Source organism: Pseudophryne corroboree, chromosome 1, assembly GCF_028390025.1.
Source record: "Pseudophryne corroboree isolate aPseCor3 chromosome 1, aPseCor3.hap2, whole genome shotgun sequence".
NCBI lineage: Eukaryota > Metazoa > Chordata > Amphibia > Anura > Myobatrachidae > Pseudophryne > Pseudophryne corroboree.
The window spans coordinates 374,597,067-374,669,155 of record NC_086444.1 but is presented as its reverse complement, the minus strand read 5'-3'; the positions used below and the strand labels follow the sequence as shown (position 1 = coordinate 374,669,155).

General features: G+C 46.5%; 2 protein-coding genes across 2 annotated transcripts; both read left to right on the top strand.

Moving 5' to 3' along the window:
- The first annotated feature begins 22,253 nt into the window (after positions 1-22,253).
- Positions 22,254-56,302, top strand: UNC119B (unc-119 lipid binding chaperone B). Its single transcript, XM_063913108.1, has 5 exons — positions 22,254-22,602; positions 22,682-22,792; positions 40,874-40,982; positions 51,142-51,314; positions 53,898-56,302. Exons 1-5 carry the CDS (start codon positions 22,395-22,397, stop codon positions 54,008-54,010), a joined length of 714 nt encoding a protein of 237 aa, XP_063769178.1. The 5' UTR covers positions 22,254-22,394; the 3' UTR covers positions 54,011-56,302.
- A 156-nt stretch (positions 56,303-56,458) lies between these two features.
- On the top strand, positions 56,459-65,330 carry ACADS (acyl-CoA dehydrogenase short chain). The gene is made up of 9 exons (XM_063913107.1): positions 56,459-56,781; positions 57,007-57,156; positions 60,894-61,005; positions 61,513-61,664; positions 63,065-63,235; positions 63,316-63,453; positions 63,531-63,626; positions 63,788-63,844; positions 64,654-65,330. The coding sequence occupies exons 1-9, from the start codon at positions 56,575-56,577 to the stop codon at positions 64,801-64,803; spliced, it is 1,233 nt and encodes a 410-aa protein (XP_063769177.1). The 5' UTR covers positions 56,459-56,574; the 3' UTR covers positions 64,804-65,330.
- Positions 65,331-72,089: the final 6,759 nt, after the last annotated feature.

The following is a 72,089-nucleotide window of genomic DNA, read 5'->3' as shown; positions in this document are numbered from 1 at the left end:
AATCCAATGTCCCTTTGAGCATCCCTCATAAATAAGACTGCGTCTTTTATATGGGCTAGAGTTAGGAATATAGTATCCTTATCCATAGTATCAAATTGATCTGTCAGCTCATCTGTCCAAGCTGCAATTGCGCTACACACCCATGCCGACGCAATCGTCGGTCTTAACACAGCACCCGTATGAGAATAAATACCCTTTAAGGTAGTTTCTTGCCTGCGATCTGCAGGGTCCTTAAGGGCCGCTGTGTCAGGAGACGGTAGCGCCACTTTCTTGGACAAGCGCGTCAGGGCCTTGTCCACAGTGGGGGATGATTCCCAAATCTCCCTGTCCTGCTTAGGGAAGGGGTATGCCATAAAAATTCTTTTGGGTATCTGCGTCTCTTATCCGGAGTCTCCCAAGCTTTTCCAAAGAACTCATTTAATTCATGAGATGTGGGAAAATTAATAACCTGTTTCTTTTCCTTAAACATGTGTACCCTTGTGTCGGGGACCGAGGGTTCATCCACAATATGCAACACATCCCTTATTGCCACAATCATACACTGAATGGTTTTAGTCACCCTAGGGTGCAATTTTACGTTGTCATAGTCGACACTGGAATCAGAATCCGTGTCGGTAGTAGTGTCTTGTGTTAAGGGACGCTTTTGAGACCCCGACGGGCCCTGTGAGTCGGTCCAATCTGAGGATTGACCGCCTGATGTCCCCCCTAAACCAGCCTTATCATGCCTTTTATGTAAAGATGCCACACTTGCATGCAACGTATGCCACATGTCCATCCAATCTGGAGTCGGCACAACCGACGGGGACACACCACTCATTTGCTCCACCTCCTCCTTGGAGAAGCCTTCCGCCTCATACATGTCGACACACACGTACCGACACCCCACACACACACACAGGGATTAACCTATAAGGGGACAAAACCCCAACCAGGTCCTAAGGAGAGACAGAGAAAGAGTATGCCAGCACACACCAGCGCTTAACAACACTGGAAGAAAATATATATATCCAGATGGCGCTTTTTTATATATATTATGTCAATTCCCACTCACTGCGTCGCCAAAGTGCCCCCCTCCTCTTTTTTCCAGCCTGTGTTCAGCAGGGGAGAGACCAGGGAGCCAGCGTTTTCTTTCTCATGCAGCTTCTGTGGAGAAAATGGCGCTGGTTAGTGCTGAGGATCAAGCCCCGCCCACCCGACGGCGGGCTTCGGTCCCAGTTATTTTTCAATAAAATGACGGGGGATCAGCGATTTACTGCCTCAGCAGTCTAATGCCACTGTTTTGTGCCAAAATGTGAGGTTTATTGCTGCCCAGGGCGCCCCCCCCTGCGCCCTGCACCCTTCAGTGCTGCTCTGTGTGTGACTGGGAGCAATGGCGCGCAGCCTTACCTCATGAAGATCTGATGTCTTCTGCCGCCTAAGATGTCTTCTGTCTTCTCTATCCGCTTCTACCTTCGGCATCTGTGAGGAGGACGGCGGCGAGGCTCCGGGACGAACCCCAGGTGAGACCTGTGTTCCGACTCCCTCTGGAGCTAATGGTGTCCAGTAGCCTTAGAAGCAGTGCCCAACTTGACAAGCCAGCTCTGCTTCTCTCTCCTCAGTCCCACGATGCACGGAGCCTGTTGCCAACAGGACTCCCTGAAAATAAAAAACCTAACAAAATTATTTTTCCACAGAAAACTCTGGAGAGCTCTCTGCAGTGCACCCATTCTCCTCTGGGCACAAGATCTAACTGAGGTCTGGAGGAGGGGCATAGAGGGAGGAGCCAGTGCACACCCATAGTCAAAGTTCTTTTTAGGTGCCCTATCTCCTGCGGAGCCCGTCTATACCCCATGGTCCTTACGGAGTCCCCAGCATCCTCTAGGACGTAAGAGAAATACAATTTAAAAACCGCATAAAATTATAAAATTCAATGAATGTAGTACTAGTCTCAATAAATTAGACCTTTTTGTAGTGACCAGTATATGGAGTCCCAGAAATAAGTATATCCACAAGCTGAGTTGGCACCTGGACATTGATAAAGCTGCCAGGAGCAGCGAAACGCGTCAGTTCAGGACCTTGCCAGTGTATGGAGCCGACTTGTGCCGGACTTATCCCACTCTACACCAGAAGGACATTCTCACTTTCTAATCCAGCCTACCATTTGTGAACCAGAATCCTTCCAATATTGGTTGCCATTGCTACACGAACCGTACCCATCTGGATTCCCAACACCGGAACACGGAACTGGTAAAAAAGCTTTCTGCTGGATCATTTTGTATACAAACTTTTTGAACCAAGTTCACATTGAATGTCCAGGTGCCAACTCAGCTTGTGGATATACTTATTTCCGGGACTCCATATACTGGCCACTACAAACATGTCCAATTTATTGAGCCTAGTACTACATTCATTGATGAATTTTATAATTTTATGCAGTTTTTAAATTTTATTCTTGGTACATTAAATTTGTGAATTTACATAACAACGCATTTATGTGTTTAAGCGCTGTCTATACTTTCTTACCCGTTAGTTCATACTATTTTGGGAGGGACTGACTACCCCTCACTTACTACAGCTGCTAGAAGCCACTTACTAACAGCGCTTGACTGTAAAATAAGATTTTACTTACCGATAAATCTATTTCTCGTAGTCCGTAGTGGATGCTGGGACTCCGTCAGGACCATGGGGAATAGCGGCTCCGCAGGAGACAGGGCACAAAATTTAAAAGTTTGACCACTAGGTGGTGTGTACTGGCTCCTCCCCCTATGACCCTCCTCCAAGCCTCAGTTAGGATACTGTGCCCGGACGAGCGTACACAATAAGGAAGGATTTTGAATCCCGGGTAAGACTCATACCAGCCACACCAATCACACCGTACAACTTGTGATCTGAACCCAGTTAACAGTATGACAAACGTAGGAGCCTCTGAACAGACGGCTCACAACAATAACAACCCGATTTTTTTGTAACAATAACTATGTACAAGTATTGCAGACAATCCGCACTTGGGATGGGCGCCCAGCATCCACTACGGACTACGAGAAATAGATTTATCGGTAAGTAAAATCTTATTTTCTCTGACGTCCTAGTGGATGCTGGGACTCCGTCAGGACCATGGGGATTATACCAAAGCTCCCAAACGGGCGGGAGAGTGCGGATGACTCTGCAGCACCGAATGAGAGAACTCCAGGTCCTCCTTAGCCAGGGTATCAAATTTGTAGAATTTTACAAACGTGTTCTCCCCTGACCACGTAGCTGCTCGGCAGAGTTGTAATGCCGAGACCCCTCGGGCAGCCGCCCAAGATGAGCCCACCTTCCTTGTGGAATGGGCCTTGACAGATTTAGGCTGTGGCAGGCCTGCCACAGAATGTGCAAGTTGAATTGTGCTACAAATCCAACGAGCAATCGTCTGCTTAGAAGCAGGAGCACCCAGCTTGTTGGGTGCATACAGTATAAACAGCGAGTCAAATTTTCTGACTCCAGCCGTCCTTGAAATATATATTTTCAATGCTCTGACAACGTCCAGCAACTTGGAATCCTCCAAATCGCTAGTAGCCGCAGGCACCACAATAGGCTGGTTCAGGTGAAACGCTGAAACCACCTTAGGCAGAAAGTGAGGACGCGTCCGCAGTTCTGCCCTGTCCGAATGGAAAATCAGATATGGGCTTTTATACGATAAAGCCGCCAATTCTGACACTCTCCTGGCTGAAGCCAGGGCCAGTAGCATGGTTACTTTCCATGTAAGATATTTCAAATCCACCGATTTGAGTGGCTCAAACCAATGGGATTTGAGAAAATCCAAAACTACATTAAGGTCCCACGGTGCCACTGGGGGCTGTATATGTAGTACTCCTTTTACAAAAGTCTGGACTTCAGGAACTGAAGCCAATTCTTTCTGGAAGAAAATTGACAGGGCCGAAATTTGAACCTTAATGGACCCTAATTTGAGGCCCATAGACAATCCTGTTTGCAGGAAATGTAGGAATCGACCCAGTTGAAATTCCTCCGTCGGGGCCTTCCTGGCCTCACACCACGCAACATATTGTCTCCAAATGCGGTGATAATGTTGTGCAGTCACCTCCTTCCTGGCTTTTACCAGGGTAGGGATGACCTCTTCCGGAATGCCTTTTTCCCTTAGGATTCGGCGTTCAATCGCCATGCCGTCAAACGCAGCCGCGGTAAGTCTTGGAATAGACACGGTCCCTGCTGAAGCAGGTCCCGTCTTAGAGGTAGATGCCACGGATCTTCCGTGAGCATCTCCTGAAGTTCCGGGTACCAAGTTCTTCTTGGCCAATCCGGAGCCACGAGTATCGTTCTTACTCCCCTTTGCCGTATAATTCTCAGTACTTTTGGTATGAGAGGCAGAGGAGGAAACACATACACTGACTGGAACACCCATGGTGTTACCAGAGCGTCTACAGCTATTGCCTGAGGGTCTCTTGACCTGGCGCAATACCTGTCCAGTTTTTTGTTGAGGCGGGACGCCATCATGTCCACCATTGGTCTTTCCCAATGGACCACAATCATGTGGAAGACTTCTGGATGAAGTCCCCACTCTCCCGGGTGTAGATCGTGTCTGCTGAGGAAGTCTGCTTCCCAGTTGTCCACTCCCGGGATGAACACAGCTGACAGTGCTAACACATGATTTTCTGCCCAGCGGAGAATCCTTGCAGCTTCTGCCATTGCCCTCCTGCTTCTTGTGCCGCCCTGTCTGTTTACGTGGGCGACTGCCGTGATGTTGTCCGACTGAATCAACACCGGCTGACCCTGAAGCAGAGGTTTTGCCAGGCTTAGAGCATTGTAGATTGCTCTTAGCTCCAGTATATTTATGTGAAGAGACGTCTCCAGGCTTGACCACACGCCCTGGAAGTTTCTTCCCTGTGTGACCGCTCCCCAGCCTCTCAGGCTGGCATCCGTGGTCACTAGGACCCAGTTCTGTATGCCGAATCTGCGGCCCTCTAACAGATGAGCACTCTGCAACCACCATAGCAGAGACACTCTTGTCCTTGTGGACAATTTTATCCGCTGATGCATCTGCAGATGCGATCCGGACCATTTGTCCAGCAGATCCCACTGAAAAGTTCGTGCATGGAATCTGCCGAATGGAATAGCTTCGTAAGAAGCTACCATTTTTCCCAGGACTCTTGTGCATTGATGCACAGATACTTTTCCTGGTTTTAGGAGGTTCCTGACTAGATCGGATAACTCCCTGGCTTTCTCCTCCGGAAGAAATACCTTTTTCTGAACAGTGTCCAGAATCATCCCTAGGAACAACAGACGTGTCGTCGGGATCAGTTGGGATTTTGGAAAATTCAGAATCCACCCGTGTTGTTGGAGCACTACTTGGGTTAGTGCTACTCCGACCTCCAGCTGTTCTCTGGATCTTGCCCTTATCAGGAGATCGTCCAAGTAAGGGATAATTAAGACGTCTTCTCTTCGAAGAAGGATCATCATTTCGGCCATTACCTTGGTAAAGACCCGGGGTGCCGTGGACAATCCAAACGGCAGCGTCTGAAACTGATAATGACAGTTTTGGACCACGAACCTGAGGTACCCTTGGTGTGAAGGACAAATTGGAACATGAAGGTAAGCATCCTTGATGTCCAAGGACACCATAAAATCCCCTTCTTCCAGATTCGCTATCACTGCTCTGAGTGACTCCATCTTGAACTTGAATTTTTGTATGTACAGGTTCAGAGATTTTAGATTTAGAATCGGTCTTACCGAGCCGTCCGGCTTCGGTACCACAAATAGCGTGGAGTAATACCCCTGTCCCTGTTGTAGGAGGGGTACCTTGACTATCACCTGCTGAGAATACAGCTTGTGAATGGCCTCCAATACCGTCGCCCTGTCGGAGGGAGACGTTGGCAAAGCAGACTTTAGGAAACGGCGAGGAGGGGACTTCTTGAATTCCAACCTGTAACCCTGAGATACTACCTGCAGGATCCAGGGGTCCACCTGCGAGTGAGCCCACTGTGCGCTGAAATGTTTGAGGCGACCCCCCACCGCCCCTGAGTCTGCTTGTAAGGTCCCAGCGTCATGCTGACGCCTTTGTAGAAGCCGGGGAGGGCTTCTGCTCCTGGGAAGGAGCTGCTTGTTGCAGTCTCTTACCCTTTCCTTTGCCTCGGGGCAAATAGGAATGTCCTTTTGCTCGTTTGTTCTTATAGGAACGAAAGGACTGTGGCTGAAAAGCCTGCGGCTTTTTCTGCTGGGAGGTGACCTGGGGTAAAAAGGTGGATTTTCCGGCCGTTGCCGTGGCCACCAGATCCGATAGACCGACCCCAAATAATTCCTCCCCCTTATACGGCAATACTTCCATATGTCGTTTGGAATCCGCATCACCTGACCACTGGCGCGTCCATAAACTTCTTCTGGCAGATATGGACATCGCACTTACTCTTGATGCCAGAGTGCAAATATCTCTCTGTGCATCTCGCATATAAAGAAATGCATCCTTTAACTGCTCTATAGTCAGTAAAATACTGTCCCTATCCAGGGTATCAATATTTTCAGACAGTGACTCCGACCAAGCCACGCCAGCACTGCACATCCAGGCTGAGGCGATTGCTGGTCTCAGTATAACACCCGTATGTGTGTATATACTTTTTAATGTATTCTCCAGCCTCCTATCAGCTGGATCCTTGAGGGCGGCCGTATCAGGAGACGGTAACGCCACTTGCTTTGATAAGCGTGTGAGCGCCTTATCCACCCTAGGAGGTGTTTCCCAGCGCGCCCTAACCTCATTCCTAAAGGACAACTAATGCGCCTTAGACGCAATTGTTCTAATGTAGACATTTTTAAAACACAGGCGAACCAACTTATAAATTCCTTCAGAAGTAGGGAATACCCACAACATATTCTTGATGAGGCTCTCAGGGAGGTCTTAAATATGGATAGGCAAGACCTACTTCTCCCCTCTAAAAATAAAACAGCTAACAAGGACATACAGGAACGAGAATTGGCATTTATCTGTAAATACAACAGATGTGCCAACGAAATCAAAACCATTATCAGCCGGAACTATAGGATACTAAAACAAGATAACGTTCTGGGAGATATACTACCTAACAAACCACAGATTGTATATAAGAAAAATAGAGCTCTTAAAACTATTTTGGCACCCAGTCATTTCAGACCTGCCCCAACGAAGGGACAAGGAGGAGGTTCAGACTGGCTAACCATTAAACCCGTAGGCTTCCACAGATGTGGTAAGAGCAGATGCACTATGTGTCACCACATGGATCGTAAGACCACATCCGTACTCTTACCTGGTTCCACGGAGAAATATAATCTCAAATCTTTTATGAATTGTGATGCAAGATTTGTGATATATGTACTAACATGTGGGTGTGGCCTAAATTATGTAGGCAGGACTACGAGAGCGATACATACACGCTTCATGGAACATCGCCGTAACATAATACGTAAGTTGGGGACACATAGTGTCTCACGACACTATCTAATGAAACACGAAGGCAACCCTGCCTGTCTCTCCATCGTTTGTCTAGAACACATTACACCAACAGACAGAGGGGGGGACAGGTTCAACCAATTATGCCGCAGAGAAGTTTTCTGGATGCTTAAATATAATTCATTACACCCAGAGGGACTTAACGAGACAATAGAACTCAATTCGGTTATTTAGGGTTATGTGGACCTTTCTCTGTCTCCTTCAGAATTTTGTCTTACAAAATATGCCTTTAAAAACACCATCTATAATAACATCATTTATGATATATTCTTTGCAACTGGTAATGGCTGTAAGGTTGGTATTGATGATATCAATGACATCATCAAAATTGGGACCATGATATGATTAATCTCAATATCTGTTTCTGTATACATATTTTTATGGTTATTAGATTGATCAACCTATGAACATGAGCACCTTTATTGGTGTCAGCTGGATTGATACCTTTGTTCGAGGTTAAAACAAAATTTATCAGACATCTGTCAGCAATAATCATTTCTCTAACGTCCTAGTGGATGCTGGGACTCCGTCAGGACCATGGGGATAGCGGGCTCCGCAGGAGACAGGGCACATCTAAAAAAGCTTTTAGGTCACATGGTGCGTACTGGCTCCTCCCCCTATGACCCTCCTCCAAGCCTCAGTTAGGTTTTTGTGCCCGTCCGAGAGGGTGCAATCTAGGTGGCTCTCCTAAAGAGCTGTTTAGAAAAGTTTTTTTTTAGGTTTCAATCTCAGTGATTCCTGCTGGCAACAGGATCACTGCATCGAGGGACTTAGGGGAGAGATTTCCAACTCACCTGCGTGCAGGATGGATTGGAGTCTTAGGCTACTGGACACTTAGCTCCAGAGGGAGTCGGAACACAGGTCAGCCTGGGGTTCGTCCCGGAGCCGCGCCGCCGATCCCCCTTACAGACGCTGAAGAGACGGCAGAACGGAGGTCCGGAAAGCAGGCGGCAGAAGACTCCTCAGTCTTCTTGAAGGTAGCGCACAGCACGGCAGCTGTGCGCCATTGTTGTCACACGGCTCACTGACTCAGTCACGGAGGGTGCAGGGCGCTGCTGGGGGCGCCCTGGGCAGCAATATAATTACCTTTAGTGGCAAAATAAATACATCACATATAGCCATTAAGGCTATATGTATGTATTTTAACCCAGGCCAGTTTCTTAAAAACCGGGGAAAAGCCCGCCGAAAAAGGGGCGGAGCTTATTCTCCTCAGCACTCAGCGCCATTTTCCTGCTCAGCTCCGCTGGTGAGGAAGGCTCCCAGGTCTCTCCCCTGCACTGCACTACAGAAACAGGGTAACAAAGAGAAGGGGGGCATAAATTGGCGATATTTATATATTAAGAGCGCATATATAGTAAACAACACCTTCTAGGGTTGTTTATATACATTTATAGCGCTTTTGGTGTGTGCTGGCAAACTCTCCCTCTGTCTCCCCAAAGGGCTAGGGGGTCCTGTCTTCGATTAGAGCATTCCCTGTGTGGCTGCTGTGTGTCGGTACGTGTGTGTCGACATGTATGAGGACGATGTTGGTGTGGAGGCAGAGCAATTGCCGATGATGGTAATGTCACCCCCTAGGGAGTCGACACCGGAATGGATGGCTTTAGTTATGGAATTACGTGATAATGTCAGCACATTACAAAAGTCAGTTGACGAAATAAGACGCCCGGCAAACCAGTTAGTACCGGTTCAGGCGTCTCAGACACCGTCAGGGGCTGTAAAACGTCCTTTACCTCAGTCAGTCGACACGGGTACCGACACAGATGAATCTAGTGTCGACGGTGAAGAAACAAACGTATTTTCCAATAGGGCCACACGTTATATGATCACGGCAATGAAGGAGGCTTTGCAGATCTCTGATACTGCTGGTACCTCAAAAAGGGGTATTATGTGGGGGGTGAAAAAACTACCTGTATTTTTTCCAGAATCAGAGGAATTGAATGACGTGTGTGATGAAGCGTGGGTTAACCCCGATAGAAAACTGCTAATTTCCAAGAAGTTATTGGCATTATACCCTTTCCCACCAGAGGTTAGGGCGCGCTGGGAAACACCCCCTAGGGTGGATAAGGCGCTCACACGTTTATCAAAGCAAGTGGCGTTGCCGTCTCCTGATACGGCCGCCCTCAAGGATCCAGCAGATAGGAGGCTGGAAACTACACTGAAGAGTATATACACACATACTGGTGTTATACTGCGACCGGCAATAGCCTCAGCCTGGATGTGCAGTGCTGGGGTAGTGTGGTTGGATTCTCTGACTGAAAATATTGATACCCTGGATAGGGACAGTATTTTATTGACTCTAGAGCAATTAAAGGATGCTTTCCTTTATATGCGAGATGCTCAGAGGGATGTTTGTACTCTAGCATCAAGAGTAAGCGCGATGTCCATATCTGCCAGAAGAAGTTTATGGACGCGACAGTGGTCAGGTGATGCGGATTCCAAGAGGCATATGGAAGTATTGCCATATAAAGGAGAGGAATTGTTTGGGGTCGGTCTTTCGGACCTGGTGGCCACGGCAACTGCCGGCAAATCCACTTTTTTACCTCAGACCCCCTCCCAACAGAAAAAGACACCGTCTTTTCAGCCGCAGTCCTTTCGCTCCTATAAAAAGCGACCAAAAGGACAGTCTTATCTGCCGCGAGGCAGAGGAAAGGGTAAGAAAGGGCAGCAAGCAGCCCCTGCCCAGGAACAGAAGCCCGCCCCGGCTTCTACAAAGCCATCAGCATGACGCTGGGGCTTTACAAGCGGACTCAGAAACGGTGGGGGGTCGACTCAAGATTTTCAGCAATCAATGGGTTCACTCACAAGTGGACCCGTGGGTCCTGCAGATAGTATCTCAGGGTTACATGCTGGAGTTCGAAAGGTCTCCCCCTCGCCGGTTCCTAAAGTCTGCTTTACCAACATCTCCCTCAGAAAGGACGTCGGTTTTGGAAGCCATTCACAAGCTGTATTCTCAGCAGGTGATAGTCAAGGTACCCCTCCTACAACAGGGAAAGGGGTATTATTCCACACTATTTGTGGTACCGAAACCGGACGGTTCGGTAAGGCCTATTCTAAATCTGAAATCCTTGAACCTGTACATAAAGAAATTCAAGTTCAAGATGGAGTCACTCAGAGCAGTGATAGCGAATCTGGAAGAAGGAGACTTCATGGTGTCCTTGGACATAAAAGATGCTTATCTACATGTCCCGATTTACCCCTCACACCAAGGGTATCTCAGGTTCGTGATACAAGACTGTCATTATCAGTTTCAAACGCTGCCGTTTGGGTTGTCCACGGCCCCTCGGGTCTTTACCAAGGTAATGACCGAAATGATGGTTCTTCTACGAAGAAAAGGCGTATTAATTATCCCTTACTTGGACGATCTCCTGATAAGGGCAAAGTCCAGAGAACAGCTGGAAGTCGGTGTAGCGCTAACACAAGTAGTGCTTCAGCAACACGGGTGGATTCTAAATCTTCCAAAATCTCAATTGACCCCGACAACACATCTGCTGTTCCTGGGCATGATTCTGGACACGGTTCAGAAAAAGGTATTTCTCCCGGAAGAGAAAGCAAGGGAGTTATCCGAACTTGTCAAGAACCTCCTAAAACCAGGAACTGTGTCAGTACATCAATGCACAAGAGTCCTGGGAAAGATGGTGGCTTCGTACGAAGCGATTCCATTCGGCAGATTCCATGCACGAACATTTCAGTGGGATCTGCTGGACAAATGGTCCGGATCGCATCTGCACATGCATCAGCGGATAACACTGTCACCGAGAACAAGGTTGTCTCTCCTGTGGTGGTTGCAGACTGCCCATCTGTTAGTGGGCCGCAGATTCGGCATACAGGACTGGATCCTGGTGACTACGGATGCCAGCCTACGAGGTTGGGGAGCAGTCACAAAGGGAAGAAACTTCCAGGGCGTGTGGTCAAACCTGGAGACGTCTCTTCACATAAATATACTTGAGCTAAGAGCGATCTACAATGCTCTAAGCCTGGCAAAATCGCTGCTTCAGGGTCAGCCGGTGTTGATCCAGTCCGACAACATCACGGCAGTCGCCCACGTAAACCGACAAGGCGGCACGAGAAGCAGGAGTGCAATGGCAGAAGCTGCAAGGATTCTGCGCTGGGCGGAGAATCATGTCGTAGCACTGTCAGCAGTGTTCATCCCGGGAGTGGACAACTGGGAAGCAGATTTCCTCAGCAGACACGACCTTCACCCGGGAGAGTGGGGACTTCATCCAGAAGTTTTCCACATGATTGTGAACCGTTGGGAAAAACCAAAGGTGGACATGATGGCGTCTCGCCTCAACAAAAAATTGGACAGGTATTGCGCCAGGTCAAGAGACCCTCAGGCAATAGCTGTGGACGCTCTGGTAACACCGTGGGTGTACCAGTCAGTGTATGTGTTCCCTCCTCTGCCTCTCATACCAAAGGTACTGAGAATTATACGGAAAAGAGGAGTAAGAACAATACTGGTAGCTCCGGACTGGCCAAGAAGAACTTGGTATCCGGAACTTCAAGAGATGCTCACGGAGGATCCGTGGCCTCTACCTCTAAGAAGGGATCTGCTTCAGCAGGGACCTTGTATGTTCCAAGACTTACCGCGGCTGCGTTTGACGGCATGGCGGTTGAACGCCGGATTCTAAAAGAGAAGGGCATTCCTGAGGAAGTTATTCCTACTTTAATTAAAGCCAGGAAAGAAGTGACCGCACAACATTATCACCGCATTTGGAGAAAATATGTTGCGTGGTGTGAGGCCAAGAAGGCTCCAACGGAAGAATTTCAATTGGGTCGATTCTTACATTTCCTGCAAGCAGGATTGTCTATGGGCCTCAAATTGGGGTCCATTAAAGTTCAAATTTCGGCCTTATCAATTTTCTTCCAGAAGGAATTGGCGTCAGTGCCTGAAGTACAAACTTTTGTCAAAGGTGTACTACATATACAACCCCCAATAGTGCCTCCAGTGGCACCGTGGGATTTGAACGTGGTTCTAAATTTTCTCAAATCTCATTGGTTTGAGCCTTTAAAATCGGTAGATTTAAAATACCTTACATGGAAGGTAACCATGCTGTTGGCCCTGGCTTCAGCCAGGAGAGTTTCGGAGTTGGCAGCTTTGTCATACAAAAGCCCATATCTGATATTCCATTCGGACAGGGCAGAATTGAGGACACGTCCTCAATTTCTCCCTAAGGTGGTTTCGGCATTTCACTTGAACCAGCCTATTGTGGTGCCTGCGGCTACTAGCGACTTGGAGGACTCCAAGTTACTGGACGTTGTCAGAGCATTAAAAATATATATTTCAAGGACAGCTGGAGTCAGAAAATCTGACTCGTTGTTTACATTGTATGCACCCAACAAGTTGGGTGCTCCTGCGTCTAAACAGACGATTGCACGTTGGATATGTAGTACAATCCAACTTGCACATTCTGTGGCAGGCCTGCCACAGCCTAAATCTGTAAAGGCCCATTCCACAAGGAAAGTGGGCTCATCCTGGGCGGCTGCCCGAGGAGTCTCGGCATTACAACTTTGCCGAGCAGCTACGTGGTCAGGGGAGAACACGTTTGTAAAATTTTACAAATTTGATACTCTGGCTAAAGAGGACCTGGAGTTCTCTCATTCGGTGCTGCAGAGTCATCCGCACTCTCCCGCCCGTTTGGGAGCTTTGGTATAATCCCCATGGTCCTGACGGAGTCCCAGCATCCACTAGGACGTTAGAGAAAATAAGAATTTACTTACCGATAATTCTATTTCTCATAGTCCGTAGTGGATGCTGGGCGCCCATCCCAAGTGCGGATTGTCTGCAATGCTTGTACATAGTTATTGTTACAAAAATCGGGTTATTACTGTTGTTGTGAGCCATCTGTTCAGAGGCTACTTCGTTTGTGTTATCATACTGTTAACTGGGTTCAGATCACAAGTTGTACGGTGTGATTGGTGTGGCTGGTATGAGTCTTACCCGGGATTCAAGATCCTTCCTTATTGTGTACGCTCGTCCGGGCACAGTACCTAACTGAGGCTTGGAGGAGGGTCATAGGGGGAGGAGCCAGTACGCACCATGTGACCTAAAAGCTTTTTTAGATGTGCCCTGTCTCCTGCGGAGCCCGCTATCCCCATGGTCCTGACGGAGTCCCAGCATCCACTACGGACTATGAGAAATAGAATTATCGGTAAGTAAATTCTTATTATTTCAATTATCAGAACTTTGATCATTTATAATGATTTGCAGATCACAAAAGAGATAATGGTCTTTATTCTTATATATAATTTCCTTCTGAGAGAACAACAGTAGTTAAGGATTTGGTTCTATGAGGATATATAATGATAAATATTAGTAAATGACACCTGGGTCTGTCTCCATTGAAAATATATGTATTTTGAATGATGAACATCTAATCTGTATTTAACACCTATATGTTTATATAATTTATGTTCCTGATCGAAAAGTATTTGTATGCATTATATACTGTTTTGGGAGACTCACAATGCAGGGCGGGTCCCCATGGTAACCACACAATACGGAAGCCGAAGAATGAGTTGAGATGACTCTCACACTGGAAGTCCCGATGGATTTCCGGGTCCCTATCATGAAGGGCAAAGCTCTGAGGGCTGCACTCACGTGACGCGATGACGCGCGTCACGTGGACGCATCCACATACTAAATACTCAGACGGAGGGCGGAAGTCTCCTGGGTCTCCCTGAGCGATGGAATATACCTCGAGAGAAGGGACTTTGTTTATATTGTCACATGATTAGTGTAAACGTGACCTTGAATGACCAATGGGACTGCTTTTTTCCCCCGATCACGTGACGAGGTGCGTCACGTGATCGGAACTATCGTACTTTATTTATCTATTTAATGGGTTATACATACTCGTTTTTTAATTTCAACATAATTTATGAATATATATTTAGCATGTATTTCGGACTTATGGTCCTGTGTATAATTTTGGATGGTTTGTTTCTATATACTAGTAATTACCCAAACAGGTGACAACAATTAACTTATCAATAAGGGTATAAATAAAGCACCTTATGCCTATGGACTTTATGCTCCTGAGGAAGCTGGATGTACCAGTGAAACGCGTTGAGCTTTTTCTGACTGACTTGAGCCCACTTGCTCCATCTGGACTCTGCTCTCCACATCGGCCCGCAAAAGCCGTGTCCCCCCAGGCAATATCTGGACTTATCTCCCATCACTGGATCTCTTCATCAAATTGACCCAACCCTACAGCTACATAAAGGACTTGTTCCAAGGCTGATGCTCACCAACAAGGGGATCTGGTAAATATCTACTGAGTTCAGTGACTGCACAAGGGAGGCTGTCCTAACCTATAGGAGTGGACATTGTAAACAGTGGAGAATATGAAATATACCAATTCTATCCAGTTAAGATAAATTCAAGCTTTCACTGCCACCTTGTGGCAAGAGGAATTCCTTTCTTTTTTTAAAATTGTTTTATATGATATGTTATTAAATTGTCACCTTTTTATATAGTACAAACCATCCGTTTTTTATTATTATTAATATTTTGATTATTATTATTATTATTATTATTAAGTTTATTAATGTTATTTTTTAACACTGCTGATACATAATAATTTAAATTCATCCAGCCAGCGCAGGTACACACTCTTTTTTCTACTGTTCAGTTTTGAGGGATTGACCTTCCTCCTACCTGCTGCTGTTGGCCGCGCACCTGCATATTTGCTATTGCGCCCTAACCTCTGGCGGGAAAGGGTATAATGCCAATAACTTCTTTGAAATTAGCAGTTTTCTATCTGGGGTAACCCACGCTTCATCACACACTTCATTCAGTTCCTCTGATTCAGGAAAAACTATCGGTAGTTTTTTCACACCCCACATAATACCCCTTTTTGTGGTACTTGCAGTATCAGAGATATGCAAAGCCTCCTTCATTGCCGTGATCATATAACGTGTGGCCCTACTGGAAAATACGTTTGTTTCTTCACCGTCGACACTGGATTCAGTGTCAGTGTCTGGGTCTGTGTCGACCGACTGAGGTAAAGGGCGTTTTACAGCCCCTGACGGTGTCTGAGACGCCTGGACAGGTACTAACTGGTTTGCCGGCTGTCTCATGTCGTCAACCGACTTTTGTAGCGTGCTGACACTATCCCGTAATTCCATAAACAAAGCCATCCATTCTGGTGTCGACTCCCTAGGGGGTGACATCACCATTACAGGCAATTGCTCCGCCTCCACGCCAACATCGTCCTCATACATGTCGACACACACGTACCGACACACAGCAGACACACAGGGAATGCTCTGATAGAAGACAGGACCCCACTAGCCCTTTGGGGAGACAGAGGGAGAGTTTGCCAGCACACACCCAAGCGCTATAAATATATATAGGGACAACCTTAATAAGTGTGTTCCCTTTATAGCAGCTCAAATATTATAAATATCGCCAATAAGTGCCCCCCCTCTCTGTTTTTACCCTGTTTCTGTAGTGCAGTGCAGGGGAGAGTCCTGGGAGCCTTCCTCGCAGCGGAGCTGGGCAGGAAAATGGCGCTGTGTGCTGAGGAGAATAGGCCCCGCCCCGTTTTCGGCTGGCTTCTTCTCCCGGTTTTTTTGGAACCTGGCAGGGGTTAAATACATCCATATAGCCCCAGGGGCTATATGTGATATATTTTAGCCAGAATAGGTATATTACATTGCTGCCCAGGGCGCCCCCCCCCAGCGCCCTGCACCCTCAGTGACCGCTGGTGTGAAGTGTGCGGAGAGCAATGGCGCACAGCTGCAGTGCTGTGCGCTACCTCATGAAGACTGAGACGTCTTCTGCCGCCGGTTTCTGGACCTCTTCTCTATTCGGCATCTGCAAGGGGGTCGGCGGCGCGGCTCCGGTGACCCATCCAGGCTGTACCTGTGATCGTCCCTCTGGAGCTAGTGTCCAGTAGCCTATGAAGCAAATCCATCCTGCACGCAGGTGAGTTCACTTCTTCTCCCCTAAGTCCCTCGTTGCAGTGAGCCTGTTGCCAGCAGGACTCACTGAAAATAAAAAAAACCTAACAAACTTTTTCTAAGCAGCTCTTTAGGAGAGCCACCTAGATTGCACCCTGCTCGGACGGGCACAAAAACCTAACTGAGGCTTGGAGGAGGGTCATAGGGGGAGGAGCCAGTACACACCACCTAGTGGTCAAACTTTTAAATTTTGTGCCCTGTCTCCTGCGGAGCCGCTATTCCCCATGGTCCTGACGGAGTCCCAGCATCCACTAGGACGTCAGAGAAATCTTGTTTATAATTTTTTTCTGCTGCTATATGTCATCCTCATCTTTCTCCATGTACTGGTCCTGGGCAGAACCCTCCTCTTAAGAGGGGTACACACAGGGAGATGTGTGCTGAGCGATCTATCACAGAACGCTCAGCATACAGCGCGATGGTGTGCTGAGCGAGGGGGGTGCTCACTTCACCCAGCGGTGAAGTGAGCGATGTAACTAGATTGTGCCTGCATGCAGGCCAATCTAGAACAGACGATAGCGATGCGCGGGGCTGCGCATCGGTATCGCTATGAGGCATACACACGGAGAGATCTGCCAGGCTTTCAATTATCTGAAGGAAATGTTTCTGAAGTTAAGCTAAAAAAGGTAAAGTATAAGCATATTTGTCCCCCCCCCCCCCCTTTCCCTCCCCCCAAATAAGTAAACTGCTTACGGATTACATATTAAATTGCCGGCAGTAGAGTCTGCTGCTTGGTCCTCTGATCAAAACAGCTGTGTGCAGATTCTTAGGGAACAGAAAATAGGCCAGCTATGGGGGTAATTCATAGTTGATCGCAGCAATTTGTTAGCAGTTGGGCAAAACCATGTGCACTGCAGGTGTGGCAGATATAACATGTGCAGAGAGATTTAGATTTGGGTGGGTTATTTTGTTTCTGTGCAGGGTAAATACTGGCTGCTTTATTTTTACACTGCAATTTAGGTTTCAGTTTGAACACACCCCACCCAAATTTAACTCTCTCTACACATGTTATATCTGCCCCCCCTGCAGTGCACATGGGGGGTCATTCCGACCTGGTCGCACGCAGGCTATTTTTTGCACTGCTGAGACCAGGTGATCGCCGCCTACAGGGGAGGGGGTTAGAGCTGTGCAGGTGTGCGATCGGCTGTGCAGAGAGCTGCACAAGTAAAAAGTTTGTGCAGTCTCTGCACAGCTCAAGACTTACTCACCCGCTGCGATGATCCTTCCTGGAGCTGACGTCAGGATCCCTCCCTGCAAACGGCCGGGCACGCCTGCGTTTTCTTCGACACTCACAGAAAACGGTAAGTTGACACCACCGGCCGGCCTCTTCCTGACAATCTTCTTGTGTTCACCGCTGCGAACGCTTTCTTCTTTCAATCCGTCGCTGCCTGTGCACTGCAGCCTGCATGCATGTGCTGTTCAGACCTGATCGCACCGCTGCGAAAAACAGCAGTGTGCGATCAGGTCAGAATGACCCCCCGGTTTTGCCCAACTGCTAACAAATTTGCTGCTGCGATGAACTCTGAATTATCTCCAATGTCTCCATCGTGGATGAACTATTGGACAACTACAAGAATGTAGTTTGAGATTTGTTGGCTTCCATATAAGTAAACCTCTTGTGGATTAAATATTTAAACACTAAATTGACAGAAATTGAGTTTGCTGCTTGTTCCTCTGTCAAAGCTGCTGTGTGTGGATTCTTACGTATCCGAAAAGAGGCCAAATACGTGTCCATCGTGAATGAACTATTGGACAACAACACCGGTTGTATAATGTCACTTAAAATTCACTTTTTACAGTCTAATCTAGACTTTTTCCCTGACACCCTGAGTCATGTACTGTAAGGGGCCCTACTCACTGGCCGACCCGCCGCCGAGCTGCCCGACGGCGAATACGGCCGACGAGCGACCCGACGGCGGGGGGGCAGTGACGGGGGGAGTGAAGTTTCTTCACTCCTCCCGTCACGCGGCTGCATTGAAGTGCAGGCAAATATGGACGAGATCGTCCATATTGGCCTGCATGCACAGCCGACGGGAGACCAGCGGTGAACGAGCGCGGGGGCCGCGCATCGTTCATCGCTGGAGTCTCCACACTGAAAGATATGAACGAGTTCTCGTTCATTTATGAACGAGATCGTTCATATCTTTCAAGAAATCGGCCAGTGTGTAGGGCCTATAAGTGATGAACAAGGGAAACATTTTCACCAAGACATTCTGACAAATGTGAGAGGGGAAGCAGAAAGTGGCAGGGAGAGGCCAGAGAGTCGCAGGAGGAGACAGTTGATGACAGAGAAAGGCAGAGGGTGGTTAGGGAAGCAGAGAGTGACTGAGAGAGGCAGTTAATGACAGGGAGAGGCAGGAGGAGGTAGTGGGTGATGGAGAGGAAGAGGGTGGCAAGGAGAGGCAGTGGGTGAGAGCGAGAAGCATAGAAGGACAGCTGGATCTGAACTCCCCCCAAGTCACACACACCACTTGCCCTGCAACAATGAAATCATTGGGACTACAACAAATGCCCGGGGATATAGAGAGAGAGAGAGAGAGAGAGAGAGAGAGAGAGAGAGAGAGAGAGAGAGAGAGAGAGTGTGTGTGTGTAAACACACACATACATATACACGCACACATATATGAAATGGCATAATAAATTTATAACAAATGTTTTCTCTCTTACAACATACCACTCTTAATATTCCCTTCTGTACACCTTTACTGACATAACTTGAATTATTTTTTCTGTCTCCCCTCCCCTGTATATGTATGATCATTTATCTACCTACTTCACTTATACACTGCTCAAAAAAATAAAGGGAACTCTAAAATAACACATCCTAGATCTGAATGAATTAAATATTCTTATTAAATACTTTGTTCTTTACATAGTTGAATGTGCTGACAACAAACTCACACAAAAATGATCAATGGAAATCAAATTTATTAACCCATGGAGGTCTGGATTTGGAGTCACCCTCAAAATTAAAGTGGAAAAACACACTACAGGCTGATCCAACTTTGATGTAATGTCCTTAAAACAAGTCAAAATAAGGCTCAGTAGTGTGTGTGGCTTCCACGTGCCTGTATGACCTTCCTACAATGCCTGGGCATGCTCCTGATGAGGTGGCGGATGGTCTTCTGAGGGATCTCCTCCCAGACCTGGACTAAAGCATCCGCCAACTCCTGGACAGTCTGTGGTGTTGGTGGATTGAGTGAGACATGATGTCCCAGATGTGCTCAATTGGATTCAGGTCTGGGGAACGGGTGGGCCAGTCCATAGCATCAATGCCTTCGTCTTGCAGGAACTGCTGACACACTCCAGCCACATGAGGTCTAGCATTGTTTTGCATTAGGAGGAACCCAGGGCCAACCGCACCAGCATATGGTCTCATAAGGGGTCTGAGGATCTCATCTCGGTACCTAATGGCAGTCAAGCTACCTCTGGCGAGCACATGGAGGGCTGTGCAGCCCCCCAAAGAAATGCCACCCCACACCATTACTGACCCACTGCCAAACTGGTCATGCTGGAGGATGTTGCAGGCAGCAGAACGTTCTCCTTGGCGTCTCCAGACTCTGTCACATCTGTCACATGTGCTCAGTGAGAACCTGCTTTCATCTGTGAAGAGCACAGGGCGCCAGTGGCGAATTTGCCAATCTTGGTGTTCTCTGGCAAATGCCAAACGTCCTGCACGGTGTTGGGCTGTAAACACAACCCCCACCTGTGGACGTCGGGCCCTCAAACCACCCTCATGGAGTCTGTTTCTGATCATTTGAGTAGACATGCACATTTGTGGCTTGCTGGAGGTTATTTTGCAGGGCTCTGGCAGTGCTCCTCCTGTTCCTCCTTGCACAAAGGCGGAGGTAGCGGTCCTGCTGCTGGGTTGTTGCCCTCCTATGGCCTCCTCCACGTCTCCTGATGTACTGGCCTGTCTCCTGGTAGCGCCTCCATGCTCTGGACACTACGCTGACAGACACAGCAAACCTTCTTGCCATAGCTCGCAGTGATGTGCCATCCTGGATGAGCTGCACTACCTGAGCCACTTGTGTGGGTTGTAGGGAGGTCATACAGGCACGTAGAGGCCACACACACTACTGAGCCTCATTTTGACTTGTTTTAAGGACATTACATCAAAGTTGGATCAGCCTGTAGTGTGTTTTTCCACTTTAATTTTGAGGGTGACTCCAAATCCAGACCTCCATGGGTTAATAAATTTGATTTCCATTGATCATTTTTGTGATTTTGTTGTCAGCACATTCAACTATGTAAAGAACAAAGTATTTAATAAGAATATTTCATTCATTCAGATCTAGGATGTGTTGTTTTAGTGTTCCCTTTATTTTTTTGAGCAGTGTATAATGCTAATGATCTTTTGTTGCACACACAATTTCACATGCCCCTCCTCATTTTTTAATTAGAGTACCTGCTCCTCCACTTTTTCTTATCTCCTTTGTGGATGCTGGGGCTGGGCTTTTATTAACAAATGCATTATGGCTAATTTGAATTGAGTTTGGGAAGTTCAGTTTCTGCAGTTTTTAAGCATTTTGGTAGTTTTATTAGTATTGTATAAATGAATGGTGAAAACAAATATTCACATACCAGAAGCATACATTACTTTAACATTTGTTGAGCAGTGTCTAAAATGTGGTAATTGCTAAATCTGCCCCTTATTGTATATATCACCAATCTCAGCTGCCTATTTACACTTGTGCGTACAAAGCAATATGATGACAACAAGCGTCCAAACAAAGGACACGATACAACCTGATCGCTGCTGTGCATTTTTGCAGCAGGCTGTGATCAGATAGCCACCGCCCATACAGAGTGAAAACCCACCCCGTGCAAGTGTAGGGAGTGCGCAAATAACGCCAGACAGCTGCAAATCTGTTCGCAACTCACTCACAATTGAATGATTTTTCCAGTCTGTATGTAGCCCAAGAATTACTCCTACAGTGCGATACAAACAGGCTGTTTGGGCATGAAGCTGATGGGTTCGGTATGAATGGTCGACCATGTGAACGGATACCAAGCTGATGTCACACACCCTCCCTGAAAACACTTGGGAACGCCTGCATTTTTCCTGACGCTCCCAGAAAACGCCCAGTTACCATCCACAAACGTCCGCTTCCTGTCAATCACCTTGCGAATGCCCGTGCAATTTACATTTTCGCACCACCCTGTCTGTTTGGCGACGCGCCTGTGCATTGCGGTGCATACGCAGTCATTCAATAATTAGCCGCTGTTCAATTTCGCACAACAGTGATCAGTTCTGAATCGGGCCCTAAGCTTGGCTGAGAGGAAAACTTAGAAAATTGGCACATGGGTAAATGCAGCCTGGTGTACACGAGACAGACACTAGTGCCCTTGTTGCCGCCTGCCAATAAAACACCATGTGTAGCCTCAATCTGGATCTCCCACATATATACAGCAGGTATGCAGAGAACAAACATTATGTAGTAGTAGAATTAACATTTGCTATTGCGATTTAATACAGCAGCATCATAGTACTCTATACATAAAGAGATAAGGGTGAGACTGCTCCTGTATAGACTAAACAAACTGCTTATAGGAAAACGATCTCTAGCATTAGCAAAGCTATGCTACACACAAGTGACCTCGTTTCACCCATCAATGATTCAGCTCCGAAGATACTGCTAACAAATGAGCTATAACTCTATAAACCCTAGGACCTGAGCCACAGCCTGCAGGCCCCTGCACCAGGCACCTACTGCTGCCCTCACACCTGAGCTCCCTGCATGCAACACCACTCTCCTCTGCTGCTGCTGGTCACTGGGCAGCGGGACTGCCGTATAGGTTACACATGTTATATACAGCCTCGCACTCCCATTGGCTGAGCCCGGCCAGTCTCGGGCATACGCCCAGCAGCCAGTGGTGCTGTGTGTCCTGCGCTACTGCATGTCACCCAGTAACGGCGGGGCCGCCCTCTCTCCATAGCTACGGCAGCAGCAGCGGATGTGGCAGCCGCCATCTTGCAGCCATGAGCGGGTCACACCGGGAGGCAGCAAAGGAAGAGCGCAAGAAAGCAGGGGGCGGGGTGATCAACCGGCTGAAGGCGCGACGGCTCCATGTCAGGGAGGGGGGTGACGCCGAGCCCAGGACCGACATCCTGCTCACAGAGCAGCAGCTGTTGGGGCTAAAGGAGCTGAAACCGGAGCACGTCCTAGGCCTGAGGCGGGTCACGGAGAGTAAGTGGGCTGCTGGTTGGGTCAGAGGGCGGGATCCCGCCGGGTCTGTGCAGTAACTTGTGTTCTCTTTCGCCGCTAGATTACTTGTGTAAACCCGAAGAGAACATCTATGGGATCGACTTCACCCGCTTCAAGATCCGGGACTTAGAGACGGGCACTGTGCTGTTCGAGATCTCCAAGCCCTGCTCAGGTATCTGCTGCGCCCGGAGCCATCAGTAGCATCGGTACACACTACACTTCTATCCTGCCCTGTGCGAGCCCCGGCTGCTGCCTGACATAAACCTCTCTTGTGTACAATCCAAAATCGAGAAAAATAGAGTAAGCAGCGCTAGAGGTACACACTGACAATTCCAAAAAATATATAGGTTCCAATGATAATAAAGGTTATTATGCTAAAATAAGAGAAAAATGAAAAACAGTAACAAAATTAATATTGCTGCAGCATCAGACAAGTGAGATCCATTGAAACCACTCCTGGTGACTGGAATTGGATGGTAGTCGTTAGGTCGACATGAGTTTTTCACATCTTTTGTTATTTTTTTTGACCTTTTTCATACATAACGATCCACGCGGACTACAATTGGGAACGGTAACCTGGTCCGAGCGCAGCGAGGCACCTTGCCCGAAGCATGGCGAGCAAAGCGGTGCACTAATTTGGGGTTCCCCGTCACTTTTCGAAGAAAACTACACCAAAAACAGTCGAACTCATGTCGACCTTTTTCCATGTTGACCTAATGCATATCGACCTTCAGTGGTCGACCCAATGTATGTCAACCTAATGAACCACACCCGACTGGAATACTATGCTGCAACAATGTGTTGTTGATACAATTCTCTAATGCATCTCCAGACTGTGCATCCCAGAAGCTGGATATATTACTTATCAAGGATCCTGAGGTAGCTGAGAGTAGAAAGGCATGACAATAAATATTGATATAAACACAGTAAATTCTGCAGAGTTTTAATTAATTTCCGTTCCGGAAAAATTACTCTCGTGAATGGTGACTGGGCGTTTGCATTATAACCAAGTCGCTGCAGCAACCATGATAATTGTATCTATTAGTTTCAAAGAAGTTCCACACCACCGTTCAATTACGAGTCATATCACTAGCAGAAAACTATTGTGCGATACCTCAGTGAGTAAAATCAGGTGTAGCTAACCCTGGTCCTCGGGAGCTACCAAAAGTACATGTTTTCCAGGCCACCTGTGGAACCGGTAGAATGTGTCGGTTAGGAAAGAATGCACCACATGTTTGAAAATGTAGCAGTTAGTAATGACTACACCTGTGCACCAGCTAGGTGGTCTAAAAAACATGAACTGTTAGTAGCTCTTGAGGAACGGGTTGGCTACCCCTGGACTAAATATTAATCCCGATAGCCAGATGATTCCTAGTGATCTTGCGATATTTCTACACTTTGTGCACTGTCTCCGATGTTTGCAGCTTTAGGTTTAATTAGGATACCAGGAGGAGGTGTCATACTTTTGTAAAGGTCATGGGATCGTTACAAAACTCGTTAGGACCCACCTCCACTCACCTTTCCCAGGACTCAGGCCATGTTATTAGAACACACTTGCAGTGGCTTTGGAAAGCTTGAGCAATAATCACCCGCGGATGCTTTAGCAGCAAGCAGTTATGGAGACTGCACCGAGTGTAGCAAAACAACCAAGATTACCTGGTACCATTCAGCCGTTAAGAATAATTTTTATTTAGTCACAGAGGTATTGCACATTCTGCCGGTGAGGATGGTCCATCAGAAGGGCTTTCAAATTACTTATAATTGAACAGTGACGTGGAACTTCTTTGAATCAGATACAATTCTCATAGTTGACTGCAGTGACTTTATTATAATTCAGACTCCCAGCCACCATTATGAGAGTCATTTTCCTGGAGCAGAGATCAAGTAAATCTCTGCACAATTAAGTATATTTATTGGCAAGCCTTCCGACTGTCTGCTACAGTATCTTGGGAGCCTTGATAATATATCCAGCTACTGAGATTTAAGTTGGTGACGCATTAGTATTCTAGTCACTAGGAGTGGATTTCAATGTGTCATTTGTCTGATGCGGATATTTGTTTTATTACTATGTTTATCTAATTTTTTCCCCCTTATTTTTCTGTCAGCCACGAGGGGACACTGGCATAACTTCAACACCGTGGTGGTGATAATGGTGGCTTACAGGGAGCTGGCACTTTAAATAATCGAAGAAGTGAAACCGGCTCCTCGCCCTCTATTCCCCATCATCCCTCAGCTTTGAATTTGTGCCGTAGGAGTCGGTCACTGCTGACTGAGCTCCAGCTCAGTCTATATCTATTTTCATTTACTTTCTTTTATTTCTCTGACGTCCTAAGTGGATGCTGGGGACTCCGTCGGGACCATGGGGATTAGCGGCTCCGCAGGAGACAGGGCACAAAAGTAAAAGCTTTAGGATCAGGTGGTGTGCACTGGCTCCTCCCCCTATGACCCTCCTCCAAGCCTCAGTTAGATTTTTGTGCCCGGCCGAGAAGGGTGCAATCTAGGTGGCTCTCCTAAAGAGCTGCTTAGAGTAAAAGTTTGTTAGGTTTTTTATTTTCAGTGAGTCCTGCTGGCAACAGGCTCACTGCTACGAGGGACTTAGGGGAGAGAAGTGAACTCACCTGCGTGCAGGATGGATTGGCTTCTTAGGCTACTGGACACCATTAGCTCCAGAGGGAGTCGGAACACAGGTCTCACCCTGGGGTTCGTCCCGGAGCCGCGCCGCCGACCCCCCTTGCAGATGCCGAAAAGTGAAGGTCCAGAAACGGCGGCAGAAGACTCTTCAGTCTTCATAAGGTAGCGCACAGCACTGCAGCTGTGCGCCATTGTTGTCAGCACACTTCATAGCAGCGGTCACTGAGGGTGCAGGGCGCTGGGGGGGGGGCGCCCTGGGCAGCAATGATAGTACCTTATTCTGGCTAAAAATACATCACATATAGCCCCTGGGGGCTATATGGATGTATTTAACCCCTGCCAGGTCTCAGAAAAACGGGAGAAGAAGCCCGCCGAAAAGGGGGCGGGGCCTATTCTCCTCAGCACACAGCGCCATTTTCCCTCACAGAAATGCTGGTGGGAAGGCTCCCAGGCTCTCCCCTGCACTGCACTACAGAAACAGGGTTAAAACAGAGAGGGGGGGCACTTATTTGGCGATATGTATATATATATTAAAATGCTATAAGGGAAAAACACTTATATAAAGGTTGTCCCTGTATAATTATAGCGTTTTTGGTGTGTGCTGGCAAACTCTCCCTCTGTCTCCCCAAAGGGCTAGTGGGGTCCTGTCCTCTATCAGAGCATTCCCTGTGTGTGTGCTGTGTGTCGGTACGTGTGTGTCGACATGTATGAGGACGATGTTGGTGAGGAGGCGGAGCAATTGCCTGAAATGGTGATGTCACTCTCTAGGGAGTCGACACCGGAATGGATGGCTTATTTAAGGAATTACGTGATAATGTCAACACGCTGCAAGGTCGGTTGACGACATGAGACGGCCGGCAAACAAATTAGTACCTGTCCAGGCGTCTCAAACACCGTCAGGGGTTGTAAAACGCTCATTTACCTCAGTCGGTCGACACAGACACGGACACTGACTCCAGTGTCGACGGTGAAGAAACAAACGTATTTTCCTTTAGGGCCACACGTTACATGTTAAGGGCAATGAAGGAGGTGTTACATATTTCTGATACTACAAGTACCACAAGAAGGGTATTATGTGGGGTGTGAAAAAACTACCTGTAGTTTTTCCTGAATCAGATAAATTAAATGAAGTGTGTGATGATGCGTGGGTTTCCCCCGATAGAAAATTATTGGCGGTATACCCTTTCCCGCCAGAAGTTAGGGCGCGTTGGGAAACACCCTTTAGGGTGGATAAGGCGCTCACAAGCTTATCAAAACAAGTGGCGGTACCGTCTCCAGATAGGGCCGCCCTCAAGGAGCCAGCTGAGAGGCTGGAAAATATCCTAAAAAGGTATATACACACATACTGGTGTTATACTGCGACCAGCGATCGCCTCAGCCTGGATGTGCAGCGCTGGGGTGGCTTGGTCGGATTCCCTGACTGAAAATATTGATACCCTTGACAGGGATAGTATTTTATTGACTATAGAGCATTTAAAGGATGCATTTCTATATATGCGAGATGCACAGAGGGATATTTGCACTCTGGCATCAAGAGTAAGTGCGATGTCCATATCTGCCAGAAGATGTTTATGGACACGACAGTGGTCAGGTGATGCAGATTCCAAACGGCACATGGAAGTATTGCCGTATAAAGGGGAGGAGTTATTTGGGGTCGGTCCATCGGACCTGGTGGCCTCGGCAACAGCTGGAAAATCCACCTTTTTTACCCCAAATCACATCTCGGCAGAAAAAGACACCGTCTTTTCAGCCTCAGTCCTTTCGTCCCCATAAGGGCAAGCGGGCAAAAGGCCAGTCATATCTGCCCAGGGATAGAGGAAAGGGAAGAAGACTGCAGCAGGCAGCCCATTCCCAGGAACAGAAGCCCTCCACAGCTTCTGCCAAGTCCTCAGCATGACGCTGGGGCCGTACAAGCGGACTCAAGTGCGGTGGGGGGTCGTCTCAAGAGTTTCAGCGCGTGGTGGGCTCACTCGCAAGTGGACCCCTGGATCCTACAAGTAGTATCCCAGGGGTACAGACTGGAAATTCGAGACGTCTCCCCCTCGCAGGCTCCTGATGTCTGCTTTACCAACGTCTTCCTCCGACAGGGAGGCAGTATTGGAAACAATTCACAAGCTGTATTCCCAGCAGGTGATAATCAAAGTACCCCTCCTACAACAAGGAAAGGGGTATTATTCCACACTATATTGTGGTACTGAAGCCAGATGGCTCGGTGAGACCTATTCTAAATGGGAAATCTTTGAACACTTACATACAAAGGTTCAAATCAAGATGGAGTCACTCAGAGCAGTGATAGCGAACCAGGAAGAAGGGGACTATATGGTGTCCCTGGACATCAAGGATGCTTACCTCCATGTCCCAAATTGCCCTTCTCACCAAGGGTACCTCAGGTTTGTGGTACAGAACTGTCACTATCAGTTTCAGATGCTGCCGTTTGGATTGTCCACGGCACCCCGGGTCTTTACCAAAGTAATGGCCGAAATGATGATTCTTCTTCAAAGAAAAGGCGTCTTAATTATCCCTTACTTGGACGATCTCCTGATAAGGGCAAGGTACAGAGAACAGTTGGAAGTCGGAGTAGCACTATCTCAAGTAGTTCTACGACAGCACGGGTGGATTCTAAATATCCAAAATCGCAGCCGTTTCCGACGACACGTCTGCTGTTCCTAGGGATGGTTCTGGACACAGTCCAGAAAAAGGTGTTTCTCCCGGAGGAGAAAGCCAGGGAGTTATCCGAGCTAGTCAGGAACCTCCTAAAACCAGGAAAAGTGTCAGTGCATCATTGCACAAGAGTCCTGGGAAAAATGGTGGCTTATTACGAAGCGATTCCATTCGGCAGATTCCACGCAAGAACTTTTCAGTGGGATCTGCTGGACAAATGGTCCGGATCGCATTTTCAGATGCATCAGCGGATAACCCTATCTCCAAGGACAAGGGTGTCTCTCCTGTGGTGGTTACAGAGTGCTCATCTTCTAGAGGGCCGCAGATTCGGCATTCAGGATTGGATGCTGGTGACCACGGAGGCCAGCCTGAGAGGCTGGGGAGCAGTCACACAGGGAAAAAATTTCCAGGGAGTGTGATCAAGTCTGGAGATTTTTCTCCACATAAATATACTGGAGCTAAGGGCAATTTACAATGCTCTAAGCTTAGCAAGACCTCTGCTTCAAGGTCAGCCGGTATTGATCCAGTGGGACAACATCACGGCAGTCGCCCACGTAAACAGACAGGGCGGCACAAGAAGCAGGAGGGCAATGGCAGAAACTGCAAGGATTTTTCGCTGGGCGGAAAATCATGTGATAGCACTGTCAGCAGTGTTCATTCCGGGAGTGGACAACTGGGAAGCAGACTTCCTCAGCAGGCACAACCTCCACCCGGGAGAGTGGGGACTTCATCGGGAAGTCTTCCACATGATTGTGAACCGTTGGAAAAGACCAAAGGTGGACATGATGGCGTCCCGCCTGAACAAAAAACTGGACAAGTATTGCGCCAGGTCAAAAGACCCTCAGGCAATAGCTGTGGACGTTCTGGTAACGCCGTGGGTGTACCAGTCGGTGTATGTCTTCCCTCCTCTGCTTCTCATACCCAAGGTATTGAGAATTATAAGACGTAGAGGAGTAAGAACTATACTCGTGACTCCGGATTGGCCAAGAAGGACTTGGTACCCGGAACTTCAAGAGATGCTCACAGAGGACTCATGGCCTCTGCCGCTAAGAAGGGACTTGCTTCAGCAAGTACCATGTCTGTTCCAAGACTTACCGCGGCTGCGTTTGACGGCATGGCGGTTGAACGCCGGATCCTAAGGGAAAAAGGCATTCCGGAAGAGGTCATTCCTACCCTGGTCAAAGCCAGGAAGGAGGTGACCGCACAACATTATCACCACATGTGGCGAAAATATGTTGCGTGGTGTGAGGCCAGGAAGGCCCCATGAAGAAATTTCAACTCGGTCGTTTCCTGCATTTCCTGCAAACAGGAGTGTCTATGGGCCTCAAATTGGGGTCCATTAAGGTTCAAATTTCGGCCCTGTCGATTTTCTTCCAGAAAGAATTGGCTTCAGTTCCTGAAGTCCAGAAGTTTGTCAAGGGAGTACTGCATATACAACCCCCTTTTGTGCCTCCAGTGGCACTGTGGGATCTCAACGTAGTTCTGGGATTCCTAAAATCACATTGGTTTAAACCGCTCAAATCTGTGGATTTGAAATATCTCACAGGGAAAGTGACCATGCTGTTGGCCCTGGCCTCGGCCAGGCGAGTGTCAGAATTGGCGGCGTTTGTCTCAAAAAAGCCCATATCTGATTGTCCATTCGGACAGGGCAGAGCTGCGGACTCATCCCCAGTTTCTCCCTAAGGTGGTGTCAGTGTTTCACCCGAACCAGCTTATTGTGGTACCTGCGGCTACTAGGGACTTGGAGGACTCCAAGTTGCTAGATGTTGTCAGGGCCCTGAAAATCTAGTTTCCAGGACGGCTGGAGTCAGGAAAACTGACTTGCTGTTATCCTGTATGCACCCAACAAACTGGGTGCTCTTGCTTCTAAGCAGACGATTGCTAGTTGGATGTGTAGTACAATTCAGCTTGCACATTCTGTGGCAGGCCTGCCACAGCCAAAATATGTAAATGCCCATTCCACAAGGAAGGTGGGCTCATCTTGGGCGGCTGCCCGAGGGGTCTCGGCTTTACAACTTTGCCGAGCTGATACTTGGTCAGGGGCACACCCTGACTGAGGAGGACCTGGAGTTCTCTCATTCGGTGCTGCAGAGTCATCCGCACTCTCCCGCCCGTTTGGGAGCTTTGGTATAATCCCCATGGTCCTGACGGAGTCCCCAGCATCCACTTAGGACGTCAGAGAAAATAAGAATTTACTTACCGATAATTCTATTTCTCGTAGTCCGTAGTGGATGCTGGGCGCCCATCCCAAGTGCGGATTGTCTGCAATACTTGTACATAGTTATTGTTACAAAAATCGGGTTATTATTGTTGTGAGCCATCTTTTCAGAGGCTCCGCTGTTATCATGCTGTTAACTGGGTTCAGATCACAGGTTGTACAGTGTGATTGGTGTGGCTGGTATGAGTCTTACCCGGGATTCAAAATCCTTCCTTATTGTGTACGCTCGTCCGGGCACAGTATCCTAACTGAGGCTTGGAGGAGGGTCATAGGGGGAGGAGCCAGTGCACACCACCTGATCCTAAAGCTTTTACTTTTGTGCCCTGTCTCCTGCGGAGCCGCTAATCCCCATGGTCCTGACGGAGTCCCCAGCATCCACTACGGACTACGAGAAATAGAATTATCGGTAAGTAAATTCTTATTTTTACACTCTTTATCATGGGACTTAGTTTCCTCAGCCTCAGGAACCCTTTGCCACTTATATGAGAAGTGGGGTCCAGGTTACACACCAGCAGCGTCAAGCTGAACACTCCTCCCAAGACAGCCGCATCCTGAAAGTCCTGAATGGGTGAGTGACGCTACACTGAAGATCAGCGCTTAAGCGAGAAGCACTGTTCTTCAAGAAAAGCAGCTACATCCTCCTGAGGCTCCGAATGGGTGATTGTTGTCACCCATGTAAGGCTCCCGCGATTAGCACGCAGCAAGCCCGCCACCGCCGACACAGGTGCTTTTCCGTAAGCTTCCCATACTATGGACTATCCTCCCGCTTAGCAGGGGAAGGAGGCCTTGGGTCCGCTCTGCTTAAGTTAGCAGCGGCGTGGTCTGGGAGTGCCCCCCGGCCCCCACCATCCCTGTGCTGCTGCTGCATCTCCTCCGCCCTCTGCTTATACTATCTGGGATGCTCATCATAGCCAAACCTCTTACAGCCGCACTGCTGCATGTGGCGGGCGCTCAGGGAGCGCTGTTTCAGTGTCCCGTACATAGTGCAGTGGATGCATGACTAACTGCGCTGCCGCGCTCTTAAGTCTCAGCGGCAGCACGATCATAACACAGCGGCGCCAGTACAGTGGCTAGCCTGGCTGCTTGGCAGTATTCATAGTGTGGAAAAATAATTGCACAAATGCGCTGCCTCTGATGTAAATGCAGCCCACTAATAAACAAAGGAAGCTTCACAAAAAATCCAAAATAGAAATAGCATAGACAGAAAAGTTTAAAGTAGGCGCAAACACCATAAATGAATCCTTACATAAGTGTCCTTATGAAAAGAATAGAGTGAAATCCTGATTTCGTAGATTCAGTGTCCTAAAATCCCTTGTCCCCACAGACTCAATGATGTAAGTTATTTCTTTCTCTCGATAAAGAAGAAGAGGTCAGAGTGCAGATCAATTTTACAGGGACAGAGAATTTATTTAACACAGAATACTCACAATATTCACAAATAAACAAGCATGTAACAACTCAAAGTGAATAGAAAGGGGTGCTGGCAAATACCGTCTTCCAATTACCCTCCCAAGATGGCACAAGGGAAAGCACCGGAGGTCCCGGACACCGCAGCAGTGCAAGGAAATTCGAAGCACCGAGGTCAGTCCACCCACGATCCAGAAAGAGGCTGTCACCACCTGCTTCAGCAGGTACATGCTTGTTTATTTGTGAATATTGCGAGTGTTCTGTGTTTAAATTAATTCTCTGTCCCTGTAAAATTGATCTGCACTATGACCTTTATCGAGAGAAAGAAGTAACTTACATCATTGAGTCTGTGTGGACAAGGGATTTTAGGACACTGAATCTACGAAATCAGGATTTCACTCTATTCTTTTCATAAGGACACTTATGTAAGGATTCGTTTATGGTGTTTGCACCTACTTTAAACTTTTCTGTCTATAGTATTAATAGTGTGCTGCTCCACATCCTATACAGCAGGTCCCGGCACACTGGCGCTATATAGCTCCACCCTGAGATGCTATATACTTCGGAGAAGCGGCTGGAGATATCGGACAAGTTAACTCGAGGATCTCAGCAACAACTATTGCACCCAGAGGAGCCCTTTGGCTGAGGTCATGGCAATTACACAAAAAGAGCGGCGGAGGCACTTCTCTTTACAGGTAACATTCTTTTGGAAAAGAACTAGATGCGTTCATTCTACAAGCTGCAGGTGGTAAATCTACCTTCTTACCGACCCTTCCACTACCGTCTAAACGCTCTTATATTGGAACCTCCTTTCGATCCCTTTGTTCCACTCAACCTTTTAGAGGATGCGGAAGAGCTACACCCTTGCGAGGTACAGGTCGCGGCAAGCAACCAGTCGCTGTTCATCGTCAAGACCAAATGCCTTCAGAAAAGACTGTGGCATGACTGTTTCCCTTCCCACCAGGGTCCATGTGCGGTGGGAGCGCGGCTTCAAAATTTTCAGGATGCCTGGTTTAAACTATCCGAAAATGCGTGGATTCACAACATCATCTCCCAAAGGTATAAGTTACATTTCAAAGTTTTACCGCCAAATAAATATTTTACGACAAGTCTTCCCATCCTTCTGGACAAACGTTTAGCCCTTCAAGGTGCAATCAGCTGTGCTAATGCTGGTACCACTGAGTCAGTGGAAAAGGGGTTACTATTCCAGTCTTTTCATAGTTCCAAAACCGGACGGTACGGTAAGACCAATCCTGAACCTGATTCATTAAATCAGTGTCTGTCTTATTACCGGTTCAAGATGGAGTCCCTCAACTCGGTGATTTCGAACCAGGAACCCAGGGAATTCATGATATCTCTAGATATCAGGGATGCATATCTCCACATTCTGATCTGGGAACCTTTCCAAGCGTTTCTCAGGTTTGTGATTCAACAGGATCATTTTCAGTTCAGAGTTTTACCATTCGGACTGTCCACAGCACCCACAGTGTTTACCAAGGTCATGTCGGTGATTATTGCTCACCTCAGATCATTGGGAATCACAATAATACCATACCTAGATGACCTCCTCCTCCTCGAGGCTCCATCCAATCACATATTCCAGGAGCATGCTTTATTAACTTACAATGTGTTGGTAGAACATGGATCGATAATCATTTTTCGGTAATCCAACCTTCAGCCATCACAGTCTCTCCAGTTTCTCGGTGTGATTCTGGACACCAATGTACAGAGTTTTTTTTTCCACCACAAGATAAAGCTCTGAGTATACAGGTACTGGCCCGGACTGTTCTCAAGCCACGATGTGTACCAGTCCATTTATCCATTGGTCTGCTTGGGAAGATGGTAGCTGCTTTCAAAACTCTGGAATTCATCCGTTTTTATTCACACCCTTTCCAGCTGGACCTGTTACATCAATGGTCGGGGTCGCATCTACATGTTCAACAGTTCGTTTAACTCTGAAGTCACGACTTTCGCTGCTTTGGTGTCTTCAACTGCACAATCTCACTGTGGGCAGGCGGTTCAGTGTGTGGGACTGGGTGCTCCTCACGACAAATGCCTTCCACATAAGTGCACCCCATCCCCATCTTCCTCTGGGGATGGGGTGCACTTATGTTGGACTCCCAGGGCCACTGGTCTCCACAAGAATTGCTGTTGTCAATAAATGTGTTGGAACTGAGAGCGATCTCCAGTGCGCTGGTACAAGCCGCTCACATTCTTCGTTCAATTGGACAACGCGACTGCTGTAGCGTACGTAAACAAACAAGGCGGACCTCGCAGTCGCCAGGCAATGCGAGAGGTGTCACGTATTCTCCAATAGGCAGAACGCAACGCAGTAATTCTCTCGGCGGTGTTCATTCCAGGAGTGGACAATTGGGTAGTCGTCAGGATCTACATCTGGGAGAATGGGGACTTCAGGATGGGGAGGTGTTCAGCGATCTGATACAACGCTGCAGGTGTCTAGACGTGGATCTCATGGCATCACCTCTCAATCTACAACTTCCAAGATACATCGCCAGAACCCGGGATCCTCAAGAGGAAGCTGTGGATGCTCTGTCCATGCCTTAGCCGTATGACTTAGTTTACGCGTTCCTCCCTTACCTCTATTGTCTCGAATTCTCAAGAGAATCAAACGAGAGTCAATCACGGTGATCCTGGTGGCTCGGAACTGGGGAATTCATAACTGCGCTTTCTCCTAGCGGTCGTTCCTTGGCCTCTGCCTCCGGATCTACTCTAACAAGGGCCCTTCGTAGATCCAGATTTACTACAGTAAATCGCCTATCTCCACCAGTCTAGGCGACTGGCAGTATCCATTCCTGCCCATTCTACGCATTCAGTTGGGTTTTCATGGGCCGCCAGTAGGGGGGGCTACCACGTCTCAACTCTGTAGAGCAGCCACTTTATTCAGTAGTCATACATTTGCTAAATTCTATGAGTTTGATACTTTTGTGGCTTCATCTTCACAGTTTGGCCGTCTAGTTTTGCAAGTTCCTCCGCGATCTCCCGCCTAGGGGGAGAAACTTTGGGACGTCCCCACGGTCTTGACGTTGTGCCAGTGTCCCCTAGTGGCTGACAGAAAAAGGAGGATTTTGGTACTTACGATAAATCCCTTTTCTCATACGTCCTAGAGGATGCTGAGGACTCCATAACGACCATGGGGTATAGACGGGATCCGCAGGAGACATGGGCACACTATAAGACTTTGAATGGGTGTGAACTGGCTTCTCCCTCTATGCCCCTCCTCCAGACCTCAGTTAGATTATGTGCCCAGGAGTGACTGGACACACACTAGGGGAGCTCTCCTGAGTTTCTCTAAAAGACTTCATTGTTAGGTTTTTTATTTTCAGAGAAACCTGCTGGCTACAGGCTCCCTGCATCGTGGGACTGAGGGGAGAGAAGTCAGACCTACTTCTGTGAGTTAAAGGCTCTGCTTCTTAGGCTACTGGACACCATTAGCTCCAGAGGGTTCGATCACTTGGCGCGCCTAGCTGCTTGTTCCCGGAGCCGCGCCGTCACCCCCCTCACAGAAGCCAGAAGAAAGAAGCCGGGTGAGTATTAGAAGAACAGAAGACTTCAGTGACTTCAGAAGACTTCAGTAACGCAGCGCTCCATGCTCCCACACACCAACGGCACTCACAGGGTGCAGGGCGCTGGGGGGGGAGCGCCCTGGGCAGCAAGTTACTGAGGGTCAGAACCGCTGGCAAGAGATGCATATTCGGTGCCTGCAATATATACCTCTTTGAGTGTGGCAAAAGCATGTATAAAGTGCGTAGGCACTGTATACGGACCCCCGCCAGCATAAAAAACTATTTTTAATAGCGGGGCTGAAGCGCGCCGAGAAGGGGCGGGGCTTAGCCCTCACAACAGGATTCAGCACCATTCTCTCTATGTCCCCGCCAAAAGCAATGTATACAGTGCAAACGAGGGGGGGGGGGGGGGGGGGGGGGCACAGTGTTTTAGTGTTATATAGAGGGTAATATGGCACTATTTTAGATAATGGGCATGTAATCATTGTTGTGCATATATATCGCTGTGTGTTCCCTGTCGGATATACCCACTATAGCTTTTTTAGTCCACATATGTTGATATGCGTGAGTGCTCTGTCACAAACAGCTGTGGGGATCACTGTCTGCATCGCCGACGCCTGTTGGTACTTGATTCAGTAGATGCAGTATCAGCAGGTCGGTAGTTAATATGCTTGTCAAAAGTAAACACTGTATGGGAGACACAGTAGTATGTGGGTGACCCTGTCTGCACCATCTGTTATTACTGGGTGTAAATTAACATGCTGTAACTGCCTTATACCTGTGTGTGTGTATGTATGTATGTATGTATGTATGTATGTATGTATATATATATATATATATATAGAAAAAGCAAATCAGAGGGGGCACTCACCAGACTTCTTTGTATTTTAACAAATGTTCATTTATTGAAGATAATACTTTACATGATCATCAATTTCTCAATTCCTCAAGCGCTTTCGGCCCGAATCAGGGGCCTTCCTCAGGAGGTACTGTATAAAGATCACCACTTTCACCAATCGTGAACAATGAATCCAGGCATCCAGATTCGGGCCGAAAGCGCTTGAGGAATTGAGAAATTGATGATCATGTAAAGTATTATCTTCAATAAATGAACATTTGTTAAAATACAAAGAAGTCTGGTGAGTGCCCCCTCTGATTTGCTTTTTCTATATTTGGATGCCTCGGTATCCGGGGTGACACCCCAGCGTATGGACAATTGGAAGATGCGAGTGCAATCATATATTGGATATATATATATATATATATATATATATATATATATATATATAATAGGATATGTGTGTAATTGTGTATTGCATTATGCATATTCATATTATGATCTATAATGAATGATGGAGTAAAAGTATTCCTTCTCATGTGCTGGTCGCTCTGTTGATAAAGCTCTAGGTTGGCTCTAGGAGTCCGAATGGTTATTCTTTTCCCGCCGCGGATAGAATACTGTGAAAGTCAACTCCTGGTCGACACGGGGCCCTGTCACAACGGATTGTACACAGGAAGCTAAGTGATATTTTATTTCTATGTTTTGAAGTTAATTGCATTACATGCACATGGGGGAGTGTTTATATTTGGAAAGGCATCCGATAGAATTACTCTAAAAGAGAGAGGGGATGTTTCTTAGATTGTTTCTTTTCTGTAACATTGCGGCAGGCTGCCGTGCGTATACAGGAGGTGTGGCCGGGGGAATGCTGAGGCTGACTCCGAGAGATACTGGAGTTTCTTCCTGGGACGGTGTACCGCTGTTTGGGGATGCCTCAGTTCAGTCAATCACGGCGGATACTACTGGTGTATCTAACTTCGTGAGTTAGACTCCTTCACAACGGTTGGTGACGCATTCTTTTGTGGGATGCAGTCATATTTACTGGTTCGATACCGTTCTTGTTTCATTTTCTGAGCAGATAGTGGAAGGTGAAAAGGTAAGAGTTCTGCAGCCTTGTTAGGTTCGCAGAAGCGGATGTCGTTTTCTGTTTCTACCACATCCACCACATGTTGCTGGGTCTATCTGGCTGGAGCCCACTCCGGTGGTAACTCGTCAGTCAGTCCGAGAATAGACTAGGACCTGTGAGTTAATTATAGAATCCAAAGGGGGACATTCTGGCGTTTACAGATGTTTCCCCTCACTGTTTTTTCAAATAGATCTTGCCGTTGCCCCTCTGGAAGGGGAGGTAGTACGCGACGCCATACCAGAGTTGCGTCAGGTTCAGGGCATTGTCCTGCTGTTCCTGTTTACAAAAAAAAACTAAGGGGTTTAAATGCGTTGTTCTCCGCATTCAGCTTACCTGGGTGGATATCCAGGTTTGTCTTTGCCATTTCACCGGTGTGATGGCAGTAGGACAGTATTCTTTCAATAGTAAGTCATTGTTATTCTGTACTGGGACAATCTCCTGTTTAAGGCGAGGTCAAGACACAAGTGGTGCAAATCGTTGTTTTCTCTCTGACTGTTCTTCAACACAGGCGAAGGCTGTTATTCCCAACGACACAGACGTCGGAGGTGGGTTTCAGAGTAGATACGGAACGGTTTAAGTTCTGTGCGTTCCTGTGGAAAGAGGTCTGAGGATCCGGAGTCGGATCAGGTTTGCAGTGACAATCCATCCATATGTTCTGTTGATGAAGAAGATGGGTGCGGCCTAAGAGGGTTTTTTTTTTTCCGGTGAGCTGGTCAAGTGCCAGAGTGGTTTTCACAGGGCCAGTTGGATATGTAGTCCAGGTCTCACCTGCACATGCACAGGAATATAATCCTAATGGCCAGGATATCGCTCCTGTGGTGTCTGCTCAGTTCTCACCTCCTATAGGGACGAAGGTTCGGAATCCAGGATGAGATCCTGGTGTCCATGCATGCAGATTTCCGAGAATGGGGAGCAGTCCTTGCAAGGGAAGTATTTCCAGAGGAAAAGGTCAAGCTGGGAAACTTGTCTGCAATAAGCTTTCTTGAATTAAGAGCTATTTTCAGTGAACATATGCTTCAAGATCTGCCCGTGTTAATTCTGTCAGACTACTTGACAGCAGTGGTGTAAGTAAGCCGCTAGGGCGGAACAAGGAGCAAAGCGGTAATGGCAGAAGCCGAAAAAGGTTTCCGCTGGGTGAATAGACTGGTAAACGCTATATTAGCAGTTTTCGTTCCGGATGTGAACGACAGAGAAATAGATTCCTCTGCAGACGCGATCTCCATATGGGAGAAATACAGTCGTCGTCGTCGAGAAGCTTTTACTGAAGTGACAAGTCTTTGAGGAGTGCCTCAAGTGGACATGTTGGCGTCTCGCCTCAACGAGAGATCGCAGGGATATTGTTCCGGGTCAGGGGACAATCAAGCTATAGCAGTGGACGTCCTCGGGACACCTTGGGTGTTTTCAGTCGGCCTTTGGGTCCCCTCCGTTTCACTCTTCGGAAGGTGAAACACGTAAGAAGAACGAAGGTTCAGGCGATCCTCACTGTTCCGGTCTGACCAAGGAGGGCTTGGTATCCAGTTCCTCAAGATTTACTCATAGAAGATCCATGGCCTCTTCCGCTACGTGAGGAACTGTTACGTTGAGATCCGGGCGTGTATCAAGACTTACCGCGGCTGTGTTTGACGGCGTGGCGGTTGTACGCCATATCCTAACCAGAAAGGGTATTCCCAGTGAAGTCATTTCCACACTTCTTCAGGCTAGAAAGGAAGTAACGACAAAGCCTTACCACCGTGTTTGGAGACAATGTGTCTTGGGGTGAATCCAAGAAGGCTACTGCGGAAGATTTTCAGCTGGGTCGTTGTTCTCCATTCTTGCAAGCAGGTGTGGGTGCAGGCCTAAAGTTAGGCTCCATTTAAGTGCGGTTTTGGCCTTATGAAGTTTCTTTCAAGAAAGAATTGGCAACCTTTCCGGAAGTTCGGACCTTCGTGGAAGGAGTACTGAACATCCAACCTCCATTTGTGCCCCCATTGGCACCGTGGGACCTTGACATGGTGTTGCGTTTTCTTGTGACACAATGATTGGGACCTTTATCAAAGGTTGTGTTAAAATTTCTCTTTTGGAGAGTGGTCATGGTTTTGGCTTTGGCGTCCGCAAGGCGGATGTCGGAAGTAGCGGTTGGGTCTCCCAAGAGCCCCTGTTTGATCTTCCAGGTGGATAGATCGGAATTGAGAACGCTGATAATAGTTCTGCCAAAAGTGGTCTCGGTGTTTCGCAGAAACCAGCCTATTTGATGTCTGTGGTAACTTAAGCATTGGCTGATTTGAGGCCTCTCGATGTAGTCAGGACTTTGCATATTTATGTCGTCAATTTGGCTCAGATTGGAGAAACAGAGACTCTGTTTGTCCGGTATGCTCCCAGCTTGATTGGGGCGCCTGCGTCTTTGCAGTCTGTTACACGCTAGATCTGTGTTAAGATTCGGCGTGCTCGTTCTACGGCTGGATTGCCGTTACTGAAGTCGGTGGTGACCCATTCTACTAGGAAGATGGGCTCTTCTTGGGCGGATGCCGAGGAGTCTCGGCAGTTCAACTTTGCCGAGCGGATACTTGAACGGGTTCAAACACTTTTGCTAAGCTCTACAAGTTTGATACCCTGGCTGATGGGGACCTCATGTTTGCTCAATCGGTGCTGCAGAGTCGTCCGCACTCTCCCGCCCGGTCTGGAGCCTTGGTATAAACCCCATGGTCCTTATGGAGTCCCCAGCATCCTCTAGGACATAAGCGAAAATAGGATTTTAATACCTACCGGTAAATCCTTTTCTCTTAGTCTGTAGAGGATGCTGGGCGCCCGTCCCAGTGCGTACTGTGTCTGCAGTTATTGGTTATGGTTACACTCTTGTGGTGTTTCTTGTCTGTCAGGCTGTTGCTGACGTTGTGCATGCCATGCGTAGTCTTATTATTGGTTGTGTTGACACACTGGTTGTGTTACATATTCTCTCAGCATGTGGCTGTGTATTGTTCATGCCGTTGGCTGGTATTCTACTGAATGCCACGTTCTGCGGTATGTTCATTGTGTGAGCTGGTATGACACTCACCGTGTTTAAACAATAAATTCTTTCCTCAAAATGTCCGTCTCCCTGGGCACAGTTTTCTAACTGAAGTCTGGAGGAGGGGCATAGAAGGAGGAGCCAGTTCACACCCATTCAAAGTCTTATAGTGTCCTCATGTCTCCTGCGGATCCCGTCTATACCCCATGGTCTTTATGTAGTCCCCAGCATCCTCTACGGACTAAGAGAAAAGGATTTACCGGTAGGTATTAAAATCCTATTTTTTGGAAGCCATAGGTGACACTGGCCGCCCACCCGTCGCTGTTCTCTTGCCTACATTGTTGTTCTGTTGTGTTTAATTGTTATATGCTCTCTTCCCTCTTATAGTTTCTGTTCTCTTGTTCCCGTCTCCTCTCGGCTAATTCATAACTGGGGGATAGAGGGGGAGGAGCCTGTTTCACTTCTTTATTTAAAGTGCCAACTCCCTGTAAACCACCATCATCGCCCCCACGGTCTTGAAGTTGTGCCAGTGTCCCCTATGGCTTCCGAAAAAGGGATTTATCGGTAAGTACCAAAATCCTCCTTTTAGCATAACAAATAACCTTAATCGTTATCGGAACCTATAAAATTCTTTGAATTGTCAGTTTTATATGTTTGTATTGTGTAACTCTAGTGCTGCTTATTTCTTTTTTTCAGGTACTCTGCACACCGGAGACCTGCTGCTCCTGTCCACTCCTTGTTTCCTTGAACCACTATATAAGTTGCTTTTCGTCTAGGCTTCTAGTAAACTGTAATTGACTTAAAGGGTTACCTCTTCATTTATTCCAAGCATGATATTTATGCATCCATGTTATTTTCTTTACAGAGCAAGAGGAGGAAGATGAAGAAACTGGACATCTTGATAGTAGTGCGGGGCGCTTTGTACGATATCAATTCACGCCAGCATTTCTCAGGCTCCGAAAGGTTGGTGCCACGTAAGTATTTGTTTAATGTAGGACATTATGCAATTATCCTGATCCGCTGATAATCTAATCACAAATTATTAGTCTGTTGGACATGACTAATCCCCAGCATGTACAACAGATCCAGTAATTTGTGAACGGCAATTTGTTCACATAGTGTATGCTGTCCCTGCCCAAGCGATCTGCAGTTCCACTGTTCCTTTACAGGGGAGGAACTGAATTATTAATATAGGAGGTATCCTGTTAGTTAATTGTTCATTTTGTATGTCTTATCTCCACATAGTACCTATTCACACATTGGGGTTAATTCCAAGTTGATTGCAGCAGGAATTTTGTTAGCAGTTGGGCAAAACCATGTGCACTGCAGGGGAGGCAGATATAACGTGCAGAGAGAGTTAGATTTGGGTGGGTTATTTTGTTTCTGTGCATGGTAAATACTGGCTGCTTTATTTCTCTAACGTCCTAGTGGATGCTGGGGACTCCGAAAGGACCATGGGGAATAGCGGCTCCGCAGGAGACTGGGCACAAAGTAAAAGCTTTAGGACTAGCTGGTGTGCACTGGCTCCTCCCCCTATGACCCTCCTCCAAGCCTCAGTTAAGATTTTGTGCCCGAACGAGAAGGGTGCAATCTAGGTGGCTCTCCTGAGCTGCTTAGAGTAAAAGTTTAAATAGGTTTTTTATTTTCAGTGAGACCTGCTGGCAACAGGCTCACTGCATCGAGGGACTAAGGGGAGAAGAAGCGAACTCACCTGCGTGCAGAGTGGATTGGGCTTCTTAGGCTACTGGACATTAGCTCCAGAGGGACGATCACAGGCCCAGCCATGGATGGGTCCCGGAGCCGCGCCGCCGGCCCCCTTACAGATGCTGAAGCAAGAAGAGGTCCATAAATCGGCGGCAGAAGACTTTCCTGTCTTCATAAGGTAGCGCACAGCACTGCAGCTGTGCGCCATTGCTCTCAGCACACTTCGGTCACTGAGGGTGCAGGGCGCTGGGGGGGGGCGCCCTGGGAAGCAATGAATTTACCTTATTTGGCAAAAAATACATCACATATAGCTCCTGGACTATATGGATGTATTTAACCCCTGCCAGAAAAAAGCGGGAGAAGAGCCCGCCGTGAAGGGGGCGGGGCCTATCTCCTCAGCACACAGCGCCATTTTTCCCACACAGCTCCGCTGGTAGGAAGGCTCCCAGAATCTCCCCTGCATCCTGCAACTACAGAAACAGGGTAAAAAAGAGAGGGGGGCACTTATTTGGCAAAATAACAGATATAAGCAGCTATAAGGGATAGACACTTATTGTAAGGTTGTCCCTATACATATATAGCGCTCTGGTGTGTGCTGGCAAACTCTCCCTCTGTCTCCCCAAGGGGCTAAGTGGGTCCTGTCCTCTATCAGAGCATTCCCTGTGTGTGTGCTGGGTGTCGGTACGTGTGTGTCGACATGTATGAGGAGGAAAATGATGTGGAGGCGGAGCAATTGCCTATAATGGTGATGTCACCCCCTAGGGAGTCGACACCTGAATGGATGGCCGTAATTAAGGAATTACGTGACAGTGTCGGCACGTTACAGAAAACTGTTGACGACATGAGACAGCCGGCAGCTCAGTTAGTGCCTGTCCAGGCGTCTCAAACACCGTCAGTGGCTATTAAACGCCCGTTACCTCGGTGGGTCGACACGGACACAGACACTGACTCCAGTGTCGACGGTGAAGAAACAAACGTATTTTCCAGTAGGGCCACACGTTACATGATCACGGCAATGAAGGAGGTTTTGCACATCTCTGATACTGCAAGTACCACAAAAAGGGGTATTATGTGGGGTGTGAAAAAACTACCCGTAGTTTTTCCTGAATCAGATGAATTGAATGAAGTGTGTGATGAAGCGTGGGTTACCCCCGACGAAAAACTGCTAATTTCTAAAAAATTATTGGCACTATATCCCTTCCCACCAGAGGTTAGGGCTCGTTGGGAAACACCCCTTAGGGTGGATAAGGCGCTCACACGCTTATCAAAACAAGTGGCGTTACCGTCTCCAGAAACGGCCGCCCTTAAGGAGCCAGCAGATAGGAGGCTGGAAAATATCCTTAAAAGTATATACACTCATACTGGTGTTATACTGCGACCAGCAATCGCCTCAGCCTGGATGTGCAGTGCTGGGGTGGCTTGGTCGGATTCCCTGACTGAAAATATTGATACCCTGGACAGGGACAATATATTATTGACTATAGAGCATTTAAAGGATGCATTCCTATATATGCGAGATGCACAGAGAGACATTTGCACTCTGGCATCAAGAGTAAGTGCGATGTCCATTTCTGCCAGAAGAGGATTATGGACGCGACAGTGGTCAGGGGATGCGGATTCCAAACGGCATATGGAAGTATTGCCGTATAAAGGGGAGGAGTTATTTGGGGGCGGTCTATCGGACCTGGTGGCCACGGCAACGGCTGGGAAATCCACCTTTTTACACCAAGTCACCTCGCAGCAGAAAAAGATACCGTCTTTTCAGGCTCAGTCCTTTCGTCCCCATAAGGGCAAGTGGGCAAAAGGCCACTCATATCTGCCCCGGGGCAGAGGAAGGGGAAAAAGACTGCAACAGACAGCTTCTTCCCACGAACAGAAGCCCTCCCCCGCTTCTGCCAAGTCCTCAGCATGACGCTGGGGCCTTACAAGCGGACTCAGGCACGGTGGGGGCCCGTCTCAAGAATTTCAGCGCGCAGTGGGCTCACTCGCAAGTGGACCCCTGGATCCTGCAGGTAGTATCTCAGGGGTACAAATTGGAATTCGAGACGTCTCCCCCTCGCCGGTTCCTGAAGTCTGCTTTACCAACGTCTACCCCCGACAGGGAGGCGGTATTGGAAGCCATTCACAAGCTGTATTCCCAGCAAGTGATAATCAAGGTACCCCTCCTACAACAGGGAAAGGGGTATTACTCCACGCTGTTTGTGGTACCGAAGCCGGACGGCTCGGTGAGACCCATTTTAAATCTGAAAGCCTTGAACACTTACATAAAAAGGTTCAAGTTCAAGATGGAGTCACTCAGAGCAGTGATAGCGAACCTGGAAGAAGGGGACTACATGGTGTCTCTGGACATCAAGGATGCTTACCTCCATGTCCCAATTTGCCCTTCTCACCAAGGGTACCTCAGGTTTGTGGTACAGAACTGTCACTATCAGTTTCAGACGCTGCCGTTTGGATTGTCCACGGCACCCCGGGTCTTTACCAAGGTAATGGCCGAAATGATGATTCTTCTTCGAAGAAAAGGCGTCTTAATTATCCCTTACTTGGACGATCTCCTGATAAGGGCACGGTCCAGAGAACAGTTAGAGGTCGGAGTAGCACTATCTCAAATAGTACTACGACAGCACGGATGGATTCTAAATATTCCAAAATCGCAGCTGATTCCGACGACACGTCTGCTGTTCCTAGGGATGATTCTGGACACAGTACAGAAAAAGGTGTTTCTCCCGGAAGAGAAAGCCAGGGAGTTATCCGACCTAGTCAGGAAACTCCTAAGACCAGGCCAGGTGTCAGTGCATCAGTGCACAAGGGTCCTGGGAAAGATGGTGGCTTCTTACGAAGCGATTCCATTCGGCAGATTCCACGCAAGAACTTTTCAGTTGGATCTGCTAGACAAATGGTCCGGATCGCATCTTCAAATGCATCAGCGGATAACCCTGTCTCCAAGGACAAGGGTGTCTCTCCTGTGGTGGTTACAGAGTGCTCATCTCCTAGAGGGCCGCAGATTCGGCATTCAGGATTGGGTCCTGGTGACCACGGATGCCAGCCTGAGAGGCTGGGGAGCAGTCACACAGGGAAAAAATTTCCAGGGCTTGTGGTCAAGCATGGAAACGTCACTTCACATAAATATCCTGGAACTAAGGGCCATTTACAATGCCCTAAGTCAGGCAAGGCCTCTGCTTCAGGGTCAGCCAGTATTGATCCAGTCGGACAACATCACGGCAGTCGCCCACGTAAACAGACAGGGCGGCACAAGAAGCAGGAGGGCAATGACGGAAGTGGCAAGGATTCTTCGCTGGGCGGAAAATCATGTGATAGCACGGTCAGCAGTGTTCATTCCGGGAGTGGACAACTGGGAAGCAGACTTCCTCAGCAGACACGATCTTCACCCGGGGGAGTGGGGACTTCACCCAGAAGTCTTCCACATGATTGTAAACCGTTGGGAAAAACCAAAGGTGGACATGATGGCGTCTCGCCTCAACAAAAAACTGGACAGATATTGCTCCAGGTCAAGGGACCCTCAGGCAATAGCTGTGGACGCTCTGGTAACACCGTGGGTGTACCGGTCAGTGTATGTGTTCCCTCCTCTTCCTCTCATACCAAAAGTACTGAGAATCATAAGAAGGAGGAGTAAAGAAATTCAAGAGATGCTCACGGAAGACCCGTGGCCTCTACCTCTAAGACAGCACCTGCTCCAGCAGGGACCATGTCTGTTCCAAGACTTACCGCGGCTGCGTTTGACGGCATGGCGGTTGAACGCCGGATCCTGAAGGAAAAAGGCATTCCGGATGAAGTCATCCCTACCCTGATCAAAGCCAGGAAGGATGTAACCGTACAACATTATCACCGTATTTGGCGTAAATATTTTGCGTGGTGCGAGGCCAGGAAGGCCCCTACGGAGGAATTTCAACTGGGTCGATTCCTGCATTTCCTGCAAACAGGACTGTCTATGGGCCTCAAATTAGGGTCCATTAAGGTTCAAATTTCGGCCCTGTCGATATTCTTCCAAAAAAGAACTAGCTTCTGTTCCTGAAGTTCAGACGTTTGTCAAGGGAGTACTGCATATACAGCCTCCTTTTGTGCCTCCAGTGGCACCTTGGGATCTCAATGTATTGTTGGGATTCCTAAAATCACATTGGTTTGAACCACTCACCACTGTGGACTTGAAATATCTCACATGAAAAGTGGTAATGCTGTTAGCCCTGGCTTCAGCCAGGCGTGTATCAGAATTGGCGGCTTTATCCTATAAAAGCCCTTACCTAATTTTTCATACGGACAGGGCAGAATTGAGGACTCGTCCTCAATTTCTCCCTAAGGTGGTTTCAGCATTTCACTTAAACCAACCTATTGTGGTGCCTGCGGCTACTAGGGACTTGGAGGATTCCAAGTTGCTGGACGTAGTCAGGGCCCTGAAAATATATGTTTCCAGGACGGCTGGAGTCAGAAAATCTGACTCGCTGTTTATCCTGTATGCACCCAACAAGCTGGGTGCTCCTGCTTCTAAGCAGACGGTTGCTCGTTGGATTTGTAGTACAATTCAGCTTGCACATTCTGTGGCAGGCCTGCCACAGCCAAAATCTGTAAAAGCCCATTCCACACGGAAAGTGGGCTCATCTTGGGCGGCTGCCCGAGGGTCTCGGCTTTACAACTTTGCCGAGCAGCTACTTGGTCAGGGGCAAACACGTTTGCTAAATTCTACAAATTTGATACCCTGGCTGAGGAGGACCTGGAGTTCTCTCATTCGGTGCTGCAGAGTCATCCGCACTCTCCCGCCCGTTTGGGAGCTTTGGTATAATCCCCATGGTCCTTTCGGAGTCCCCAGCATCCACTAGGACGTTAGAGAAAATAAGAATTTACTTACCGATAATTCTATTTCTCATAGTCCGTAGTGGATGCTGGGCGCCCATCCCAAGTGCGGATTGTCTGCATTACTTGTACATAGTTATTGTTACAAAAATCGGGTTATTGTTGTTGTGAGCCATCTTTTCAGAGGCTCCTTCTGTTATCATGCTGTTAACTGGGTTCAGATCACAAGTTGTACGGTGTGATTGGTGTGGCTGGTATGAGTCTTACCCGGGATTCAAAATCCTTCCTTATTGTGTACGCTCGTCCGGGCACAGTATCCTAACTGAGGCTTGGAGGAGGGTCATAGGGGGAGGAGCCAGTGCACACCAGCTAGTCCTAAAGCTTTTACTTTGTGCCCAGTCTCCTGCGGAGCCGCTATTCCCCATGGTCCTTTCGGAGTCCCCAGCATCCACTACGGACTATGAGAAATAGAATTATCGGTAAGTAAATTCTTATTTTTTACACTGCAAATTAGATTGCAGATTGAACACACCACACCCAAATCTAACTCTCTCTGCACATGTTAAATCTGCCTCCCCTGCAGTGCACATGGTTTTGCCCAACTGCTAACAAAATTCCTGCTGCGATCAACTTGGAATTACCCCCATTGTAACTAAAGTAGTGTACCCAACGTGGCTGCCTCGCCTGGTGCTCTTTGTAGAATGAAAACGCGTAATTTCTTATTTGAAGCCATTCTTGTAAGGATCTCGCCTAGTTTTGCTATCTTTCCAATAATGTGTTATCAGTTCCAAGCTGTTAAAGGTGGGTTAAGTTCGAGGAGACCCAGATGGGTGGATTCGCAGAAAAGCACTTCAACAAATAACTTTAATATATAAATATGAATTTATTGTATACTTAGCTAAGGTTATTGATCAATTCAGCAGATGTTCAATACAGCAATCACATCAGCATACTCAGGAGCTTCTTCCTCTGCGTCTAGAGGATGAGTTATATTCAGATCATCCTGGCACTTCTGCAGTCAGTGTTCATCCAGGCTGTCTAGACTGCTTTAACATTGACAATTTCTATCTTATATAGGCTGGAGAACTCCTGAGTAAGCTTATTTCATATGTACAAAGTTCAAATTACGAAATATACATAAATGCCAAGAAACAGTAGGGGGCACTGTTGCCTTAATTTTGAGTGTTAGAAATAACATAAAAATACAATGTGCAACATGGATTATATGGATTTAAGGCACAAGGTAAAACCCATTGTCTCAAACTGAAGACGCAAACCTACCAATGTTGACATATGTCCAACTACAAACACTTGTCTTATTTTGGTCTGTCTCCTTTAACCAGACAATGGACATTGCCCTTGCTTGTAAAATATACCTGTGTCAGGAATACTGACACACACAGAACATATAAGTTTGTAATATATATATATATATATATATACACACACACACACACACACAGGTTGAGTATCCCTTATTCAAAATCACTCATTTTTGGTTCCCTTACTGAGATAATGACACATACATATATATTATATTATATATCTATATAATATATCTATATATACACATAATATATAATATATATGTCATTATCTCAGTAGGGTACCCAAAATTGTGGGATTTTGGATAAGGGATACTCAACCTGTATATATAATGAAGTATATAAAAGCGCCTAATAGTGTTGGTGAAAAAGTATGTGCATTCAGGTGTAATAAGTTATAACAATAAGTAACAACTTAGCTTCGAATAATTTCAGGCTGATGACTCTTAGAGGCAGGACATGTGGAGAAAAAATGAAAGCAACATAGTGTGTACTGTTTTTTAAAAATAAACCAATAATTTTTACAGCAGCTCAAGAATTAGGAATTTTTGCTCATTCCAATAATTTTCAAGAGAGCGAGTTAAAAAAAAAAAGCAACAACAATTTTAATAAACAAAATCCTGCCACAGATGCAGGTAACCAACATACAAAAGTCTATATAAAAACAATTCATATATCCGTAAATGCAGGTAGCGCACGTACAAGATTGAGAAATAAAAGCGGCTTATCTGTCCACATGAAGAGAGTCCAGAGAGTGGGCAGCAACTCTGTTTTACAAATGCAAGTAGCAGACGTACACGGATATAATTTAAATAGGCAGTTCATCTGTGCTTAAGTATAGGTAGCACACGTACAGGATTGAAAAATCAAAACAGCTTATCTGTCCATATGTGGGGAGTACAAGGGGAAAGTAGCAGGTCCCTGTCCCAACGCGTTTCGTCCTATTGTTTGGACTTCATCAAGGGGATAATGGTAGTGGGGACAAACAGGAAATTTATAGTACTGGTGAGTAGTCACATGTCAAACATGTGGGTGTGACATCACTTCCTGTAGCAACAACTGCAACTCATCCACCTCCTTTTCTCCGCTCTGTCCGGGATCCTGAATGCTGCTGTGACCGGGAACCAGCGATGAGGCTGCCTGCTGTCCTGTGTTACTCTCTGCCGGGCTGCTGGGGTCAGAGCATAAATCTTGTTTTCTGCTGCGGGGTACACTGGGCTCCACAGGGAATGACATTGGGGATGTCCTAAAGCAGTTCCTTATGGGAGGGGACGCACTGTAGCGGGCACAAGAACCTGGCATCCAAAGGAAGCATCCTGGGAGGCGGAAATATCGAAGGCATAGAACCTTATGAACGTGTTCACTGAGGACTACGTAGCCGCCTTGCACAATTGTTCAAGGGTCGCACCACGGCGGGCCGCCCAAGAAAGTCCAATCAACCGAGTAGAATGGGCCTTTATGGTAGCAGGAGCTGGAAGGCCAGCCTGTACATAAGCATGTGCAAAGCACCATTCTAATCCATCTGACTAGGGTCTGCTTGTGAGTAGGCCAGCCACGTTTGTGAAAACCAAACAGAACAAAGAGAGAATCCTACTTCCTGATGGAGGCAGTTCTCTTCATGTAGATACAGAGAGCCCGTACCACATCCAAAGACCGCTCTTTGGAAGACAATTCAGGAGAGGCAAAGGCCGGAACAACAATCTTTTTTGATTAAGGTGGAAAGAAGACACCACCTTAGGTAAATACCCGGGACGTGTTCTAAGAACCGCCCGATCACGGTGAAAAATCAGATATGGTGACCTACAAGACAAGGCACCCAAATCCAACACCCGTCTAGCAGAGGCAATGGCCAGCAGAAACAATACCTTAAGAGAAAGCCACTTAAGGTCTGCAGATTCAAGAGGCTCTTCTCAGGGCTGCTGGAGCAGCCCCCCCTGTTGTATGCTTGCACGGCATGACACCAACTATAAAACTGAGCTCCTGTGCACGGAGGCGAGGTTTTAGAGGAGGCGGTGCCTCGGATCAAGATCCTACTCTACACCCCAATGTCATTCCCTGTGGAGCCCAGTGTACCCCTCAGCAGAAATATAGATATATTGATAGCTGCCTCACCTGGATCCTTCGTAAGTAGCATGAATAATCCTTGCAACTGAAGGTGGATGCCACATTCTCCTTTTGAAAAAAGAGTGCTATATAATTAAGATGATTTATTATTATTATTATTATTATTATTATTATTAATGTCATCATCCAGTCAGGCTTTATGGTAGTGAGATCTCGCTCAAAAGTGGGGTTACGACCACTTTTGTGCGAGGTGGGCTACTGTTGCCGGAGTCTAAATGCTGCGGCAACCACAGTTTGCCCCTTTCACCCAAAATGTAATTCCTCCCATAGTTTCCTTGCAGTGTTGTGACATGGACCACAAAGCTCCTAGGAGGGGAGGGATCATGTTAGTACAGACGTCATTTATATTTTTTATTTTTTATAATGAAGTCTGTTTATTAAACAGCATCAAATATACAGAATAAAGCAATTACAGAAAAAACATCAGCAAAAGTCTAAACTATTACAATTCCGGAAGAAAAGTTAAACAGCAAAACAGTTCTATGGTTTTTTTGTATTTTCCACAATTTCAGGATGTGTGTGGCAATAATCGGCATAATCCAATGTGGCAATCAAACAGTGGGCTAACAAAATCTAAATGTTTTCATGTTAAGTACTTGGCTGAATTTATAATTTATACTCCTTTCACACCGCAAAAATAACCTGGTATATTGCTGGGTTGACACGGGTTGCTGTGCGGAGTGAAATGGGCCATGGTCGAATTCCTGGGTCGCCTGGCTCGGTAATTCAACCCGGGATTAAAGCAGTGTTATTCCCGGGTTAAATACCGGTTCAGGTGCAGTGTGAACGGGTTGCTGGGTTAATGGGACCCGTTCCCTGCATAGGGAGAGACTGTGCGGAGATGATGTCATCTTCCAGCTCCGCCCCCGATGCAGACTCTGTCCGCGATATCAACCCAACTCAGCATATTGCCGGGTCGGGAGGGCAGTGTGAGACGGTCCAATGCTGGGTCCCACCCGGGAAGGACCCATTTCCAATTCCCAGGTTGGGACCCGGCATTGCAATGTGAAAGGGGTATTGAACGTTTTGGCTTTTTTTGTGTGTGGTATTATTACAAATTTACTTGGTATTCTTACAAGCTTACTTTGGGTGCTATAGGCATCCTAAATTCCATATAGAAGGGGTGGTGTTTCTTAATGGGTTTTTTATTTTTATCTGTTTGTGTCCAACTTTGTAGTGTGGAGTTCACAGTAGGCGACAAGCCTGTGAAGAGTTTCCGTATGATTGAGAGACATTACTTTCGAGAACGGATCCTGAAGAGTTTTGACTTCGACTTTGGCTTTTGCATTCCAAATAGCAGTAACACATGTGAACACATGTACGAATTTCCGCAACTGTCAGAAGAACTCAGTAAGTATTACTACACTACAGAAACAGACTTTATTGTGGGGTTAATTAAAAAAATAACTTTTATTAATTGTTATTGTAACTTATAAAACTCTAATTGATATGTTATAAATAGATGACTTGTAAGTGAAGTATCAGTTAAACTATACCTATTGTCATAATTGCGCAGCCGTATTATATCACCAGAGCTGTATGTAGACATTTTGGTGCCCTGTGCTAGAAAGCGAATTGGTGCCCCCTCTCCTCCCATATTTAAAATAAGGACAGGGCATGTCGGGAAGGGTGTGGCCACAGAATAGTACCAGTTCACATTACACCACACAGTAGTGTCCGTTACTGACATTGACCGCACAGTAATACCCCCTCATACACATTACAGCGTACAGTAAAACCCCTTATACACACAACACCACATGGTAGAACCCCTTATACACGTTATTCCACAGAAGAGCCTTGGTAGAGCCACATACACATTACTCCACAGTAGAACCCCTACACATTATGCCAGGTAGAGACGTTGTTCCTCCTTATCGTGTCCCCCCCCCCCCCCACCACCCCATGGGGTTGTGGTGGGGGAGTGGTGTGTGTTCATTCGTTCTTTCTCTGAGGCAACTATTCTTAAACTTACATATCTAGTCCTGTGCATCTGGTTCCAGTACCTAGTAGTCTCTCTGCGTGCACAACAGAAGAGGAAGCGCAGCACGCACTACTGGAGGGGAGGTGCAACGCACATTACAGGAGCGTAAGAAAGGGGGCTGGACCACACAGGGACAACACTCTCCGGGTATATTTACTAAATAATGCCTTTATAGAAGTGGAGATGTTACCCATAGCAATCAATCAGATTCTAATAATTTATCTAGCACAAAGGCAGAATTTAACCAGTATTGAATTACATAAAAGCTTTATTTGACGAGTATAGCCGTTCTTAATGCTTCTGTTCTGGCAACTCCAGAGAATGATGTTTCCAGAGACAAGAGGTCCACTTTAATACTTAAGTAGGTTTCTCCAGCGTGGTTACAGATTCAGTCGCACACAGATATAGATGTGTCATATATCAAATTAATCAGCAAATTGGTGTATTGTAGTTGCATTGATGACTTTTTTTTTAACAAAAGAGAATAAAAAAAAAAAAGATGCCCGACATTAGAAGATTCTCAACGCGACCTGTTGTGCTAAGGGGGTCTATTTGGCAAGATGGCAGCATTTATGTATTGGGACATATCTGTGTATATATAGAGCAAAGGAGCAACAAGCCCTTTATGCCAGTGGAAACATAATTTTTCTCCAGAAAAACGTCTTTTCATGATTGATTGATTAATCATTCCATGTTAGAAACCTTGAATCATCTCTTAAGCATGAGCTTCTCATTGGCCAGTGCTTTGGCCTTGCCCCGAAACCCCCCCCCCCCCCCTCGCCCAACCCCAGCCTCTGCCCTTCCAGGGTAAAATTATCAAGCCAGCCCCTGGATGCAAGTGGCATACGATACCAGCTGTGCATTTGCACATATGTGTGCCTTCTGGCATTTACAGTGTAAATTTCCATATTCTATGCTACACAAACAGGTGTAGTCTCAGTCTGTTCCCTGGAATCTGGCAAAAATGATGCTGTATATATATTGTATGTTTTTGATATAACTTAAAACTATTGATGATAATAAATAGTGCCATCATGTTACAGTGACACACCCACCCAAAACTGTGTTTAAAGGACATCTGAAACTTAATTTTTCAAATCTATAACTTCTGTAATGGAAGGAGACGGTCTGATCAGGAATTAACATGCATGCAATAAACTATACTTAACTGATAAATGCTAATGCGTGTTTCTTGCTTATCCTAATTAACCAGTTAGGCTGATTGCTGGGAAAATTGGGGGAAAAATACCTGTTTGTGTCGTCTGTTGTGAGCCTTAGATAACTCTTTAAATTATGTTTCTCTATTGTATACGCCATCCTGGAACACCAAATCATAAAAATATATAAATTTGAATAATACCCCTTTTCCACTAGCTCAAAAAACACGGGTAAATGCACGGGGGCGTGCATTTACCCGTGTTTTTTGCAAGTGGAAAAGGGTCAACCCGGATCAAGTGACCCGTGAATCCTACCCGGCTATCTACCTGGGTAGGACACGGGAATGATCCGGGTAGGGTTGTAGTGTAAACGGGAGCCGTGTCAATGCGACACGGCTCCCATTTACACTGTATGGAAGGGCGGCGCTGGGAGATCATGTGATCTCCCTGCGCCGCCCCTGCCGCGTCACTAGAAGCGTCACCAACCCGGCATATGCCGGGTTGTGACTGCTGATGGGAAAAGGGCCGAGCACGGGTCGCAGCAGGGGGCAGCTCCCGTGTCAGGCTCCCGGCTGCGACCCGTGCTCGTAAGTGGAAAAGGGGTATTAGTAAGTGATGTCCTTTTAAACCAAAGACTCTGTTTTAGCCCATGGAAGTCTTCCACATTAACAAACTTTGTGTGTAGGACATTTCTATTTATGGTTATATACTGTGAATGAGGACTAATGTATTTACCAATTATTGGGATACTAATCTTATTGTAACTCTTCTCATTTTATTTCTCCCTCATAGTCCGCTTGATGATTGACAACCCATATGAGACAAGATCTGATAGTTTCTACTTTGTTGATAACAAACTCATCATGCATAATAAAGCAGATTATGCTTACAACGGGGGGCAGTAAGGATGTATTTTCTCAGCCTGGTCCAATTTTCTATTTATCATTCCTTGACTGGACCAGGGGATTATGGGTAAAATTTGAGGTCAATCCTGTGCTTGACATATCAAGAAGCCTTTGTCTTTTTGCTGTTATAACAAGAGCTGCAATAAGAATCTGAAGACTTTGTACAAAATATATATATATTTATTTTTTTTGTTCATTATCATCGTATTGTCCTCTATTGCCCTTTTAAAAGGCTTCTGTGCTTTGAAGGAAACTGTAATGGGAAAGTTATGTTACAGTAATGTTCATTATGAAAACAGTAAAGGTTGGCATAGCTTGATGTAACTTGAGACCTATTTTGTAGTGATGAGCGAGGTTCGGTTTTACTCGGTTTTACTCGGTTCTCAAAACGGCATCTTATTGGCTATCCAAAACACGTGACATCCGTGAGCCAATAAGATGCCGTTTTGAGAACCGAGTAAAACCGAGTAAAACCGAGTAAAACCGAATCCGCTCATCCCTACTATTTTGTGCAATACTAATTTTCTTTGCCCTCTGTTCTTCTGTAAAAGAAGCCTCTGATGACAAGAAATCTGGACAAAGTTGTTCTGTATGATTTCTAACATCGGAACATCAAATATTTTGTATCTATTCCATATAAACACTTTTAGAGTGTAATGGAACAAAACTGCAAATAGCTCACTTTTTTTTTTTTATTAGGCTTAGGTTTCCTTTTAATATATTTTGATACAAGATGTATGTACATATTTCTTACATATCCATCACTTGCCTTTTGTTACCTGTTGTGTATCTGCAGCTGTGCTTCACAGAGGTGCCTATTTTACTATGGTTTTTGATTTGTCCTTCAGGGAGAAATACATGAACTATTTTTATTAGTGGTATAGTTCATTATGTAAAGAGCTTTAATTAATGTGTATGTCTGTAACTTCTACTGAAGCTAGAAGCAATAACTTACTACACAAACACCAGCTGTGGTGACTTGCCATAAAGACTGGGCAAAGGTTAGGAGTCCGTATAGAGAACTGTCTTCCATATGGGGTGGTTTATTCATTTTAAAAGGTAGGTAGAATTGGCGGACACTTACTGTGTTCAAGCATTATAGTGCGTCTACGTGTGAAGACCTTCGTTTTGTGTTACTCTTATAACAAATTTTATTAAAAGAAAAAAACAGATATGCACTTGTTTAATTACATCATGGGTTTCCACCATGTGGCCCTCCTAACAGCTGTAGAACTATACATCCCAGCATGCCCTGCCACAATTTTGCTATTAAGGCATTCTAAAATTGTGACAGGGCATGCTGGGATGTCTAGTTCCACAGCAGCTGGCTGCCTGCATGTTGCATACCTATAAATTACATGAATAGAACCTAATACAGTTAGTTGGCCGCCATCTCTGCCTGTTGCCTATAAACAAACATTCCTCTTTCAGTCTTACAGGAAATGATTTGTGCCATGTGTCAGTAGTAAAGATGCTGTAACGAAGCTAGTGTTAAAAATAAATAATGAACATTTGGCAAAGATTATAGTATATGCAGGAAATTTTGCTACTCATCCTGGGATCTACTGGATTATGTTATAGTGTAAATTAAGTTACTTACATTTTTTTTAAAATATGATTTTAGGACTGTCTTATCTAATGTTCCGTTTGAAATTCAAGCAGTACAAAGTAGATTTTAACCATTAGTTACATATAAAGTATTTTTCTAGGGATAAATACTGAGTTGCCTTTATTTTTGAGCAACACCTAGAAAACATTGAGTTTTCGCAGCCAAAAGACGAGTTTTGAGAGGTCTGACAGGTGTGAAATTGTAGGGACTCTGGTACAGTGCTTACATGGGTTTCAGCTGGGTCCTCCGGTTTACTTGCACAATCCATAAATATAATGGTAGATTAATTGGCTCCCAACTAAAAAAAAAAAAAAAAAAATTAGTGTGTGCATGTACAGTACATGTGTTTATGGCACAAGATGGGCCAAGTAGTTCCTATCTCCTGTGTTAAAATGCTACGATTCTATGAAGCTTCATAGGTGGAGGCAGTGTCCAGATTCCTTACCGCATTTAGGAACCATTAACAGGAGTCTGGTGTTGCTGGTATCTGTCAGAGGTAGGAAATGTTAGTTATGGGTTTCATTCTGACTAGTAGTTGGAAGGACAAAGGGGCAGAGTGAACGCTTCAACTTAACAAAGCAGATGACTTAACGTGGTCGGTTAATAATTCTGTTTTCTTGTAAAGAGGGAGGGATTTTGTAAAAACCTGTATTTTTCTGAAAAATAAAGCTCATTTAACTAAAGTGACGTGTGTGTGTATTTTCCTGCACTGTGCTCTGCACTATGCCTGCTGCCGCCACCTGTGTACAGGAGGGGGCAGCGCAAGGTCACGCGCAGCCGCTGAGCCAAAGTCACGTGTGTAAGTATTTACAACTGTCACGTGACTACGTCAGGGGAGGAGTTTGTACGTGAATGACGCTCTGACGCCAGCAGAGGCTGTGACCGTGACGGTTGCCCCTGCTGGTGTTCGCTGCCGGGGTTCTGTGTCTGGGCTGTTGGAGAGGGCAGAGTAACAATGTTACGCCGAGCGATGGTGCTGAGCCGGGGGTGGCGGCTGCCCCGTGTCTCCCCAGCCCCCCGCTGCCTACACACTGTGTACCAGAGCGCCGAGCTGCCGGACACCCACCGCATGCTACGGGACACCTGCCGGGAGTTCGCCGAGCGAGAGCTACAACCCCTGGCTGCGCAGCTGGACCGGGAGCACCGATACCCGCGGGAGCAGGTGTGCAGCTTCCAGCATTCTGTGACCCAGCGCCAGACACCCCAAACCCCGGGATGTCACAGAGTTAACAAAAAAAAACAATTATACAGTTTAATAATGTGCAGCTCTTCGGCTTTTAAGTGGCATCATATGACAGATGCTGGTACTTGTAGTTCCACAACAGCCGAAGAGTCTTTGCACTTTGTAGAAACATTTTATGTACATTTCCGTTCCTCCTCTGCTTAGGTGCAGCAGATGGGGCAGATGGGCCTGTTGGCGGTGGAGGTACCGGAGGAGCTGGGTGGTGCTGGCCTCGATTACTTGGCTTATTCTATTGCAATGGAAGAAATAAGTCGTGGATGTGCGTCCACTGGGGTTATCATGAGTGTCAACAATGTAAGGATAAACGAGAGAAATTCTACACACAATTTCCAAATCCTTTTTAAAGCCACAAAACAAATGATTAAAAATGCAATTGATAGCAAGACCACAACACCTGCATAGGATGGTAACACTGGGCACATGTCTCTTACCCTGCATGATTGCTATATGTATTTTTGCATTTGGGCGCAACAAAGACCTTCCAGCGTTTGTGCATATAGAAAATAGAAAATTATAAAAAATTGCACGTGTCCTTATTTTATGTAATGTAAACTAGAACGGCAGTGTGTTGTGTAAACAGCTCACAGACTGGACCTCAGAGCAGTGTTATGAGATTGGTGACCTTCTACCTATATACATGTCCCTCCTAGTTTATAATTCTGCAAATCAAACTGACCAACAGCAATTGATAGGGATGCCCATGCTGTCCTAATGGAGGGGGTCATGAGGAGGGGTCAGTAACATATCTAGTGCCGCTTTCAGATCGCAATGTCGGGTCCCACCAGGGAATTGGAAATGGGTTCTTCCCGGGTGGGACCTGGCATTGGACCCTGCACACCGCAATCCCGACCCCGCAATATGTAGGGTCGGGTTGCCATCCAGGAACGGAGCCTGCATCGGGGGTGGGGACGGCACTGCGAGATAAGATCATCTCTGCGCCATGTCTCCGTATGAGGCCACATCGACCTGGTTAACCTGTTCACTGGGTTGAATAACCCTTCTTATAACCCAGGTTGAATTACCGGGTCAGGTGACCCAGGAATTTGTCCATAGCCCCTTTCACACCGCACAGCGAACCGTGTCGACCTGGCAATATACTGGGTCGAAAACCAGGTTACCGTATTTGCCGGCGTATAAGACGACCCCCAACATTTCCACTCAAAATATAGAGTTTGTTATATACTCGCCGTATAAGACTACCCCCTTCCACACACCAAATAAAACGTAAAAGAACATCAGATTTGTGACATACTGTATATTATGACCTGATAAGAGATTTGGATAGGGAGTATTTATCAAGGTATGCATAAGAAGCGGGGATGGGGCGAGGAGAAAGTTGTAAAATGTATAAAAGTATACCCCTGTGTGCATTTAGTGTTACCGGTTTCACATGAGTGCCATTAGTATTAGTGCCATTACAGTACCTGTCATTGTCACCATTGTACGGCCACAACGCGACTGCAGCGCCTCCGGCCAGTCCCTGCATCTCCCTGTAATTGGTACTAGTGACCCGCCGCGGCCGCACTGGATATCGTGCGATACTGGATGGTGAGTAGAATGAGGTGGGCGGGCATCGGGAGGCCACTATGGGCACCGGGCGAGTATCGGAAGGCCACTATGGCAGCTATGACTATCCCAACTGAAGTGCACCCGGCGTATAAGACGACCCCCCCACTTGGAGGCATGTTTTTCAGGGCAAAAAAGTAGTCTTATACGCCAGCAAATACTGTATATGTGCAATGTGAAAGGGGTATTATAGGGGTATCCAATTAGAGCCATTCCGTTTTCGGGCTGATGACAACAGCAAGATTTCACGATTATGACTGATTGTCATTATTGCGGTATCCTGTTACAGGCGATCACGTGAAAACACATGGGATTGTGGATAAGTCCCCGATCCCACATGTTGTCCTGGCTCCGGCAACACCCTCATTAGGAATAATGCATTGGGTGCCGGCTTCGGGGGTAGGAGCACGTGGCGTCGGGGCTAATAGACTAGCCCCCGGCGATACAATTACCCGTGGCCATTGTATACTCCCCATAGAGTAACTGTCTAAAGCACTATCTTTCATACAATTTGAAGTGAATTGTTTTTTTTTTATGCCTTTAGCAGAAGTCTATTCATTCCAAAGTATAGACTCCTGCCTGTGAAAATGCTTGCAAATTGCATCACAACTGGGTGCACTTTTAATGCAGTTTTCATGCTTTTAGCAGGACTCTGCTTATTTGTAAAACACCCACACTCGGCAAGTTCTTATTTGAACATCGAAACATCTGACCTGAATCATATATACTTTGATTAAGTTTGCTGATATTTGCCTTTTAGGGGGGCATTTACTAAGCAGCAATAAGAGCGGAGAAGTGAGCCCATCAACCAATCAGCAGCTCTGTATCATTTTATAGTACGCAAATTCTAGATGTTACTTCAGTGCTGATTGGTTGCCATAGGCAACTTCTCCACTAGCTCACTTCTCCGCTCCTATCACTGCTTAGTAAATGTCCTCCTTAGAGAAGAAAAACAAACTACTTACCCTGGCAGCAGAATAAAGATTGCAGCAGCCCATATCCTGAGGTGTATAAACATGAGGGGGCATTGTATCTGTAGAAATTGCCTGCTCTAGTCCTTGGCATATAGTGTTGTTTTTCAGTAAGATCCCCTTATACTTATAGTGAGCACCTTAAGTAGAGGATTTGTGTAACAGTGAGTGAATTCATTAGAAAAACCAAACCAACAAGATTCCCTAGCGCTTGTATAATCAACTATCCTGCTCGTTTTATCATATATATTATAAATAAAAATTATTAATACTCAGCTGCTCCCAAATGGTACTTACTGAAATACCAGCTATAGATTAAAAATACAAAAAGGATATAAATATATCAGGAAGCGCTATAGTATTAAAATAAAAATGTTTTATTATACAATATTCTAAAAACAATTCAATGTGACAGACATATAACACTTATAGCTATATAATTGCTTCTCTCATAATTGTCTCCAGTTGTATCCAGCCGCACCAAAGCCCTTAATTGCAATATTCTTTAGTTTTAGGGATATAAGGTGCTTATATAAACCATAAGGTTTTTGATGGACAGTGAGTGTCCCGTCTACACTTGTCTCCTTAGATCTTTTGTTGTCAGTCAATCAGCAGCGTGAGGATTTTAGTGGCAAGCAAACCAACATGCAGTGACTCCTCCGTTGTTAACGTAATGTGATCGCTGTGTGAATGAGCTGAGGGAGGGCGCCGTAGCAGTGATGTCAGGCGCTATGCTACACCTCAGTTCAAACAAAGCTGACAGTGTCCAGTTGTTTGCGGTGTAAATCAACCCTTTGGATGGGGTTAAAGGAGCTCAATTAAACCCATCCAAAGGTGTCTCCACGGCCTTTACAAAAAGGACAGCCGATTACGGACAGCACACAGCCACTACTGCTACGTGAGTTCACTGCAGAGATCTCTAGGCGAGTGCGAGAAATATAAGTCCGGTAAGACTGACCCGTTGATTTACACCGCAAACAACTGGACACTGTCAGCTTTGTTTGAACTGAGGTGTAGCATAGCGCCTGACATCACTGCTACGGCGCCCTCCCTCAGCTCATTCACACAGCGATCACATTACGTTAACAACGGAGGAGTCACTGCATGTTGGTTTGCTTGCCACTAAAATCCTCACGCTGCTGATTGACTGACAACAAAAGGTCTAAGGAGACAAGTGTAAACGGGACACTCACTGTCCATTAAAAACCTTATGGTTTATATAAGCACCTTATATCCCTAAATCTAAAGAATATTGCAATTAAGGGCTTTGGTGCGGCTGGATACAATTGGAGACAATTATGAGAGAAGCAATTATATAGCTATAAGTGTTATATGTCTGTCACATTGAATTGTTTTTAGAATATTGTATAATAAAACATTTTTATTTTAATACTATAGCGCTTCCTGATATATTTATATCCTTTTTGAATTCATTAGAAGAATTGTGACATATCTGTTACAGATATGAACCTACTTTGTAAACATTTTCTTTAGTCTCTTTATTTAGGGCCTATCCTAAAATATGCCTCCGAAGAGCAGAAAAAGAAGTGGATTACTCCATTTTGTAGTGGGGACAAGATTGGCTGCTTTGCACTAAGTGAACCAGGTTTGTGAGCTACATCCATTTTAAGCCTGTACAAATCTTTTGACATTCCTCTTTCTTGGCAGTCATTTGTTATTGGGGAGGAAGTTAGTCTTTAGAAGACATAACATACAGAATTGTGTCTCAGCAGTGATGGTATCCGGGATTATATTATCCCATTTTGGTTTGTACTTCTGCCTACTGTAAAAGATCCAGTCATACGATCACGTGTGACACCATTATATTATCATATTCTGTCTTCAATGACTGGCTGCTTTTAGTTGTTGTTAAACAAAAAAATTCCATCCCTTTTCTATGACTTATTTTCACAGTTGCTATTAACTAATTATTAGAGGAACCACAGTACTTCTTCCTATGACTCAAAGTGTGTGCTTCGCAGCTGTGATTCCAAATATTAGTTCTAATATAGATAAGTAGGCGGTAATGTTTTGCATGCTGGAGTACATTTGCCATCCACCATTGCGGGCTGTTGTCTAGCCCTGCAGCTAAAATAATCTTGGTCATTCTCAGGTAATGGCAGCGATGCTGGGGCAGCGAGTACGGTGGCCAAGCTTGATGGTGAAAAGTGGGTCCTGAATGGAACAAAATCCTGGATTACAAATGCATGGGAAGCTTCTGCAGCAGTCGTGTTTGCTACCACAGACAAGTCCTTAAAACATAAAGTAAGGCCATCAATCTGCAAGCACGTTAAAATGGCTTACGTACAAAAAATAGTTTCCCGCGCTATGCAATGACATCACAGAGTCGTGCCACCCGAAGACACGGAGGGAGACCAATAATGAACAGACCTTATAACCAAGCAACACCATGTAAATACATAGCACGGAGGTACAGAGCCATAACAAACATCTGTGTCACTATGCAACACTTCAACAGCTGGCTGTGCTGCTGTACAAACATGTAACATAGTACATATATGCTGGCGCAAAGTCACATAATACTAAATAAAGTAATACGAAGTAATAATGGTAAAGAAACAAAATGATGATGTTAAGGAATATATCACACAAGGGCAAATTTACAAGATTCATGAAGGCCCAAGTTCTTGTTAAATTCCTTAAGGGCCAAGGTACCTAATTTATTTATCCAACAACTCTCTGCTCTGAGTAATAGAATAGAACAATCTCCTTCCCTGATGGGGATGGGAATTTTTTCAATAATCTGATATCTCAATGTGGATAAACTATCTCTAGTTTTACAGAAGTCCCACTGGTTGATCACTGTCCGGATGCAATAGCCGCCCTAATAGATGATGGGTGGGCTTGTTTCACCTTGCTGGCCACAGGGTTAGCTAATATGACACCTTGAATTTACTTGTATAAGTTGCCCTCTGATAAATTCAGAATTTCTTTCCAGTACAAGGGTGAAAAAACAAGTCCTCAATCATATGGCTACATGTAGTGCACCTAACACATTTAAAACAACCAAGGCACCGTAACCCTAAAAAAATACACCAGTTTAGCCTGGGGTGAAGAGAGATGTCAATCTTCACCAAAATAATCTCTCAGATTCCGTCCTCATTGGTAACTTGTCATGATTTTGGTCTTTTGTAGATCACATAATCCTGAATCTGTGCTAATAATGGGCCAATGAGATTTTGAAATCCAATTGATTTGTGAAGTGGCCGTTATTTATTCTGAGTGCTGCATCACCAATTTATATATCTATAATCTACCAACTTGACTCTTAGTATAAGAATGCGGTTACTGCTTTCCTGTTTTTAAAATATTGTAATTAATTAACACTATAAAAAAAACTGTTTAAGTGATTCAGAACAAGATTGGTATTTTAGCACTTTCAAATGTCAATTGTCAACATCACTCTTTTATGGAGTATAGGTATGGCTGCCATAATATCCCTTTAATCCAGGACACATAAATGACACAGGTTCTGTGGCTGGCTAAATTGAAGCTTGCATTTCACTAGTTTTAATCAGCCACAGAACCTGTGTATGTCATACGTTTAGTCTGGGACATCTAAATTATGGCAACTCTGACTTTATATATGCAACAGAACCTATATCTGTGTTGCCTTTGACTTTTAGCACTACACTGTTTTACAGGGTATTAGTGCTTTTTTGATTGAGATGCCGTGCCCGGGTCTCTCACTTGGAAAGAAAGAGGACAAGTTGGGAATCCGAGCTTCCTCCACAGCAAATCTGATTTTTGAAGACTGCAGGATACCACGTGAGAATCTTTTGGGACAACCTGGAATGGGCTTCAAAATTGCCATGGTGACTTTTACACAGCAGTAGAGAGGTGTCAGTCAGTGTGTGCTGCATCACCTTACATTCAATTATTTTTCTCTCTTCAGCAAACTTTAGATTCTGGAAGGATTGGAATTGCATCTCAGGCACTTGGCATTGCTCAGGCTGCTCTGGACTGTGCTGTGGACTATGCACAGAAGAGAGTGGCCTTTGGTGCATCAATCACCAAATTGCAAGCTATCCAGGTGAGGAGACTTACATAGTGATGTGATATACCAATTCTTGCTACCCAGTTTTTCACCTTTGTTCTTTCACTGTTCAGTTTAAGTTGGCAGACATGGCACTAGCACTGGAGAGTGCCAGACTTCTGACATGGAGAGCGTCAATATTAAAGGATAACAAGAAACCTTATACTAAGGTTAGTACTGCTGTGTCCTAATATATCCTGCACTAGCTATAATGTCCAGCATTGAATGATTATTGTTCTCTCTCTCCTGTGCATCACGGACACCAATGATAGATGATTATGTATCCACTCTGATTTTTCAAGCGGCCTAATGTATAAATTCGTTTTATTAGGAAGCTGCAATGGCAAAACTCGCAGCATCTGAGGCTGCTACACGGATTGCTCATCAGGTATTGTCATTTGTCCCCCACCCACCAACCTTTCAAAACCAGTATTACAGTGCAGGCATGGAGAAATGTCACTGGGAAGTAACAGTTTTGTCATAACAATTTTGTGATGGCAAAAAAAAAAAAAAAAGGTGCAAAGCTTAAATGACTTGCTTTTTATTCAGCGATTGCCCCTACAGGCTACAACGGCTGTGCATGGCTCCTGTGCAGAGTAAGCACTGACGTCACCAATGTGCTCTGCTGTTGCTGACTCACTCTCCCTGCTGTAAATGGTAGTTGAGGCTATGACACGTGCTTTGTCAATTTTCTCTATTGTGTTGGCATTGTCTAATTAAGTACATAACTTTAACATTAAGACGGTAATTCAGATGTGGTTGGAAAGAGTACTTGGAAGCAACAGCAATGCTTCTAGTAATGCAGCAGGAGGTGTCTGGTAGCCGTAGACCTGCATGCATGACACGCATGTGTGATCCAGTATTGTGTCTGAGGATACAGCATCGGCTCACCTGCGACACCATTGGCCAGCTGAGTAGCACCATGAGGCAGCAACTTGCCTCCGATTTGTGAAGCTGTTCCAATTGCCCCTTAAAGTCCTTACAATACAGGTAACACTGTTAGATTGCAGTCTCCAAGGAAAATCAGGCTTCTGTCACTGCTCTCTTTATATACAGATATTGCTCTTAATCTTATTTGGATGGGCTTGATGTCGCTGATTAGATATCTGTATTAATGAGCAAGTGTGTAACTGATCCAAATAAAGTGTATAAGGTGTTAGTTCACGCAGTGGTTAAAACAAATGATTTTGTGTTTAGGCCATACAGATTCTTGGTGGTATGGGATATGTGACGGAGATGCCTGCTGAACGCCATTATAGGGATGCAAGGATTACAGAAATCTATGAAGGCACCAGTGAAATCCAGCGACTGGTAATAGCAAACCAGGTGCTTAAAGACTATCAATGATATCAATATTGGATCACAGCATTACTCACCATAAGCCTTACATTTGAGGCAACAACCAATGACTTTTTCTTAATTTTGTACATTTGAATGTATAAGAAAACCATCTCTGCACGTCCTATGCTGAATGAGCAAAACTAAACACCTTGAAGGCCTTTAAACGTATTAAGTTACTAGAGAACACTGATCAGGTCACCGTAACAAATCAGAACAGTAAAATGTAATCTTTTTAGATAACTTATTTTTTAGCAGGTGTGTGATAAGACAAAGGTGTGTTACAAGACAACACATTCTAATAAGAGGTGTTGTACACATACTGTACCTTTCTAGTGCTGCTGCCTCTGTATTTATTCCTTCCTGTAGGTGGCATTGTTCTTTCTCAGAAACACTTGCACACGCCATACTGTACCTTTCAGTGCAGGGCTTCCGGTTTTGCAAAATCTGAATTGTTTCTGCAAGAAATCCTACCTGAATACCACTTGGAGTACTGCAAGTTTACTTCGTACAATAAAAAAAAAATACAATTCCAAGTATCTGTAGTCTCATTTATATAGGAAAAATGGGCTGTATTGCTATTGTGTTTGGTTGGCTGGTTGGTCTAAAGAATTTCACAAGACAAAAAATCATTATGGTTGATGTTACATAGATAACTGCATGCAGTAAATGTGATTAGACATCTCCAGAAGAAGGAGTTACTGTAAAACTAGTGCTTAATTGTTCCCACAGCTACAACAATATTTTCGCCTTATCTGATACGGCCGCCGGATGACCCGGTGGGAAAATTCCACGTGACGGGGGGAGTGAAGTTTCTTCACTCCTCCCGTCATCCAGCCCCATATCCCTGCATGCTAATCTGTACAAGATTGTCCATATTGGCTTGGAGGTATGAACGAGCAGGCACCAACGATGAACGAGCAGACACCAACGATGAACGAGCGTGTGGGTCGCGCCTCGTTCGTCAGTGGTGCCTAATCACTAAAAGATATGAAAGCTATCTCATTCATTAATGAACGAGATCGTTCGTATCTGTCAGTGTAAGAGCAGCATTTAAAGTTTTCCAGTGTTCTTGCTGAACACAAACTGGTATGCTTTTTTTTTTTATAATAGTGTTCATCAGTGCACACTTGCACCAGCATACACTTTGTGCACATGTCTAGAAACAGGTGTAGTTATACTTATGACCAGCTCTGCAGAGCCCCCAGCTCCTCTTCCCCTGAACTATGCCTACAAGAGAACGCCTTGTTCCACCACCCATACGTATGATTACATATTGTGGGTACGCTCAGTACCAGAGCATGTGCCATGCAAAAGGCGTACCTTTTAATCAGACCCCTCAAGTAACTCACCTTTATCTCTTCTGTGGCACTGCCTTAGGAGGGAGATTTTCTTCAGGGTTCATATGTTCCACAGGGAACATCGGGGTTGTAGGTGGTGAATGAGGGTCAGGCACCAAACAGTTAAAGCTTTAACTTGTCCCAGTATGCTTGGCTCTACTCTCCTATAACCCTGTCTCCATGCTCAGGGATTCAATTTTAAGTTGGTGCCTGCAGGTGCACTGTCACAGGGGGATGCTGCTCAGCAGCCCCAAAATTTTTTATTTCTCTGACGTCCTAGTGGATGCTGGGTACTCCGTAAGGACCATGGGGAATAGACGGGCTCCGCAGGAGACTGGGCACTCTTAAAAGAAAGATTAAGTACTATATCTGGTGTGCACTGGCTCCTCCCTCTATGCCCCTCCTCCAGACCTCAGTTAGAATCTGTGCCCGGCCAGAGCTGGATGCACCTAGTGGGCTCTCCTGAGCTTACTAGAAAAAGAAAGTATTTGTTAGGTTTTTTATTTTCAGTGAGATCTGCTGGCAACAGACTCACTGCTACGAGGGACTGAGGGGAGAGAAGCAAACCTACCTGCTTGCAGCTAGCTTGTGCTTCTAAGGCTACTGGACACCATTAGCTCCAGAGGGATCGAACACAGGGCCCGACCTCGATCGTCCGTTCCCGGAGCCGCGCCGCCGTCCCCCTTGCAGAGCCAGAAGACGGAAGAACCAGAAGAAAATCGGCGGCTGAAGACTCCGGTCTTCAATAAGGTAGCGCACAGCACTGCAGCTGTGCGCCATTGCTCCCACAGCACACCACACGCTCCGGTCACTGGTGGGTGCAGGGCGCTGGGGGGGGGGGGGGGGGCCCTGGGCTGCAATAAGTATACCTTTGGCACAAAAAGCACATAATACAGTGTATAACACTGTATATGTGCTAAAACCCCGCCATTAACATTATAAAAAGCGGGAGAAGCCCGCCGCTGAAGGGGCGGGGCTATCTCCCTCAGCACACCGGCGCCATTTTCTCTTCACAGCTCCGCTGGAAGGACGCTCCCCAGGCTCTCCCCTGCAGTATACACTACAAGAAGGGTAAAAAAGAGGGGGGGGGCACATAAATTTAGGCGCAAAAGGTGATATAAGCAGCTATTGGGGGAAAATTCACTTTGTCTTAGTGTAAATCCCTCTGTTATATAGCGCTCTGGGGTGTGCTGGCATACTCTCTCTCTCTGTCTCCCCAAAGGACTTGGTGGGGTCCTGTCCTCAGTCAGAGCAATTCCCTGTGTGTGTGTGTCGGTACGGCTGTGTCGACATGTTTGATGACGCTTACGTGGAGGCGGAGCAGGTGCCGATAAGTGTGATGTCGCCCCCTGCGGGGCCGACACCAGAGTGGATGGATATGTGGAAGGTATTAACCGACAGTGTCAACTCCTTGCATAAAAGGTTCGATGACGTAACAGCTTTGGGACAGCCGGCATCTCAGCCCGCGCCTGCCCAGGCGTCTCAGAGGCCATCAGGGGCTCAAAAACGCCCGCTACCTCAGATGGCAGACACAGATGTCGACACGGAGTCTGACTCCAGTGTAGACGAGGATGAGACAAATGTACAGTCCACAAGGGCCATCCGATGCATGATTACGGCAATGAAAAATGTGTTGCACATTTCTGACATTAACCCGATTACCACTAAAAAGGGTATTATGTTTGGGGAGAAAAAGCAGCCAGTGACTTTTCCCCCATCTGATGAGTTAAATGAATTGTGTGAAGAAGCGTGGTGTTCCCCAGATAAGAAATTAGTGATTTCTAAGAGGTTACTAATGGCGTACCCTTTCCCGCCAACGGACAGGTTACGTTGGGAAACATCCCCTAGGGTGGACAAGGCGCTCACACGCTTATCAAAAAAGGTGGCACTGCCGTCTCAGGATACGGCCGTCTTAAAGGAGCCTGCAGATAGAAAGCAGGAGGCTATCCTGAAGTCTGTGTATACACACTCGGGTACTATTCTGAGACCTGCAATTGCTTCAGCATGGATGTGTAGTGCTGCAGCTGCTTGGTCCGATACCCTGTCAGATAACATTGATTCCCTTGACAGGGATACTATTTTGCTAACCATAGAGCATATTAAAGACGTTGTCTTATATATGAGGGATGCACAGAGGGACATTTGCCGGCTGGCATCTAGAATTAATGCAATGTCCATTTCTGCCAGGAGAGTATTATGGACTCGGCAGTGGACAGGTGATGTTGATTCTAAAAGGCACATGGAGGTTTTGCCTTATAAGGGTGAGGAATTGTTTGGGGACGGTCTCTCGGACCTCGTATCCACAGCAACAGCTGGGAAGTCGACTTTTTTACCTCGGGTTCCCTCACAGCCTAAGAAAGCACCCTATTATCAAGTACAGTCCTTTCGGCCTCAGAAAGGCAAGCGGGTCAGAGGCGCGTCCTTTCTGCCCAGAGGCAGGGGTAGAGGGAAAAAGCTGCACCCAGACAGCCAGTTCCCAGGAACAAAAATCCTCCCCTGCTTCCACTAAGTCCACCGCATGACGCTGGGGCTCCACAGGTGGAGCCAGGTGCAGTGGGGGCACGTCTCCGGAACTTCAGCGACCAGTGGGTTCGCTCACAGGTGGATCCCTGGGTTCTACAAGTGGTATCTCAGGGATACAAGCTGGAGTTCGAGGCGTCTCCCCCTCGCCGTTACCTCAAATCAGCCTTGCCAGCTGCTCCCGAGGAAAGGGAGGTAGTACTGGCGGCAATTCACAAGCTGTACCTTCAGCAGGTGATAATCAAAGTTCCCCTCCTTCAACAGGGACGGGGTTACTATTCCACAATGTTTGTGGTACCGAAACCAGACGGTTCGGTGAGACCCATTCTAAATTTGAAATCCTTGAACACTTATATAAGGAAGTTCAAGTTCAAAATGGAATCGCTCAGGGCGGTTATTGCAAGCCTGGAAGAGGGGGATTTTATGGTGTCACTGGACATCAAGGATGCTTACCTACATGTCCCCATTTACCCACCTCACCAGGAGTACCTCAGTTTTGTGGTACAGGACTGTCATTACCAATTCCAGACGTTGCCGTTTGGTCTGTCCACGGCACCGAGGGTATTTACCAAGGTAATGGCCGAAATGATGATACTCCTTCGAAAGAAGGGAGTTATAATTATCCCGTACTTGGACGATCTCCTTATAAAGGCGAGGTCCAAGGAGCAGTTGTTCGTCGGAGTAGCACTATCTCGGGATGTGCTACAACAGCACGGCTGGATTCTGAATATCCCAAAGTCGCAGCTGATTCCTACGACGCGTCTGCTGTTCTTGGGCATGATTCTGGACACAGAACAGAAGAGGGTGTTTCTCCTGGAGGAGAAGGCCCAGGAATTGTCATCTCTGGTCAGGGACCTCCTGAAACCAAAACAGGTGTCGGTGCATAACTGCACGCGAGTCCTGGGAAAGATGGTAGCTTCTTATGAAGCAATTCCCTTCGGCAGGTTCCATGCAAGGATCTTTCAGTGGGATCTGTTAGACAAGTGGTCCGGATCGCATCTTCAGATGCATCGGTTGATCACCCTGTCCCCGAGGGCCAGGATGTCTCTGCTGTGGTGGCTGCAGAGTGCTCATCTTCTCGAGGGCCGCAGATTCGGCATTCAGGACTGGGTCCTGGTGACCACGGATGCAAGCCTCCGAGGTTGGGGGGCAGTCACTCAGGGAAGAAACTTCCAGGGACAATGGTCGAGTCAGGAGACTTCCCTACACATAAATATTCTGGAACTAAGGGCCATTTACAATGCCCTGAGTCAAGCAGAACCCCTGCTTCTAAACCAACCGGTGCTGATTCAGTCAGACAACATCACGGCGGTCGCCCATGTAAACCGACAGGGCGGCACAAGAAGCAGGATGGCGATGGCAGAAGCCACAAGGATTCTTCGATGGGCTGAGAATCATGTGCTAGCACTGTCAGCAGTGTTCATTCCGGGAGTGGACAACTGGGAAGCAGACTTCCTCAGCAGGCACGACCTCCACCCGGGAGAGTGGGGACTTCATCCAGAAGTCTTCAAGCTGATTGTACATCGTTGGGAAAGGCCACAGGTGGACATGATGGCGTCCCGCCTCAACAAAAAGCTAAAAAGATATTGCGCCAGATCAAGGGACCCTCAGGCGATAGCTGTGGACGCTCTAGTGACACCGCGGGTGTACCAGTCGGTTTATGTGTTCCCTCCTCTTCCTCTCATACCAAAGGTACTGAGGATAATAAGAAAGAGAGGAGTAAGAACTATACTCATCGTTCCGGATTGGCCAAGAAGAACTTGGTACCCGGAACTACAAGAAATGATCTCAGAGGACCCTTGGCCTCTGCCGCTCCGACAGGACCTGCTACAGCAGGGGCCCTGTCTGTTCCAAGACTTACCGTGGCTGCGTTTGACGGCATGGCGGTTGAACGCCGGATCCTAATGGAAAAGGGCATTCCGGATGAAGTCATTCCTACGCTGATTAAAGCTAGGAAAGATGTGACAGCAAATCATTATCACCGCATATGGCGAAAATATGTTGCTTGGTGTGAGGCCAGGAAGGCCCCAACAGAGGAATTTCAGCTGGGTCGATTTCTGCACTTCATGCAGTCAGAAGTGACTATGGGCCTAAAATTGGGATCCATTAAAGTCCAGATTTCGGCCCTGTCTATTTTCTTTCAAAAAGAACTGGCTTCACTGCCTGAAGTTCAGACGTTTGTTAAGGGAGTGCTGCATATTCAGCCCCCTTTTGTGCCTCCAGTGGCACCTTGGGATCTCAACGTTGTGTTGGATTTCCTAAAATCACATTCAGACCGTGGAGTTGAAGTATCTCACGTGGAAGGTAGTCATGCTGTTGGCCTTGGCCTCAGCTAGGCGTGTGTCAGAATTGGGGGCTTTGTCCTGTAAAAGCCCTTATCTGATTTTCCATATGGACAGGGCAGAATTGAGGACTCGTCCCCAATTTCTCCCAAAGGTGGTATCAGCGTTTCATTTGAACCAACCTATTGTGGTGCCTGCGGCTACTCGGGACTTGGAGGATTCCAAGTTGCTGGACGTAGTCCGGGCCCTGAAAATCTATGTTTCCAGGACGGCTAGCTGTTTATCCTACATGCACCCAACAAGCTGGGTGCTCCTGCTTCAAAGCAGACTATTGCTCGCTGGATCTGTAGCACGATTCAACTTGCACATTCTGCGGCTGGACTGCCGCATCCTAAATCAGTAAAAGCCCATTCAACGAGGAAGGTGGGCTCTTCTTGGGCGTCTGCCCGAGGGGTCTCGGCTTTACAACTTTGCCGAGCTGCTACTTGGTCGGGATCAAACACTTTTGCAAAATTCTACAAGTTTGATACCCTGGCTGAGGAGGACCTTGAGTTTGCTCATTCGGTGCTGCAGAGTCATCCGCACTCTCCCGCCCGTTTGGGAGCTTTGGTATAATCCCCATGGTCCTTACGGAGTACCCAGCATCCACTAGGACGTCAGAGAAAATAAGAATTTACTCACCGGTAATTCTATTTCTCGTAGTCCGTAGTGGATGCTGGGAGCCCGTCCCAAGTGCTTTCTGCAATACATGTATATAGTTATAGCTTGGCTCATAACAATAACCCTATAGTTATCTGTTGAATGAGGCTCAGTTATTGTTCATACTGTTAACTGGGTATAGTTATCACAAGTTGTACGGTGTGATTGGTGTGGCTGGTATGAGTCTTACCCTGGATTCCAAATCCTTTCCTAGTAATGTCAGCTCTTCCGGGCACAGTTTCCCTAACTGAGTTCTGGAGGAGGGGCATAGAGGGAGGAGCCAGTGCACACCAGATATAGTACCTAATCTTTCTTTTAAGAGTGCCCAGTCTCCTGCGGAGCCCGTCTATTCCCCATGGTCCTTACGGAGTACCCAGCATCCACTACGGACTACGAGAAATAGAATTACCGGTGAGTAAATTCTTATTTTTTTAACTTTTTTACTTAGGATTTT

Excerpts from the sequence above, each read along its gene's own strand:
- ACADS (XM_063913107.1), top strand. The coding sequence starts at position 56,575 with ATGTTACGCCGAGCGATGGTGCTGAGCCGGGGGTGGCGGCTGCCCCGT. Across the intron at positions 61,006-61,512 it reads CTTTGCACTAAGTGAACCAG|GTAATGGCAGCGATGCTGGG; the intron begins GTTTGTGAGCTA and ends GGTCATTCTCAG. Across the intron at positions 63,627-63,787 it reads ACAAGAAACCTTATACTAAG|GAAGCTGCAATGGCAAAACT; the intron begins GTTAGTACTGCT and ends TCGTTTTATTAG.
- UNC119B (XM_063913108.1), top strand. The coding sequence starts at position 22,395 with ATGAGCGGGTCACACCGGGAGGCAGCAAAGGAAGAGCGCAAGAAAGCA. Across the intron at positions 22,603-22,681 it reads CCTGAGGCGGGTCACGGAGA|ATTACTTGTGTAAACCCGAA; the intron begins GTAAGTGGGCTG and ends TTTCGCCGCTAG. Across the intron at positions 22,793-40,873 it reads GATCTCCAAGCCCTGCTCAG|AGCAAGAGGAGGAAGATGAA; the intron begins GTATCTGCTGCG and ends TTTTCTTTACAG.